This window comes from Hylobates moloch, unplaced genomic scaffold (assembly GCF_009828535.3).
Source record: "Hylobates moloch isolate HMO894 unplaced genomic scaffold, HMol_V3 SCAFFOLD_2, whole genome shotgun sequence".
NCBI classification, from domain to species: domain Eukaryota; kingdom Metazoa; phylum Chordata; class Mammalia; order Primates; family Hylobatidae; genus Hylobates; species Hylobates moloch.
In genome coordinates, this window is record NW_026652277.1 from 61,373,264 (window position 1) to 61,434,211 (window position 60,948).

At 43.3% G+C, this 60,948-nt stretch overlaps 1 protein-coding gene and 3 non-coding genes across 6 annotated transcripts; 2 read left to right on the forward strand and 2 right to left on the reverse strand.

Annotated features, from left to right (window-relative positions):
* Positions 1-20,022: 20,022 nt before the first annotated feature.
* On the reverse strand, positions 20,023-20,133 carry LOC116477123 (U6 spliceosomal RNA). Its single transcript, XR_004250362.1, has one exon. It is a non-coding gene; the product is annotated as a U6 spliceosomal RNA (small nuclear RNA).
* A 3,846-nt stretch (positions 20,134-23,979) lies between these two features.
* Positions 23,980-24,084, forward strand: LOC116477452 (U6 spliceosomal RNA). The gene has a single exon (XR_004250462.1). It is a non-coding gene; the product is annotated as a U6 spliceosomal RNA (small nuclear RNA).
* Positions 24,085-31,985: 7,901 nt separating this feature from the next.
* Positions 31,986-52,099, forward strand: GRSF1 (G-rich RNA sequence binding factor 1). Of its 3 annotated transcripts, none has more exons than XM_032150564.2 (10): positions 31,986-32,452; positions 35,593-35,749; positions 38,628-38,783; positions 39,485-39,628; positions 40,258-40,393; positions 43,574-43,758; positions 45,412-45,533; positions 46,230-46,365; positions 47,300-47,374; positions 50,773-52,099. In XM_032150564.2, exons 1-9 carry the CDS (start codon positions 32,090-32,092, stop codon positions 47,347-47,349), a joined length of 1,449 nt encoding a protein of 482 aa, XP_032006455.1. In that variant the 5' UTR covers positions 31,986-32,089; the 3' UTR covers positions 47,350-47,374; positions 50,773-52,099. The 3 variants fall into 3 exon arrangements, with proteins under 3 accessions (XP_032006455.1, XP_032006464.1, XP_032006471.1); XM_032150573.2 differs by lacking the exon at positions 31,986-32,452 and adding an exon at positions 32,560-32,687; XM_032150580.3 differs by lacking the exon at positions 31,986-32,452 and adding an exon at positions 32,652-32,738.
* Positions 52,100-59,367: 7,268 nt separating this feature from the next.
* LOC116477765 (small nucleolar RNA U13) lies at positions 59,368-59,468 on the reverse strand. The gene has a single exon (XR_004250634.1). It is a non-coding gene; the product is annotated as a small nucleolar RNA U13 (small nucleolar RNA).
* Between the last annotated feature and the right edge of the window lie 1,480 nt (positions 59,469-60,948).

The window sequence follows — 60,948 nt, forward strand, 5'->3', positions numbered from 1 at the left end:
TCTTTTTCCCTTTTTGGTTGAGGTTCCCAAAGTAGTGTTTCAAGGAAAAATCCTCTCCAATTTTCCTAGTCTCCTTCTAGCTTTGATAGAATTCTCAGTGTCCAAGTCTGAAAAAATGCATTCTTAGTCTGTCTTGTTACAATAAGGTATACCTGAGGCTGGGTAATTTATTTATTTATTTATTTTTGAAACAGAGTCTCGCCCTGTCACCCAGGCTGGAGTGCGGTGATGCCATCTCGGCTCACTGCAAACTCCGCCTCCTGGGTTCACGCCATTCTCCTGCCTCAGCCTCCTGAGTAGCTGGGACTACAGCGCCCGCCACTACACCTGGCTAATTTTTTGTATTTTTAGTAGAGACGGGGTTTCACCGTGTTAGCCAGGATGGCCTTGATCTCCTGACCTCGTGATCCGCCCGCCTTGGCCTCCTAAAGTGCTGGGATTACGGGCAAGAGCCACCGTGTTGGCCAGGCTTGTCTCAAACTCCTGGACTTAGCCATCCACCCTCCTCAGGCTCTCAAAGCGCTGGGATTACAGGTGTGAGCCCCCATGCCCAGCCCCTCATTGATTTCTTATAAATCTGGGCTTTAGTTTTTATATGCATATGAATACATATGCTTATATTTTGCATATATATTTTTCTTTTCTTTCTTTTTTTTTTTGAGATGGAGTCTTGCTCTGTCACCCAGGCTGGAGTACAGTGGTGCAATCTCAGCTCACTGCAACCTCCACCTCCCAGGTTCAAGCAATTCTCCCTGCCTCAGCCTCCTGAGTAGCTGGGATTACAGGCGTCCACCACCACCCCTGGCTAATTTTTGTATTTTTAGTAGAGACAGGGTTTCACCATGTTGGACCAGGCTGGTCTCGAACTCCTGACCTCAGGTGATCCGCCCACCTCAGCTTCCCAAAGTGCTGGGATTACAGGCATGAGCCACCAAGCCCAGACTATATTTTTCATATGTATGAAAATAATAAATCCTTCTTCTTTTAAAAATTTCTGTAAATTTGCGATTAATGATACATGACTGGAAAGCAGGGAAAATACATAAAATTTAACATTAAGTTAATTTATCCTATTTAGCTTTTAATCAGTACTGGGCCTCCTGTTTCTAAATTAAAATTTGACACTGATTAATATCATTAGCCTAGTCTTAGAAAGCTGTAGAGAAACATCTTATATATTCACTCTATTTTGTCAATGCTAAAGTATTTTAAAGTGAATTAAAGCATATCATTTCACCTTTGAGTATGTCAGCATACATGTCTAAAAAAATTTCCTGCATACCAAAATAACATGATCATAAAAAAGTGAATAATTCCTTAGTATCATCTAAAACCCAGTCCATATACAAGTTTTTCCAATTATTCTCTAAAATGTTTTAGGACCACACTTTGCATCAGGTTATTATGTCCCTATGTGTGCCTCAGCTGGAAAGCACAGCTTGAAACAAAATTTTATGTGCTGCTACTTTATAGAGAGTGCAGTCCGAAGTCAGCAGGAGTGAAGGAAAAGGGAAGTGGAGAAAAGGAAACTAGTAGAGTGAATTTGAGGGTGCTGTTCCAAACCGACCACCACTTATATCAAGGGTGACTGATTGTTCCTGTAGGGCCATCTTCTGAGAGGTTGGATGAACAAATGCCTTTCAGGAAAGTCAAGAAACAGGGAAGAATTTGTCTGCCAGTTCTTGTTTCCTTTTGGCCAAAGATTTGCTCCTTGGGAGCACTTTCTCCCCTTACTTCTGAGTTACAAATGCAAGGGCACCCAGCAAGCGAAAGCATCTCAAGCCTCGTTGTCTCAGGAAAACTCTGGGCAGGAGACAAGAGTTGAGAAGTGCTAGCGAACAGTGAAATGCCGTAGTGTGGTGCCCAAGTGAGATGGTGCTGATGTAGGTGTTCACATAGAGCTGCTCTCTGTAGCTCTCTACAGCTGCTCTCTTGTTCTGAGTAAGAATAAGTGGCCAAAGATCACTTTGAAATAGTGAAGAAGTGGTATTGATATGCTCTTTAAATCTGGAATTGTCCCCTTCTTTTTTCCCACGACACTGACTTGCTAAAGAGATCAACGTAGAAAACACCGTAGTCTGAATTGGTCTGATGGCTTCTTCATGAATTCATTTAGCTTATTATTTGACCTTTGTATTTCCTGTAAACTGGAAATTCAATATGAATGTTTTCATAGATTCAAGTTAAAGATTTTTGGCTAGAATACAATGAATGATTGTGTACATTTTATCTTGCATCACATTAGGAAACACATACTATCTCATCCCACTAACAGTGATGCTAAAATTGACCACTGGAACAAGGTAATGCCTAGTAATCTTAATAATAAACATTGAATATAAGAGTATATTAAACCATGCTTTAACTCATAATGCAAAAATAAACATTAAAATTATTATGAAATATGAAAATAAACATTTAAATTAAGAAACAGAAATTACAGCTAAAGAAATGTATAGTTCACTTTGGAAATCTAAGGTTCACTAACCCAGTAAAATTCAGTGATATTGCAGAATCATTGGCTAGTTTGTATCTGGTGGGAATGAGATGATGATAATATGATATATGATCATTTTCCTGGATTCGTATCTGAACTATTATAGTAAGGGTTTTAGAACTCATATGGTATTGAATACACCAAAAATAATATTATTTTATATATTATTATTGTTATTATTTTGAGACAAAGTCTCGCTCTGTCCCCCGGCTGGAGTGCAGTGGCACGATCTCGACTCACTGCAACCTCTGCCTCCCAGGTTCAAATGATTCCCCTGCCTCCACCTCCCGAGTAGCTAGGACTACAGGCGTGCACCACCACACCCAGCTAATTTTTTATATTTTAGAGACAGGGTTTCACCATGTTGTCGCTGCTGGTCTCAAACTCCTGACCTCATGATCCACCTGCCTTGGCCTCCTAAAGTGCTGGGATTATAGGCATAAGCCACCATGCCTGGCCTATTATTATTTTTTTTTTAGAGACAGTCTTGTTCTGTTGCCCAGGCTAGAGTGCAGTGGTGTGATCATAGCTCACTGCAGCTTCAAACTTCTGAGCTCAAGTGAATCCTCCTCAGCCTCCTGAGTAGCTGGGACTACAGGTGTGTACCACCACTCCCAGCTAATTTTTTTTTTTTTTTTGAGACAGAGTCTCACTTTGTTGCCCAGGCTGGAGTGCAGTGGCACGATCTCAGCTGACTGCAACCTCCACCTCCCGGGTTCAAGTGATTCTCCTGCCTCAGCCTCCTGAGTAGCTGGGATTACAGGCGCATGCCACCACGCCCAGCTAATTTAAATATTTTTAGTAGAAACGGAGTTTCATCATGTTGGTCAGGCTGGTCTCGAACTCCTGACCTCATGATCCACCTGCCTTGGCCTCCCAAAGTGCCAAGTGCAGTGAGCCACTGCACCTGGCCTAATTTTTGTAGGGATGGGATCTCACCATGTTGCCCAGGCTGATCTCAAACTCCTGGCCTCAAGTGATCCTCCTGCCTAGGCCTCCCAAAGTGCTGGGATTACAGGCATGAGCAACCATGTCCATCCTCAATTTTTAAAATTCTAGGCATTATTCTAAGTCCTTTGCAGGTGGTAATTCATTTTATCTTCATAACAATGCTATGATGTTGAGACAGGTATTGTTACTTATCCTTTTTTATTATGAATGCAGAACTTGGAGCAAAGATTGTTCTCTGTAATTGGAATGCTCTTCTCCCAGATATCCACAAGGCTATTTCCTCATTTCCTCGAAAGTTTTGTTCAATACTACCTTCTTATTGATGCCTAACCTCCTGTTACAAATAGAAATTCACCCCTTCTCCCAGTTCTAATCTGCCTTTCTTCGCTCTATTATTTTTTTCACTATAGCACTTATCACCTTCTGTAGTGGCTTTGTAATGTGCCTACTTGGCTAGGCTGAACCACATTTCCCAGAATTATCTTCCCTGTACATTCTCAGAGTGGGCCACAGAGACATTTTGCATGAGATTTGGAAAGCAGAAAGGGAGCAGCAACATATTGTTTTCACTCTCAGAAGGTCAGTGCAGGCTGGGCACCGTGGCTCACATCTGTAATCCCAGCACTTTGGGAGGCCGAGGCGGGCAGATCACTTGAGGTCAGGAGTTCGAGACCAATCTGACCAACATGGTGAAACCCCGTCTCTACTAAAATACAAAAATTAGCCAGGCATATTAGTGGACGCCTAGTAATCACAGCTACTCAGGAGGCAGAGGCCCTAGCATAGCTTGAACCTGGAAAGCAGAGGTTGCAGTGAGCCAAGATGGCGCCACTGCACTCCAGCCTGGGTGACAGAGTGAGACTCTGACTCAAAAAAAAAAAAAAAGAGGTCAGTGCAGAGGCACCAAGTGTCGTTGCACATTACACATGTGTTATTTATCTGCTGGCTTATCTCCCTGATGTGGGACAGAAGCTGCTGTAGCTCTCCATTGCCCACTTCAGCTTCTCTGCCTCCTGGGCCAGGTTCATGTTTAGCCTCATAACGAGGGGTGCCAGCTTCTGCAGGATACCCACATCATCACAGTTGGAGGTTGTGAGACTGAACAACAGTTTGTCTCCTAGTGGATTCCAGCTTGTGTTTGTGAATTCCAATTTTTTGTTGCCAGAGCAAATCACAGCTAAGCCCCCTATTTAGAATGATTCTCTAGGGGGCAGATTTATTATGTTGGACCACCTCCATCATGAAAGGGGCAGCACTTTGTTCTCATTGGAATAGATACTCTATATAGGGATTTTCTCTCCCTGCACATAGAGCTTATGCCAAAACCACCATCCACAAATTTACAGAGTGACTTATCCACAATCACAGTATTCCATATAGCATCACTTCTGATGCAGGAAGTCTTTTTGTTTGTTTGTTTTGTTTTTTGTTTTGAGACACAGTCTTACTCTGTCACCTAGGCTGCAATGCAGTGGCAGCATCTTGGCTCACTGCAACCTCCACCTCCCAGATTCAAGTGATTCTCCTGCCTCAGCCTCCCGAGTAGCTGGGATTACAGGCACACACCACCATGCCCAGCTAATTTTTTGTATTTTTAGTAGAGACAGGGTTTCACCATGTTGGCCAGGCTAGTCTCAAATTCCTGACCTCAAGTGATCTGCCCACCTTGGCCTCCCAAAGTGCTGGGATTACAGGTGTGAGCCACTGCACCCAGCCTAGGAAGTATTTGTATAGAAATGAAATACAGCAATGGAACTATGCTTATATTAATAAAATTCACCAGTCTTACCCTGTCACCCTCATCCTAAAGCCACTGGCCTGACGGAAAGGTTGAATGGCTTTTTGAAAACTCATTTATGGCACCAGCTAAGTATCATATGGCATACCTTGTGAGGCCTAGACAATGTCCTCCAGGTTGTAGTATATGCACTAAATCAGAAAATAACATAGGTCAGATGCAGTGGTTCATGCCTGTAATCCCAACACTTTGAGAGGCCAAGGTGGGAGGATCACTTGCGGCTAGGAGTTTGAGACCAGCCTAGGCAACATAGCAAGACCCTGTTTCTACAAAAAATAATAATAAATAAATAAATAAATAAATAAACAAATAAGTAAATAAAAGGAAAAGGAAATAACATAGATGGTGCTCTTTCTTCTATAGCCAGAATTCATGGGTCTGGGAATTAAGGTGGTGGTGAGTTTGGACATGGCTCCTTTCATTATTATTCTTAGTGATCTACTAGGAAACTTTTTTTGCCTCCTATCCCTGAGAATTTGAGTTCTGCTAGCTTAGAGGACTTAGTTCCCAAAGTAGGATGCTTCCACTAGAAGAGGACATAGCAATTGTTCCATTAAACTGAAAGTTGAGACTGCCACATGGTCACTTTGGGCTCATCATGCCAATGAATCAACAGACAAAATAGAAGGTAACTGTTCTGACTACCTAGAGTGATTGGTTCTGACCACCAGGGGAAAATTGGGTTGCTTCTACACAATGGTGATAAGGAAAAGTATGTCTGGAATGTGAGTGATCCCTGGAATGCTGTTAATACTCCCATGTCCTGTGATTAAAGTCAAGGGAGAAACCCTAACAACCCAACTCAGAGGGGACTGCTAATGATCCAGACCCTTCAGAAATGAAGATTTGGGATACCTCACCAGTCAAGGAACCATAACCAGATGAGGTGCTTGCTAAGGGCAAAGGGTCTATGGAATGGATAGTAATCATAAATATCTGCTGTGACTAGATGACCATAAGTAAAAATGAGGACCATAATAGTTATCAGTATTGTTTGTTTGTTTTGTTTTGAGACAGGGTCTTGCTCTGTTGCCCAGGCTGGAGTGCAGTGTTGTAATCTCAGCTCACTGAAACTTCTGCCTCCCAGGCTCAAGTCATCCTCCCACCTCAGCCTCCCAAGCAGCTGTGCCACCACATTCAGCTTGTTTTTTATATTTTTGGTTGAGACAGTGTTTCCCCATGTTGCCCAGGCTGGTCTCAAACTCCTGACCTCAAGCAGTCCACCTACCTTGGCCTCCCAAAATGCCAGGATTACAGGCGTGAGCCACTGTGCCTGGACTAGTTGTCAGATAAACTGAGAAAATTGCTCTAGCCACATTAGTAATTACATAAACCTCTGAATGCTTTATAGAGTTTACCTATTACTGAAATTGTTCTGGACTTTCCATTTCCAAACAAAATTAAAAATTTTTTTTATTTTGTTGTGATGATTTCCAGACAAAAACAAAAATAATTTTCTAAAGTTTACTTTATTAGTTTAAGCACATTATGTAATATTAAAATGAACCAACTAAATGTTGCCCACTATAGATTTTGATTTAATATTTCACACACTCAAAATTAGCCCATCGGTCAGGAACAGTGGCTCATGCCTATAATCTCAGCATTTTGGGAGGCCTAGGCAGGTGGATCACTTAAGTCCAGGAGTTTCAGACCAGCCTGGGCTACTTGTTGAAATCCCATCTCTATGAAAAGAAAAAAGCCAGGAGCAGTGTTGCGTGCCAGCTATGTAGGAGGCTGAGGCAGGAAAATCTGTTGAACCTGGAAGGTAGAGGTTTCAGTGAGTCGAGATCGTGCCATTACCCTCCAGCTGGGCAACAAGAGTGAAACTCTGTCACACACACACACACACACACCAAAAAAAAAAGCCGGGCACGGTGGCTCATGCCTGTAATCCCATCACTTTGGGAGACAGAGGGGGGCAGATCACAAGGTCAGGAGTTTAAGACCAGCATGACCAACATGGAGAAACCCCGTCTCTACTAAAAATACAGAAATTAGCTAGGTATGTTGGCATGCACCTGTAATCTCAGCTACACAGGAGGCTGAGGCAGGAGAATTGCTTGAACTCGGGAGGTGGAGGTTGCAATGAGTGGAGATTGTGCCACTGCACTCCAGCCTGGGCAACAGAGCAAGACTCCGTCTCAAAAACACAAAACAAAACAAACAAACAAAAAACTAGCACATCCAGGCACAGCTGAGGCAGTGATTGTTTCCTGTTAGTTTTGATAGCTCTTTGTAAATATCCCCAACACAATACTTATCACCTTATAGTCATTTGTTCACTGATATAGTTCCCAGGCTAGACTACAAAGTCTATAAAGGCATTTTGTTGTTGTTGTTTTTGAGACAGAATCTGGCTTTGCTGCCCAAGCTGGAGTGCAATGGCACAATCTGGGCTCACTGCAACCTCCGTCTCCCAGGTTCAAGCGATTCTCCCACCTCAGCCTCCCAAGTAGCTGGGATTACAGGCACACACCACCATGCCAGATTAACTTTTGTAGTTTTTTTTTTTTTTTTTTTTAATAGAGGTGGGGTTTCACCATGTTGCCAGGCTGGTCTCAAACTCCTGACGTCAAGTGATCTGCCTGCCTCAGCCTCCCAAAGTGCTAGGATCACAGGTGTAAGCCACTGCAACCAGCCCATAAAGACATTTTTTTTCTTTTTATATCAAGAGTTCAGCTAATGTCCAGGTCCTAGAAACACACTATCTGTGGAAAAAATAAGTTTTCATTACGTGTGGTTGTATAAATGAATGAACAGTGCATGTGTATAAATGAGTAATTCTAAAGTTACTAAAAACTGAGGACTGTAAGTAAACATTCTTAGAGTCATTTAAGAAAGGTGTAGTGGCTGGGCGTGGTGGCTCACGCCTGTAATCTCAGCACTTTGGGAGGCTGAGGTGGGCGGATCACCTGAGGTCAGGAGCTCGAGACCAGCCTGTCCAACATGGAGAAACCCCATCTCTACTAAAAATACAAAAAAAATTAGCCAGGCGTGGTGGCACATGCCTGTAATCCCAGCTACTCGGGAGGCTGAGGCAGGAGAATTGCTTGAACCCAGGAGGCAGAGGTTGCGGTGAGCTGAGATTGCGCCACTGCACTCCAGACTGGGCAACAAGAGCGAAACTCCACCTCAAAAAAAAAAAAAAAAAGAAAAAAAAGAAAGGTGCAATGGCCAGGCATGGTGGCTCACGCCTGTAATCCCAGCACTTTGGGAGGCCGAGGCTGGTGGATCACTTGAGGTCAGGAGTTCGAGACTAGCCTGGCCAACATGGTGAAATTCTGTCTCCACTAAAAATACAAAAAAAAAATTAGCTGGGCGTGGTGGTGGGTGCCTGTAATCCCAGCTACTCAGGAGGCTGAGGCAGGAGAATCACTTGAACCCGGGAGGTAGAGGTTGCAGTGAGCCGAGATTATGCCATGGCACTCCAGCCTGGGCGATGGAGTGAGAATCCATCTAAAAAAACAACAACAACAAAAAGAAAGGTATAATGAAAAGAATTTTGGAATTAAAGAGATGGGGATTTGAAAGCTGGGTTTGCAACTTATTTTTTTTTTTTCTGAGACAGAGTTTTACTCTGTCACCCAGGCTGGAGTGCAGTGGCATGATCTCAGCTCACTGCAACCTCCCCCTCCCAAGTTCAAGCGATCCTCTTGCCTCACCCTCCCAAAATAGCTGGTCTTGAACTCCTGACCTTAGGTGATCTGACTGCCTTGGCCTTACAACTTGTTATTAAGCATTAGGCACCTCACTTAAGATTCTCAGAGGCCGGGCGTGGTGGCTCACACCCGTAATCCCAGCACTTTGGGAGGCTGAGGTGGGTGGATCACCTGAGGTCAGGAGTTCGAGACCAGCCTGGCCAACATGGTGAAACCCCGTCTCTACTAAAAATCGAAAAATTAGCCAGGCATGGTGGTGTGTGCCTGTAATCCCAGCTACTCGGGAGGCTGAGGCAGGGAGAATTGCTTAAACCTGGGAGTTGGAGGTTGCAGTGAGCTGAGATTGCACCACTGCACTCCAGCCTGGGCAACAGAGCGAGAGTCCATCTCAAAAAAAAAAAAAAAGACGCTCAGATCTCAAGTTCCTCTTTTGCAAAATGAGATAATATCTTGCAGTGTATGTGTGGATATATATATATATATATATATATATATAGTGTGTATATACTGTGTGTGTATATATACACACTGCAAGATATTATCTCATTTTGCAAATATATACACACTGCAAGATATTATCTCATTTTGCAATATATATATAATATATATTATATATTACTATATATAATATATATATTGTTATATATAATATATATTATATATATATTATATTAATATATATATATATATATTTTTTGAGACAGGGTCTTACTTTGTTGCCCAAGCTGGAGTGCAGTGGCACAATGATGGCTCACTGCTGCCTTGATCTCCTGGGTTCGCATAATCCTCCCACCTCAGCCCCCTTAGTAGCTGGGAATACAGGCACAAGCCACCATGCCTGACTAATTTTTAATTTTTTGTAGAGACGGGGAGCAGGGGGGTCTCTCTTTTTGCCAAAGCTGGTCTTGAACTCAAGCAATCCACCTGCCTGGGCCTCCCAAAGTGCTGGGATTACAGGAATGAGCCACAACGCCCTGCTTTATCTTGCGGTATTGTTATGAGGATTAGAGCTCATTTACACAATCAACACAGTGCTGAGCTCAGAACAAGTGCTCAATGAAAGATAGTTCTATTACTATTTACTACATGTATCCAGGAATAATTCAACTAAACAAGTCCTTACATACGAATTATGACAATTTCTGTATTCATTGAGTTTATTATAATTATTTAGAAAACAGAAAGCAATGTATGACACTCTGGTTCATAGCTGGATTTTTTAAAAACTTGCGCTATTCTTATAAACCTAGGGCAAGTCCCTCAAACTTTGAGTCTTGAGAAGTCCTCAACTATAAAATTATTAGCTCAATACCTGTCCTGTCTATATCACAGGATGGTTAGAAGAATCAAACATGCAAATGAGTTTTGTAAATTGTAAAGTGCTAAACAAATCCTAATTGTTTTTATATCTTCAATCTGAGTGCTTCAACTATAATTATAAGAATATATATGTATTTTTTTGAGACGGAGTCTCACTCTGTCACCCAGGCTGGAGTGCAGTGGCGTGACCTCAGCTCACTGCAACCTCCTCCTCCTGGGTTTAAGCGATTCTCCTGCCTCAGCCTCCAGAGTAGCTGGGAAAACAGACGGCCGGCTAATTTTTTGTATTTTTAGTAGAGACGGGGTTTCACCATGTTAGCCAGGATGGTCTCGGTCTCCTGACCTCATGATCTGCCTGCCCCAGCCTCCCCAAGTGCTGGGATTACAGATGTGAGCCACCGCGCCCGGCCAAGAATATTTTTTTAAATCACTGCATTATACCTTAATGCACTTTTGCTCCCTTGTCTATTTTCTTTTTTTATTATTAATTTTTTTTGCACACAAAACAATAAACATTTTCTAAAAATACATACAAACAAAAAGATGCATATCAAACATATTAGGAAGGTTGCACATGGGAAGACGGGGAATAGAAATGGGGAGTGGGAATTAAAGAAAATAAATGAGAGAGGGACTTTGTTTGGATCAATGATAATAACTCAATCCTCTATTTGACAAAGAAGAAGGAGAAGGAAGAGGAAGAAAAAGAAAGTGGGATAAAGGATCAGAAAGGGAGGAAAATAGAAAAAATTAGAGTATGACTCCAGGGTAGACCTGTTTTGTTGTCGCTGGGTTGGTAGGTTGGTTTGTCTGTTGTATTTTTCATATGTTTTGCCATGTTGGCCAGGCTGGTCTCGAACTCCTAGCCTCAAGTGATCAACCCACCTCGGCCCCCCAGAGTGCCGGGACCACAGGCGTGAGCCACCACGTCCAGCCCCCACATTGCTTCTGGCCTCCGTGGTAGACCTCCCAGACGGGGCGGTCAGGCAGAGGCGCTCCCCACATCCCAGACAGGGCAGCCGGGCAGAGGCGCTCCTCACTTCCTAGACGGGGTGGTGGCCGGGCAGAGGCGCTCCTCACTTCCCAGACGGGGTGGCCGGGCAGAGACGCTCCTCACTTCCTAGTCCCTTGTCTATTTTCTATAGTTTAAAGTGAACTAAAACTTGCCACTTAATTCACAAAGCTATCATGAGGCCTGATGACCTAATGTTTATATAAATTTAAACATTTAGGGCAGTGGGCATTTGCGTCAGAGTGACTTACCATCAGTCACTGTGGAATTTTGAAAGATCAATTAATCATTATAATAGTAGGTAAAATAATTTTGTGTAAATAGTCACCATCTAAAAAGGCTCCTTAATTTCTTTTATAAACTTTGAGAGGTCTGCTCTGAGTGGTATGCCAGGAGTAAAGTCTTATCCTAAGAGACATAGACATTCCAATGCCAAGAAGTTTTTTTGTTTGTTTGTTTTTGTTCTGAGACGGAGTCTCGCTCTGTCACCCAGGCTGGAGTGCGGTGGCGCGATCTCGGCTCACTGCAACCTCCGCCCCCTGGGTTCAAGTGATTCTCCTGCCTCAGGCTACCGAGTAGCTGGGATTACAGGCATGTGCCACCATGCCCGGCTAATCTTTTTGTATTTTTAGTAGAGATGGGGTTTCACCATTGCCAACAAGTTTTAAAGGCAAACTCTTATGTATCATTCTGTACTCATTATCATAGTTCTGCTCATTGAAAACTCACTGTTGTTTAAGTAGACTTAAAAACTTTCACGTCAGTGACACATTTCAACAGGTACCTAATGTGTCACTGGCTTTTCCTATAACCTTTCCCTTAGAGACTTTAGGGCAAGAGCTGTTCATATGAACAAACTGTGACGGGCCTAGGCAGGATGGGAATATTGACTCTGTGTTTACATGAGGTGGGGAAGTCATGTGGGGTTTTTTGTTGTTGATGTTTGTTTCTTTTTATGTGGCTTCGTAGTTAACAGTTTCTAAACTTAGATGCACATCGAAATCACCCAGGAATCCACCCCAGACCTATTGTGACAAATAATACAAGGAGGAATCCTAAAAACAGTATTTTGAACAAATTCCAGGTCCTTCTCATATAATCAACCAAGGCTCTCCGTCTGTGGACTGCTGGGAATCTCTGGTTCACCTGGCCTTAGTGTTGCCTCCCTCTTCTCTATTTTTAGTGCTTTCTCCTTTGCTAGTGGTTCTGTATTTCCCAGAGTCCCCAATGTCAGGACAAAATCTATCTGATATGTTGTTAACACCCTAGTGTGGCTTCATTTAATGTGCTATTTCTTCAGAAATGCTAATGGTGGGATTTGAGACTCTATGACAGCTTGGGGTGGGGGTGGTTGAGGGAGGAAAGGCTTTGCTTCCTGGTTCCACAAATGACATTACTTAGGGAATAGCTTCTTTTTACCTATCCATAAAGTCAGTCCTACATATGCATCATTATACAGAAATGAACTTCAGGTAGACAGCACAAAGGAAGTCAATGGAAAATCTGGATGGCACCTGGAATCTTAACTTGCAAGTCCCTAGTGAACAAAATTTCCCGGTTTTCTTTTTTTCTTCTTCCTTTTAAATTAGAGCATACGTGAGAAAGTTTTTTTTCAAGAACAGAGGATTGCTCTCACTGGAATTATTCAACACAGTCCGGATCCTAATTTAGCAGGGACATTTTAAAGAAGATTAAACATTGGATTTGAATCTTTAAATAATTCTTAATTTTTATTTTTGAGATGGAGTCTCGCTCTGCCGCCCAGGCTGGAGTGCAGTGGCGCGAGCTCGGCTCACTGCAAGCTCCGCCTCCCGGGTTCACGCCATTCTCCTGCCTCAGCCTCCCGAGTAGCGCCCGCCACCACGCTTGGCTATATTTTTGTATTTTTAGTATTTTTGTATTTTTAGTATTTTTGTATTTTTAGTAGAGACAGAGTTTCACTGTGTCAGCCAGGATGGTCTCGATCTCCTGACCTCGTGATCCGCCCGCCTTGGCCTCCGAAAGTGCTGAGATTACAGGCGTAAGCCACCGCGCCGGGCCTTAATATTTTTTTCTGTCCCAAAGACTTTATGGTCCTCTGACATAGCAAAAGTTATTTTTTTGATTAGGCATTTCTCCAGTTGATGACAAGTAGGAATAAAGCCTTTACTTTTGACGCATGTCTGTTAGCTGCTTTAGTTTGACCTGTACCTGGGAGTTCCTGCCCAAGGCTACCATAAGACTTAGAAAGGACCCTTTGCAGGAGAGTAGGATTTCCATAGGAGTCCAAACAGCTCTTGAATTTGCTCTCTTGGCCCAGGCTCTGCTCTTTTCTCCTATGAATTATTGCATTAGTTCCCTAATCAATTCTGGTCTCTTGTCTTCCTACAATTCCTCCTTCAAATTATTGCCAGAGTTAAATTTATTTATTTATTTATTTTTCTTAAGATAGGTCTCACTCTGTCACTCAAGCTGGAGTGCAATGGTGTGATCATAGCTCACTGCACCCCGACCTCCTGGGCTCAAGCAATCCTCCAACCTCAGCCTCTTTAGTAGCTGGGACTACAGGCATGTGCCACCACACCCGGCTAATTATTTTATTTTTTGTAGAGATTGGTCTTGCTATGTTGCCCAGACTGGTCTCAAACTCCTGGGCTCAAACGATCCTCCTGCCTTGGCCTCCCAAAGTGCTGGGATTGTAGGCAAGAGCCACCATGTCCAGCACAGAGTTGAATTTCTAAATTTAAATGTGTTTATGTTACCTTCCTATTTCAGTGGGCACCCTATCGTCTTCCAGATACAGTTCAAGTTCCTTAAGATGCATTCACCCAGTGCACCCAAACCTTTTTAATGCTCTCATTTCCATCAGATTTTCCAAAATTCTCATTATGTTAGTATTCCTGCTATAAACCATCTGCAATTCCTTGAATTCTCCAAGTCTTCATGCCTCTGGGGTTTTGCAAAAACTGTTCCCTCTGCCTGGGAGAGGAGTCCCTCCTTCATTTTGTTTCTTTATTGATTTCTTCAAAAACCAGTTTTCAAGAACCAATCATTACGATACGAAGCCTGGTTTCAAATGTAGTGGGGGACTAATACTGTACTTATTAAATGTGGTACATAGGAAATAAGCACCTCCAAGATCTTTTCACAGTGATAATTCTCATTCCTCTGATGTCCTTCAGATCAGTAGGGTATATTCTGCTCTAGACTCTAGGATATGCTTCAACAGGCCTCTCAGAGCTTAACTTGCAGCTTAGTGTTTTCTTTTTCCACATAATTTTTTTCCCTTTTTTTTGAGACGGAGTTTGGCTCTTGTCGTCCAGGCTGTAATGCAATGGCGCAATCTTGGTTCACTGCAACTTCCATCTCCTCGGTTCAAGCGATTCTCATGCCTCAGCCTCCCAAGTAGCTGGGATTACAGGCACCCGCCACCACACCCAACTAATTTTTGTATTTTTTAGGAGAGATGAAGTTTCACCACGTTGGCCAGGCTAGTCTCAAACTCCTGACCTCAGGTGATCTGCCCACCTCGGCCTCCCAAAGCACTGGGATTACAGGCATGAGCCACCACGCCAGGCTGATACTCAACTGGGACCACAGGTGTATGCCACCACTTGGCTAATTTTTGTATTTTTTGTAGAGACAGGGTTTCACCATGTTGCCCAGGCTGGTCTCGAACTCCTGGGCTCAAGCAGTCCACCTGCCTCAGCCTCCTAAAGTGCTAGGATTACAGGCGTGAGCCACCATGCCCAGCCCTCCATAGGGCATTAAATGCTTGAGTACCTCAAGTCTGGTTTCTAGGCCTTTTTCTCTTCCTACTCTAAACTTGGTCTTAGGCAATCTCATCTAAACCAACAACTTCATTTATACTGACAACTCTCAAATGAATAGTTCCAGGGCAGACTTCTCTGGTTTAACACAAATTGAATTTAACACAAAATGGGGTTGGTTTGCTTCCAGTATATCTGTTTGTTCTAAACTTTCCTGGAAATGAAAAGTCATCCCCATCCACTCCACCCAACTCCAAACAAGAGTAAAATAACAGGAAACACTACCCCCTCAAACAAGCCCCAAGTCCTGTTGATTCTACCTCTGAAAAAAAAATTTCACAAATCTTTCCTCTTCTCTTCATCTCCATTGCTACCATACTAGTCAAAAATTGTCTCTCAATGTAAGACTTTTGTCCAAGAGAGTCTTTTCACTTCCATAATAAAGAATTAAATAACTAGCACTAAAGAAGGTTAATTATGGCTATCTGGGCTTAAAACAATAGTAACACCGGCTGGGTACAGTGGCTTAGGCCTGTAATCCCAGCACTTTGGGAGGCCGAGGCAGGCAGATTACTTGAGGTCAAAAGTTAGAGACCAGCCTGGCCAACATGGTGAAACCCTGTCTGTACTAAAAATAAAAAAATTAGCCAGGCATGGTGGCGTGCACCTGCAATTCCAGCTACTAGGGAGGCTAAGGCACGAGAATCATTTGAACCCACAAGGCGGAGGCTGCAGTGAGCCGAGATTGTGCCACTGCACTCCAGCCTAGGTGAAAGAGTGAGACTCTGTCTCAAAAATAAATAAATAAAATAATAATAATAACACAATTTTTTCTTTTGAGACGGGGTTTCGCTCTTGTTCTCCAGGCTGGAGTACAATGGAGCGAACTCGGCTCACTGCAACCTCCGCCTCCCAGGTTCAAGCAATTCTCCTGCCTCAGTCTCCCAAGCAGCTGGGATTACAGGTGCCCACTACCATGCCTGGCTAATTTTGTATTTTTAGCAGAGACGAGGTTTCACCATGTTTGGCAGCCTGGTCTCAAACTCCTGACCTCAGGTGATCTGCCCACCTTGGCCTCCCAAAGTGCTGGGATTACAGGTGTGAGCCACCTCACCCAGCCAGTAACACAATTTTTAAAACCTGGCGTTTCATAAGTTAAATCTAGACATACATATATAGGCATACTGTGCAGATATTGCAGGTTTGGTTCCAGATCACTGCAATAAAGTGAATATTGCAATAAAGTGAATATCGCAATAAAGTGAGTTACACACATTTTTTGGTTTCCAGTGAATATAAAAATTATGTTTATACTATACTATGGTTTATTAAGTGTACAATAGCATATGCATAAAAAAGTACCTTCATTAAAGAATATTTTATTGCTAATGAATGCTAACAATTATCTGACCCTTCAGTGAGTCATAATCTTTTTGCTGGTAGAGGGTCTTATCTTTGATGTTGATGGCTGCTGAATCATCAGAATGGTGGTTGCTGAAGGTTGGGGTGGCTGACGCAAATTCTTAAGATAGGACAACAATGAAGTTTGCTACACTGATTCTGTTTCATACATGAAAGATCTGTCCTTTATGCAATGCTGTTTGTTAGCCTTTTACACACAGTGGAATTTCTTTCAAAATTGGAGTCAATCCTCTCAAACTCTTACCACTGCTTTATCAACTGAGTTTATGTAATATTCTATTTTTTCCTATTTATTTATTTTATATGTAATATTCTAAATCCTTTATTGTCATTTCAACAACGTTCACAGTATCTTCACCAGAGGCTGCGGTTTCTTGAGATAGAATCCTCAAAAAAACACTTTATTTGCTCATCTTTAAGAAGCTACTCCTTATCCATTCAAGTTGGATCATGAGGTTGTAGCAATTCATTCACATCTTCAGGCTCCACTTCTAATTCTAGTTCTGTTTCCACCATCTTTGCAGTTACTTTCTTCACTAAAGACTTAAACCCCTCAAAATTGTCCGTAAGTGTTTGGAACCAAGTTCTTCCAAATTCCTGTTAACACTGATATTGTGACCTCCTTCCATGAATCACAAATGTTCCTAAAGGCATCTCGAATGGTGGATCCTTTCCAGAAGGTTTTCAATGTACTTTGCACAGATCCATCAAAGGAATCACTGTTTATGGCAGCTATAGCCTTACAAAATGTATTCAACTACTAAGACTTGAAAATCTAAGTTACTCCTTGATCCATGAGCTGTAGAATGAGTATTGTGTTAGTAGGCATGAAAACAACATTCATCTCCTTGTACATTTCCATGAGACCTGTTGGGTAACCAGGTGCATTGTCAAGGAGCAGTAATATTTTGAAAGGAAACTTTTTTCCTGAGCAACAGATCTCAACAGTGGGCTTAAAATATTCAGTAAACCATGCTGTAAACAGATGTGCTGTCATTCAAGCTTTGCAGCTTCATTTATAGAGCACAGGCAGAATACATTTAGCATAATTCTTCAGGGCCCGAGGATTTTCAGAATGGTAAATGAACAGTGGCTTCAACTTAAAATCACCAGCTGCATTAGCTCCTAACAAGAGTCAGCATGTCCCTTAAGCTTTGAAGCCAGGCAGTGACTTCTCATTTCTAACAATGAAAGTCCTGGATGTCATCTTCTTCCCATATAAGGCTGTTTCGTCTACAGTGGAAATCTGTTTGGTGGGTTCATCTTCATTGATTATTATGCTAGATCTTCTGGATGGCTTGCTACAGCTTCTCCATCAGCACTTGCTGCTTCACCTTGCACTTTTACATGATAGAGACAGCTGCTTTCCTTAAGCCTCATGAACCACCTCTGCCTAGCTTCAAACTTTTCTTCTGCAGCTTTCCAACCTCTCTTAGCCTCTACAGAACTGAAGAGAGTTAAGGCCTTACTCTGGATTAGGCTTTGGCTTAAGGGAATGTTGTGATTGGTTTGATCTTCTATCCAGACCACTCAAACTTTCCCCATATCAACAATAAAGCTGTTTTGCTTTTTTTTTTTTTTAAATCATTCATGTGTTCACTGGAGTAATACTTCTAATTTCCTTCAAGAACTTTTCCTTTGCATTCACAGCTTGGCTAACTGATGCAAGAGGCTTAGCTTTCGGCCTGTCTCAGCTTTTGACATGCCCCCTTCCTCAATAAGCTTAATTGTTTCTAGCTTTTAATTTAAAGTAAGAGATGTATAACTCCTCCTTTCATTTGAACACTTAGAGGCCACTGTAGGGTAATTAATTGGCCTAATTTCTTTTTTCTTTTTTTTTTTTTTTGAGATGGAGTCTCGCTCTGTTGCCCAGGCTGGAGTGCAGTGGCACGATCTCGGCTCACTGCAAGCTCCACCTCCTGGGTTCACGCCATTCTCCTGCCTCAGCCTCTCCGAGTAGCTGGGACTACAGGCGCCCGCCACCAGGAATTGGCCTAATTTCAATATCACTGTGTTGTAGGAAATAAGGAGGCCCGAGTAAAGGGAGACAGAGAAATGGCCACTCAATGGAGCAGTCAGAATATACACTACTTTTTACTGCAATAAAGCAAAACACAATAAAATGAAGTATGCCTGTATTTAAACAATACTTTGATAACTAATCTGAAAACATATTATATCCCTGAATTCACAGGGCATAGCACAGTGCCTGGAACACAAAAAGCACTTAATAAATGTTTGTTAGATAAATGAATAATTGTTCAAAGTTAGTTTCTTTTCTCCTTTATACTCTCCCCAGCTTCCTGTAAGTAAAAATTAAAACTTTTCTGTTTTAATGCTTAGGTGTTACTCCTTTCAAAAGTCAAAATTACAATAAATTTAGTTTAAAGATCTTAATTGGCTTTTTTTGTGTGTGTGATTCTTTCTGTAAAACCAAACTCCTTTGCTCCAATGAGCTGAGCAAAGGAGTTTGGCTTTATAGAGAGAAATAAGCTGAGGAGTCCGGGCATGGTGGCTCACATTTGTAATTCCAGCACTTTGGGAGGCCAAGGAGGGTGGATCACTGGAGGTCAGGAGTTTGAGACCAGCCAGGTCAACATGGAAAAACCCTGTCTCTATGAAAGACACAAAAATTAGCTGGGCATGTGCCTGTAATTCCAGCTGCTCGGGAGGCTGAAGGAGGAGAATCGCTTAAACCTGAGAAGTGGAGGCTACAGTGAGCTGAGATTGTGCCACTGCACTCCAGCCTGAGCAACAGAGTGACATTCTGACTCAAAAAAAAAGAAACGGGCTGAGGAAAGCAGAAACAGAACAAAAAGCAGATTGGTCATTTCAAAGCTACTTTCCCTGTGAAGGTTAAAGCAGAAGGGACTTTATCAAGCCAGATAAAACTGGACTATTTGGGTATTTGCCTATTAACTCCTGCTACCTTGAAGTGTCACATAAACAACTTAGTTTCAGTTTGGTGGTATGGAACTTCAGGACAAGTAACTCCATTTTGATTTGGTCTTTTGAGCCTAAAGAGAGATAATCGTATTGAACAATTCCCCTCTTTTTGTCAGGGTCTCTCATAGGTGACAGTGTGACCAAGACTTAGGGCATCAATACAATCTAACAGTCACCATCATTTTGGGGTGTGCCCTCCATACATCATTCATGGGTTACATTGTCTTTCTTATCATGTGTTTCTTTAAGTTTTCTTCATTCCAGCCCAAAAGACCGTTTAGCATTCAGCAGATAGTTGCATGTAGATATTTAAGACTTTTCGAGAGGATACTGTGTACCAGGAAGACTAATATTGTGATCATCAGGAGGATAATATCAAAAATTTGGAGTATGCTTCTTACCCAGGGTCTCCATGAACTAAAGCAACTAAAATCAAACAGATCTAAGAATGAGCTAGATGAGGAGTCTGCCTGTTTTAACCAAGTAGGTGTTACTTTTTAATAACTGAGTCTCTACAATACTTGATATATTTACCTATGTGCAACAAGAAGTATCAGCCACTACGCAGACTCCTTTCTGTTCAGCTAGTAGGTAATCTAGCATCCCATGACTGGGATAAATTAAGGAAGGAAGTGAGAACAAGTGGATCTAGAAGTCTTTTTTTTTAAAATGTGGAACGCTTTACAAATTTGCATGTCATCCTTGTGCAGGGGCCATGCTAATCTTCTCTGTATCTTTCTAATTGTTTTAGTATATGTGCTTCTGAAGCCGAGCACTAGAAGTCTTACTTTATAAAACAGATCATGAGGCTGGGCATGGTGGCTCACACTTGTAATCCCAGCACTTTGGGAGGCTGAGGTGGGCAGATCACCTGAGGTTGCGAGTTCAAGACCAGCCTGGCCAACATGGTGAAACCCTCTGTCTACTAAAAATACAAAAAATTAGCCAGGCGTGGTGGCGGGTGCCTGTAGTCCCAGCTACTTGGGGGGCTGAGGCAGGAGAATCACTTGAACCTGAGGGGCAAAGGTTGCAGTGAGCTGAGATGTTGGCCAGGCTGGGCTCAAACTCCTAACCTCAAGTGATTTGCCTACCTCAGCCTCCCACAGCATTGAGATTACAGGTGTAAGCCACCGGGCCCAGCCCAACTTCTCATCTTGATTTGCAGTTTGGTTGTCTCTGGTTATGGCATCATGCATTTTGGTGAAATCTCTGTTTGGCCCACACATCAGTAATAAGACTTGTCCTTTGAAATTTACATTGAGTTGTCCAGCTTCTGCTTATAGGGCTTCAGGAACAGAGTAGTTCTTATTTTTAGTTGGAGAGTTGTAACCACATATTGGAGGAAACTAGAAGAATTCAGAATCTAGTCTAGTCTACAGGTAGATAATAAAAACTTGAGAACAAGGAAGAGGGGTATATTCTATTAACAGGTATACTACAGCTTTCCTCAGAAACATAGTTTTTCTCTCAATAGCAGCGGTCTCCAACCTTTTTGTGGAAGACAATTTTTCCATAGACCAGGGTGGGAGTGGAGGGGTTAGTTTCGGTGAAACTTTCACCTCAGATCATCAAGCATTAGATTCTCATGAGGAGCAAGAAACCTAGATCCCTCGTATGTGAAGTTCACAATAGGGTTCCCACTTCAATGAGGACTTTTTGTTTTTGAGACGGAGTCTCACTCTGTCACCCAGGCTGGAGTGCAGTGATGTGATCTTGACTCACTGCAACTTCTGCATCCCGGGTTCAAGGGATTCTCCTGCCTCAGCCTCCTAAGTATCTGGGATTATAGGTGTGCGCCGCCATACCCAGCTAATTTTTGTATTTTTAGTAGAGATGGGGTTTCACCATGTTGGCAAGGCTGGTCTTGAACTCCTGACCTCAATCCTCCCACCTTGGCCTCCCAAAGTGCTGGGATTACAGGCATGAGCCACCACGCCTGGCCTCCTGTGAGAATTTAATGCTGCTGATGATCTGATGGAGGTGGAGCTCAGGCGGTAATGCTCGCTTGTCTGTGCTCACCTCCTGCTGTGTGGCCCAGTTTTTAACAGGGGAGCCAGGGGTTGGGGACTCCTGCTCTACAGTCACCCCCATTTCTACCAAAGATAATCAGAGTAAAACTAATTTGTTTGCAAAGTGAGTTTAGTCTCATCAAACTTAGGCTGTTTATTTATACAAGTACAGCAAGAATAACAATTGACCACATAGGGCTCTATTAAACTTTGCTCTGCTGGAACTTTTGACAGGAAATCAAATCCAACGGATTGGATTATCAACAACCTCTTGAGGCTATGAAACCAAACCGAAGCATACCTCAGACTTTGTCTACAGTACCTGTAGATTAATTCTATGCACTTGTCAAATATGGTATCCCAGTGAAAAAATATAACTGATATTTCCAATTTTATTCTGAGAAAACCGAGCAGATTCTTATTGAATTTAACTATGAAAATAACTATATTGCCACGAAAATAAAAATTTTCATGAATATTTCTAAATTCTGGAGGGATCAGGTATGTACTGAAAGTAAATGTTTCAATTTTTGTTCACAAAAGTATACTTTGCCAAATTGCTGTAAGTTACAGATAGCTTAAAAGAAAGAGTTGTCTTAAATCTGAAAAACAAAATATTAAAAAACCTGCAATATGGCCAGGCGCAGTGGCTCACGCCTGTAATCACAACATTTTGGGAGGCCGAGGCGGGTGGATCACGAGGTCAAGAGATCGAGACCATCCTGGCCAACATGGTGAAACACTGTCTCTACTAAAATACAAAAAAATTAGTTGGGCATGCAACTGTAGTCCCAGCTACTCGGGAGGCTGAGGCAGGAGAATCACTTGAACCTGGGAGGCAGAGGTTGCAGTGAGCCGAGTTCGCGTCACTGTACTCCATCCAGCCTTGCGACAGAGCGAGACTCCGTCTCAAAAGCAAGCAAACAAACAAACAAAAAACCTGCAATATTTCGAATAAAAATGCTGTAAAAACCCATAATTCTTCTTCATCAGTTTATTTAATCCCATGTAATTAATTTTTGTTCTGCTTGATCTTGGTTAGCAGCTCACAAACCCATCAGTTTCTTCATTAGATTTCTGGAAATTTCTACCTAGTCCAGTGGTGTGATCTTAAAGTTATCAGAAACCTACATTTATTTGTCAGAGTCCTCTCTATCCTTCTGTTAAAAGAAAAAGTCAGCAGAATTAAGTTTAAAGGAGTTTAGTTGAGAAATGAATGATTCGCGAATCAGACAGCCCCCAGAATCACAGCAGATTCAGAGAAACTCCAATGGTGTCTCGTGGTCAGAAAAAAATTATAGATAAAAAAAGGGAAGTGATGTACAGAAATTGGAAGTGAGGCTCGGAAACAGCTGAATTAGTTACAGGTTGGCATCTGCCTTATTTGAACACCGTTTGAACACCCAGCAGTGTATGAATGGTTGAAATATGGCTGTGCTGGGATTGGCTAAGACTCAGCTATTGTTATAGGCACTATTGTTATAACTTCTAAGTTAGGTTTTCAATTTTGTCTACCTATTAAGTTAGGTTGCAGTTCATCCAAGGACTCAAATATGGAAGTACGGAGTCCTCATTTAGTTTGCTTTAACACTTCCCATGAATCTTCGGAGTTTCCCTCTGTTGCCCAGGCTGGAGTGTAGTGGCGTGATCTCAGCTCACTATAACCTCCATCTCCTGAGTTCAAGCAATTTTCCTGCCTTAGCTTCTCGAGTAGGTGGGATTATGGGCGCACACCACCATGTCTGGCTAATTTTTGTATTTTTAGTAGAGACAGGGTTTTGCCATGTTGGCCAGGCTGGTCTTGAACTTGTGACCTCAGGTGATCTACCTGCCTCGGCCTCCCAAAGTGTTGAGATTACAGGCGTGAGCCACTGCGCCAGGCCACACTTCCCATGAATCTTCTTGAAGACACAACACTTTACAGTTGTTTGCAAAAAGCTCTCAGAAGGGCTGGGCGGGTGGCTCATGCCTGCAATCCCAGCACTTTGGGAGGCCAAGGCAGGCAGACCGCTTGAGCCCAGGAGTTTGAGACCAGCCTGGGCAACATGGTGAAACCTCATCTCTACAAAAAAAAAAAAAAATTAACTGGGTGTAGTGGTACACACCTGTAGTCCTAACTACTCAGAGGATCCCTTGAGTCGGGAGGTGGAGGTCGCAGTGAGCCAAGATCATGATACTGCACTCCAGCCTGGGCAACAGAGTGAGACTCTGCCTCAAAAAAGAAAAAGAAAAAAAAAAAGGGTTTCAGAAGAGCATGAGAATAAAATAATTAACTGTGGACTTAAAATGGCTATGGTTGAAAGTCTGATACGAGGTCAGGCATGGTGGTTCATGCCTATAACCCCAGCATTTTTGGAGGCCAAGGTGGGAGGATCACTTGAGGCCAGAGGTTTAAGACCAGCCTGGGCAACATAACAAGATTTTGTGTCTACAAAAAATTTTTTAAAAAATTAGCCAGGTGTAGTGGCGTGTTCTTGTAGTCCTAGCTACTTGGGAGGCTCAGGCAAGAGGATTTCTTAAGCTTAGGAATTTGAGGCTGCAGTGAGCTATGATTGTACCACTGCACTCCAACCTGGGTGACAGAACAAGAACTCGGTTCTAAAAAAAAATACAAAATTAAAAAAAATCTGGTGCTTGCAATTAGAATGACACAGAGATGATTAGCATGGTCCCCTCCACAAGGATGACACGAAAATTGGTGAAGCATTTCGTATTAAAAAAAAAAAATCAGCCTGGGCGTGGTGGCTCACGCGTGTAATTCCAATACTTTGGGAGGCAGAGGCAGGTGGATCACCTGAGGTCAGGAGTTTGAGACCAGCCCAACCAACATGGCAAAATCCTGTCTCTACTAACACAAAACTTAGCTGGACGTGGTGACGTGCACCTGTAATCCAAGCTGCTTACTCAGGAGGCTGGGGCAGGAGAATCGCTTGAACCCAGGAGGTGGAGGTTGCAGTGAGCCGAGATCTTTAGGCTGGGCAACAGAGAGAGACTCTGTCTCAAAAACAAACAAAAAAACTAGCTGAATGCCAGAATGCCATATTCTGGATAATAATTTAGTCAGACTGGTGGCTTTTCAATTTTGCTTCTGTTTCTTAACTGGATTACTGAGTTTAGGGTGGAGTCCATTAACAAATAGGTCAGACAAATCATTTTCTATGTCTGGACTCTAGCACTGATAACTCTGAAAAAAGAAGCAAAATTGCTTGACCCGAGGGACTAAGTTTTATAAAAACCACTTTTCCCGCTTTCTTTTTGTCTTTGGGGTGTGATAGTAAATAAGCAAAAAGGTTGGCAGTTTCCATTTTTCTTATCAATTAGCTACTTAAGCTTTTCATTTGCCTTTTGTAATGAGTCTTTTAAAAGAAGCAAGAAAAAATTTTGAAATCTTTTTAGAAGGTTCTGCATATCAATAGGCATCCCAGGGTGGGTCTAATTCGGGAACTCTCTCTCTCTCTCTTTTGGAGACAAGGTCTTGCTCTGTAGCCCAGTCTAGAGTACAGTGGTGTGTGATCAGAATGCACTGCAGCCTCCAACTCCCGGATTCAAGAGATTCTCCTATCACAGCTTCCCAAGTAGCTAGTAACTACAGGGGTATGTCACCATGCCCAGCTAATTTTTCAAAGTTTTTGTAGAAATGTGGTCTATGTTGCTCAGGTTGGTCTTGAACTCCTGGGCCCACGTAATTCTCCCTCCTTGGCCTTGCAAAGTGCTCAGATTACAGGTCAGAGCCACTATGCCCAGCAGGAACCCTCTTTTTTTTTTTTTTTTTTTTTGAGACAGAGTCTCACTCTGTCACCCAGGCTGGAGTGCAGGGGCACGACCTCGACCCACTGCAAGCTCCACCTCCCAGGTTCACGCCATTCTCCTGCCTCAGCCTCCCGAGTAGCTGGGACCATAGGTGCCTGCCACCACGCCCGGCTAATTTTTTTGTATTTTTTTCAGTAGAGACGGGGTTTCACCATGTTAGCCAGGATGTTCTCCATCTCCTGACCTCATGATCCACCTGCCTCAGCCTCCCAAAGTGCTGGATTACAGGCATGAGCCATTGCGCCCGGCCAGGAACCCTCATTTTTAAACGCACTTCCTTTTTTTTTTTTTTTTTTGAGACAGGCTCTCCTTCTGTAGCCCAGGCTGGAGTGCAGTGGCATAATCTCAGCTCACTGCAACCTCCGCCTCCTGAGTTCAAGCAATCCTCCCACCTCAGCCTCCCGAGTAGTTGGGACTATAGGTGCAAGCCACCACACCTGGCTAATTTTTGAAATTTTTGTAGAAACAGGGTTTCACTGTGTTGCCCAGACTGGTCTCGAACTCCTGAGATCAAGCTCTAGGATTACAGGCATGAGCCACCCACCATACCTGGCCTAAATGCACTTCTTAAAGTTGAGTATCAGCCTGGCATGGTGGCTCATGCCTGCAATCCCAGCACTTTAGGAGGCCGAGACGGGTGGATTGCTTGAGGTCAGGAGTTTGAGACCAGCTTGGCCAACATGATGAAACCCCATCTCTACTAAAAATACAAAATTAGCCCAGCGTGGTGGACAGCACCTATAATCCCAGCTATTTGGGAGGCTGAGGCATGATAATTGCTTGAACCTGGGAGGCGGAGGTTGCAGTAAGTCCAGATTGTGCCACTGCCCTCCAGCCTGGGTGACAGAGTGAGACTCTGTCTCAAAAAAAAATAAAAATAAAAATAAGTGGAGTATCACTCATCTCATCTGGAATGGTCCATATAATGACCATTGTAATTTTAAATTATCTTTAGTAAGATTTCATTGGTTTCACCACCTTTATAAGTATTTTCAGCTACTGGGGCCTAATACAAGTAAAAGGCAGGTGTAGCTGGAAGGTGGAATATTCAGTTCTTTAAAAATTAAGGATCCAGCCGGGTGAGATGGCTTACACCTGTAATCCCAGCACTTTGGGAGGCCGAGGTGGGCGGCTCACCTGAGTCAGGAGTTCAAGACCAGCCTGGTCAACATGGTGAAACTTGGTCTCTACTAAAAATATAAAAATTAGCTGGGCATGGTGGCACACGCCTGTAGTCCCAGCTACTCGGGAGGCTGAAGCAGGAGAATCGCTTGAACCCCGGAGGTGGAGGTTGCAGTGAGCCCAGGCAACAGAGCAAGACTCCCATCTCAACAAAAAAAAAAAAATTGAAGATCTCATGTTTACGTTGACTCTTGGGTCTCTCAAAGTCAAGACAAAAGCCTAAGAGGGGGCCAGGCGTGGTGGCTCACACCTGTAATCCTAGCACTTTGGGAGCGCAAGGCAGGTTGATTGCCTGAGCTCAGGAGTTCGAGAACATCCAGGGCAACATGGTGAAACCCCGTATCTACTAAAAATACAAAAAAAAAAATTAGCCGGGCATGATGGCACCGCCTGTAGTCCCAGCTACTCAGGAGGCTGAGGCAAGAGTCGCTTGAATCCTGGAGGCAGAGGTTGTAGTGAGCCGAGGTTGCACCACTGCACTCCAGCTTGAGCTACAGAGTGAGACTCCATCTCAAGAAAAAAAAAAAAAAAAGCCTAAGAGGGAAACATCATGAGGTTGGGTGGTATAATTCTTTCATAGTGTACCTCATTGCATAAACATTTTATTGAGGGTGGCAAGTGCTACCTTGTTTCATGGCTAGTTTATTGTAACAGGGAGTTTCATTTTTTAGTGGCCAGCACTTTAATAGCTCTGAAGTACCTGAACTGTGCCCACTAGTTAAATGGTGGCTTTGGCTCTGAGATCCCCTTGACCAACTTACCCATTGATTTTTTTCCTACCTAAGCATGCAAGAAAACATAACAAAAAGGATAGAATTCAAATTCCAGCAGATTCCAAAAGCCAGAGTTCATGCCTCCTGCAGTAATAACCACTTAGAGCAACACTGTCTTAAAATGCAGCTCCTTGTTACCTGAGTCCATGAGTAAGGTAAACAACTAAAAAACAAACAAAACCAAAAAAAAAAGCAGCTCTTAAACCAGACTTAATGGCACACACCTGTAAAACCTGTAATCCTGTAATCCCAGGCACTCAGAGGCAAAGGCAGAAGCATTGCTTGAGCCCAGTAGTTTGAGGCAGTAGTGTCCACTGATTGTGCTTGTGAATAACCACTGTACTCCAGCCTGGATAACATCACCAGACCCGTCTCTTCTTTTTGTTTGTTTTTTCTTTTTGTTGTCTGCTTGTTTCTTTCTTTTGTTTGTTTGTTTGAGACAAACAAATGATTCTCATGCCTCAGCCTCCCGAGTAGCTGGGATTATAGGGGCGCACCACCACACCTGGCTAATTTTTGTATTTTTAGTAGAGACGGGGTTTTGCTATGTTGGCCAGGCTGATCTCAAGCAATCCACCTACCTCTCAAAGTGCTGGGATTACAGGCATGTGCCACCGCACCCAGCCAAGACAAAACTGCAGCTCTTGCCAACGACTTATCAGCCACTGCAAACCCCAAAAGGTCATGCACTGTCTCACAGCATAAACTAATCCTAAATTCAAAAGCCAAAAAGAAAAACGGGAGTCCACCTGAGAGGAACTTACCTATAACCCTTGAGGCTCCATGAGGAAGACCGAAGACCTCAAAAGGCATCTGTGGCTCTGTGGCACCTCTCTGATATTCCTCTGGGAGTCTCAGAAGTCATCAGCGGTGTCCTTCAGGCTCCTTTGTCGGTTGCCAGAACTGTCAAAAGACAAAATTACAATGAATTTAGTTTACAAATCTTCTTTTTTTTTGAGACAGAGTCTCTCTCTGTCGCCCAGGCTAGCATGCAGTGGCGTGATCTCAGCTCACTGCAACCTCCGCCTCCCAGGTTCAAGCGATTCTCTTGCCTCAGCCTCCCAAGTAGCTGGGATTGCAGGCATACACCAACATGCCCAGCTAATTTTTGTATTTTAGTAGAGATGGGGTTTCACCATATTGGCCAGGCTGGTCTTGAACTCCTGACCTCAAGTGATCTGCCCGCCTCGGCCTCCCAAAGTGCTGGGATTATAGGCATGAGCACCGCACATGCCTTTTAGAATTTTTTTTGAGACAGAATTTCGCTCTTGTTGCCCAGGCTGGAGTGCAATGGCACGATCTCGGCTCACCACAACCTCCGCCTCCTGGGTTCAGGCAATTCTCCTGCCTCAGCCTCCTGAGTAGCTGGGATTACAGGCATGCACCACCACGCCCAGCTAATTTCGTATTTTTAGTAGAGAGGGGTTTCTCCATGTTAGTCAGGCTGGTCTCGAACTCCCAACCTCAAGTGATCCACCCACCTCGGCCACCCAAAGTGCTGGGATTACAGGCTTGAGCCACTGCACCCGGCCTCACCTTTTATAAATCTTAATTGGCTTTTATTTTCTATTCTAGAATCGGGCAACATCTCATTCTATAGAGTGAGTGTTTTGATGAGCTGAGCAAAGGAGGTTGGGTTTGTAGACAGTAAAGGGCCAAGGAAAGTAAAAACAGAGAACACAAAGCAGATTGGTTGTTTCAGGTATTTTCCCTATAAAGGTCAAAGCAGAGGGGACTTCCTTATCCTGCCAGCTAACACCGGTCTGTTCGAGGATTTGGCCATTATCTGTCTCTCCTGATTACTCAGAAGGTCAAATAAACTTAGTTTCAGCTTGGTCTTGCGGAAGGTGAGTAACTCCATTTTGGTTTGGTCTTTTGGGCCTAGTGGAAAAGCTCAGTCCAACCCAATGGCCTCTTTTAAATTTATTTATTTATTTACTTTTGAGACAGGGTCTCACTCTGTCAGGAGGATGGCAGGTGCTACCTTGGAGTGCTGGAGTGCAGTGGTGCGATCTCCACTCACTGAAGCCTCAACCTTGTGGGCTCCGGTTTTAGGGTCAGTTTGTGCTGTGAGAGAGCATATGACCTTTTGGGACCACAGGCAGGTGTCACCACGCCCAGCTGATTTTTTGTATTTTTAGTAGATAACGGGATGTCGCCAGGTTGCCCAGGCTGCCTCTTATTATTTATACTCCTGATTATAAAGTACAGGATTTCTGTCTATTTAGGTTTCCAATCCATTCAGATTTTTATGTTATAGATGATGACTGCTGCTATTAAGAAAATGAGGGCAAGAGTAAATATAGGCAGTCTCCAATACATAGCAACCTGTTATTTGTAGTGATGATCTGTTAGGAAGGGCTAACCCATTTTCCTTCTTGAAAGGGAGGCTTACGAAAAGAAAAATAGGTCAGGCGTGGTGGTTCATGCCTGTAATCCCAAGCACTTTCGGAGGCTGAGGCAGGAGGATTACTTGAACCCGGGAGGTCAAGGCTACTGTGAGTCATATTCCCACCACTGCACCCCAGCTGGGGCAAAAGAGCAAAACTCTGTCTCTATATAAATAAGTAACTCTAGGATTCCCAAATCTTGCAGATGAAGAAACCCCCTTCTCTTTTTTGGCTGGGGCGGGGAAGACTAGCCTGTTCTTTGTTTACCTTGGGAAATTACAGGGTTACTGATGAACAAAATTACTGTTCAGGAAAGAGACATCCAGTGGCTTCTATGTCCAGGCCCATTCCCAGGAACCACATTTCCAGAGGGGCCTCAACCCCTGAGGCCTCAACTGGCCCCTTTCCAGGTATCCAAGAACAAATCACAAACAAGCAGTGGGGAACAAAAACCAGCCTGACCTCAGCACCTGCTCTCACCCCAAAGGGAGGTGAGGGCTGCTGGCATTGGTGAGTCCTGGGCCTAGTCTCTAGCCAGAGGATATGGGGACTTCTCTCTTGGGGGCCTGCCCTTCCCACACCCCCTCTCCCAGCCAGGCTGTCTTGGACATTTTTGGGACTCCTCTGAGGGATCATGGTTCTTGCTCTGGGGTTTTCTTTTGTCATTTTAACACTGAGGCATCCCAGCCTCCCTTCCTGGAAGACGGAGTATTTGCACTGTTACCTTTTCTTTTGTCCCTGTTTTTGTACAAAAATGACAATACTCTCTGTCGGACTGTATTTTAGCCCAAAAAACAAAACTGAACCCCCTTCTCTTTGATACTCCAGGTTCACAGAGCCAAGCCTATCGATTTTTCTTGTTCTTTGTTTTTTGGTTGGGGAAAGGGTTTTCTAAGAAATACTGAACTTTCCTTACCTAAAAGTAGTCCAGGTTAAACAAGTCAAACTCTAAATGTAATACCCATTGCTTTAAAATATTCTAGCAAAGAAAATAAGGTTTGGAAGATGGTGGTAGGGGATACACGAAACAAGATTGAAAAGTGTTGACAATTTACGAAGTTCTGGAAATTCATTCTGCTCTTCTGTTTGACATTTTCCACAGTAAGGAGTTTTTAAAAATATTAGCTTTCTCTTATTTTGTACTCTAACAACTTCCTTTTGCTTGTCTTTGACAGGTCCTGGCTTAGGAAGAGGAAAGCTGCACAACCAGTCTTTGTGTGTGTGTGTGTGCAAATCTCTGTGTGTTCACTTGTGAATACAGTTTCATTAGGGGAGGGTTCACTTTTGTTATGCGTGTGATCAGTACATAATAAATATATGTTTTCTTTTTTTTTTTAGAGACAGGGTTTCACTCTGTCACCCAGGCTGGAGTTCAGTGGTGGTAATCACAGCTTACCTCAGCCTCTACCTCCTGGGCTGAAGCAATCGGCCTCCCAAGTAGCTGGGACTACAGGCCCACTCCATCACGCCCGGCTTTTTTTATTTTTTGTATAGACGGGGTCTCCCCATGTTGTCCAGGCTGGTCTGGAACTCTTGGGCTCCAGTGATCCTCTCACTTCAGCCTCCCAAAGTGCTGGGATTGTAGGCATGAGCCACCACGCCGGGCCTATATTTCATTTTAAAACAACGAAGAATGTTCTCCTTCCTCACATATATCAAATTCGGGGGGTACCAAATCTCTAATATTATCCCAATGATTTTTTTATAACCAGGGTATCACAATTCCTTTCAGAAAGGGTTCTTTAGCCGCTCACATCACGGGTTTCGGTGGCACAGTGCGGGGCAGCACAGATCTGTGCTACAGCTCTCGGCCCTACCCAGAGCAGGATGGCCCTAACCTAATTTTTTTGTTTGTTTGTTTGGAGATGGCGTCTCACTCCGTCGCCCAGGCTGGAGTGCGGTGGCACGATCTTGGCTCACCGCAACCTCCGCCTCCTGGGTTCAAGTGATTCTCCTGCCTCAGCCTCCTGAGTAGCTGGGATTACAGGCACCCGTCACCACACCCGGCTAATTTTTGTGTTTTTAGTAGAGACACAGTTTCACCATGTTGGCCAGGCTGGTCTTGAACTCCTGACCTCAGTGATCCGCCCTACCTCGGCCTCCTAAAGTGCTGGGATTACAGGCGGGAGCCACCGCGCCCGAGCTAATTTTTTGTATTTTAGTAGGGACGGGATTTCACCGTGTTGCCTAGGTTGGTCTCGAACTCCGGAGCTCAGGCAGTATGCCCGCCTCTGCCTTCCAAAGTGCTAGGATTACAAGAATGAGTCACTGCGCCCGGCCTCTAGCCTCACTTTCTTTGGGCCTCAGTTTTCACCGCCTGAAAAAAGAGCCGATCGATTGCACCCTCTTCCCGAGGCCCCTCCCAAACCATAGGCAGCCCCGCCCTAAGGGCGGAGACTGGGCGGAGCGTCGCGCTCTTCTCCACCTCCTTCCTACTCACCGCTGCCCCCAGTGTCCGCGGCGCATGTGCCCGGCACAGCCCACCCACAACCGGCCCTGGATTCCACTTCCGCTCCACTAGCGCTGCAGCAGCAGCTGCCTTCAGGCTCCGCGCCGCCTCCGGAGTCCATGGCCGGCACGCGTTGGGTACTCGGGGCGCTGCTCCGGGGCTGCGGCTGTAACTGCAGCAGCTGCCGGCGCACCGGCGCCGCCTGCCTGCCCTTCTACTCTGCCGCTGGCTCCATCCCGTCGGGCGTCTCGGGCCGCCGCCGCCTGCTGCTGCTGCTCGGGGCCGCCGCGGCCGCTGCCTCCCAGACGCGTGGCCTCCAGACCGGGCCTGTGCCTCCCGGGAGGCTGGCGGGGCCTCCCCCTGTGGCCACCTCTGCCGCGGCTACGGCCGCCGCGTCCTACCCTGTCCTCCGTGCCCCTCTGCTGCCGCAGTCGCTGGCGGCGGCGGCGGCGGCGGCGGGCCCGACGCGCAGCTACAGCCAGGTACGTGGGCGCCGCGAGGGACCTGGCGCGAGACCCCTCCCGGGCCGCGCGCACGCGCCCCGGCGCCCCTCCGTGTGCGCCTCGCGGGCACGCCCGGGGATCCGCGACACTGGCCGCACACCCGCCCCCGTCCGCCCTGTGCTCCTATTGGGCCCCGGAACAAGGGAAGCTCTCCCAGGCGTCGGGTTTTCTCCTTGTTTTGTTCTCCCCTCGAGTCTCTGGTCGGTTGGGCAGTGTAAGTGTGGCTGGGGTGAATGTTGAGGCCTTGTTCCCCGCCGGGCCCATGGTAGGTTTCGTGAGGCTGCTGACACCCCCACCTCGCATCTCTCTTGCTTTCCGCCGGCTGGTTGTGAAGTTGCGAGGCCCGAGCCTGCCGGAGGGTTGGGAGTTTCCGTGCAGCCCGAGCGCTAGGCCTGGGCGGCCCTCGGCGCCTCTCGGTCGGCGGCTGCTAGGAAGGTGCGCGCACACAGTTGCGTGGGCTGGCTTGTAGGAAAGGAGCCTGTCCCCATCGCGCCCTTCCCTCTCCTGTCCCCAGGGAAAGACGAGCTGTCCCGGTTTACTGAAGGTCACCTCTGCAACTCCACTCATACAGAAGGTCTTTTAGGATTGTATGTCGCCTCGTCTGGGAAAGCAGTTTGGAGATTTAGCTGTTGGGGGGGGGGCGTGAAGGGGAGGGAGCGTTGAGAATTGACACAACTTGGGGTCCCAGGAATGAATTTACAATGTTTTCCTTTCCATTTTTTCTTTATTTTTTAGAAAAGTCAGTGTGTACTTAGATTGCAAATATTTTGTGCCTTGTAGATGAACCTTTCTCTTCTTGTTACGTGGCATCTGGGAAGTGTCTGCACACTTTTTAACTACCCAGCCCCTGATTCCTTGGGTCATATTTATCTTAATTCAATTTGTGCTTCTCCTTTAACTTAGGGAGACTGGGAGGCTGATCAGCATGGCTGCTGTCTGCCAGTGGCTGAGCTAATTGATTTGAATCCTGGCCCAATACTTTACGCTGCCTTTTTCTGTAAAAGCTTGTGATGCTTATGGAATTATGGAAAAATGGGGAAAATTGTCTACAAAAACCACAACAAAACAATCTCTAATAAACCTTTGTGAGCTAGCTTCTCTTTTTTTTCTGTGAAATTGACTGCAGTGATATCTGTAGAGCATCTACTGTGTGTTAGACACTGCTTACATTTATTCCTTAAAACTAAACATTAAGCCTTAATGAAAATTACGGATAGGGCTGGGCGCGGCACTTTGGGAGGCTGCGGCGGGTGGATCACCTGAGGTCAGGAGTTGGATACCAGCCTGACCAACATGGTGAAACTCCGTGTCTACTAAAAAATGCAAAAAAATTAGCCGGGCGGGGTGGCGGGTGCCTGTAATCCCAGCTACCTGGGAGGCTGAGGCAGGACAATCGTTTGAACCCCGGAGGTGGAGACTGCAGTGATCCGAGATAGCGCCATTGCACTCTAGTCTGGGCGACAAGAGCGAAACTCCGTCTCAAGAAAAAAGAAAAGAAAATGATAGATAGTACAAAGACATCTCTGTCCTTAGTCCGGTAGAGTGCAAGTCTTTTTTTGTGTTTTTTTTTTTTTTTTTAGATAGAGTCTTGCTCTGTTGCTCATGCTGGAGTGAAATGCCGAGATCTCAGCTCACTGGAACCTCCACCTCCCGGGTTCAGGCTGTTCTCCTGCCTCAGCCTCCCGAGTAGCTGGGATTACAGGCACACGCCACCACACCCGACTAATTTTTTGTATTTTTAGTAGAGATGGGGTTTCACCATGTTGGCCAGGCTGGTCTTGAACTCCTGACCTCGTGATTCGCCCACCTCGACCTCCCAAAGTGCTGGGATTACAGGCGTGAGCCACCGCACCTGGCCCAGTAGAGTGCAAGTCTTAAAGCCTGAGTTGTCTTTTTAGGTTATGGTTGTAGTGCTTCGTGGATTCTTACTAAATTCCAGTTTTACTTAATCCGATAAAAGAGACTTTACAAGTCTTTAGCCTCACACTGCTGCTGTTGCCTTTAAGATCTTTTTCCCTTAATCACTTGGTCTGGCATACCACCTGACAGAGGAATATTCCCAAGGCGTCCTGCTGTCTTGTTGATTTACCCAGTCCTCAGTGTCTATTGTATTAACTTATCTTTGCCTACCAAGTGAAGGACACACATTGAGCTCCACACTCAAGGCCCTCTGCTCTATGGTACCAACCTCTTTTGCCAGGTCACCTTCTTTGGCTCCTAATTTAAACAGTTGGAATTAATTGCTATTTTTCAAATGGGCATTTAGTGGTACTGCTTCTTTCTCTCACCTTCAAACTGGAATACCCTTTTATATCCTTATAAGAATTCTGTCCTTCCTTTAAGGCCCATCTCATGTCACATCCTGATTCTTTTTTTTTTTTTTGAGATGGAGTCTCGCTCTGTCGCCCAGGCTGCAGTGCAGTGGTGCGATCTCGGCTCACTGCAAGCTCCGCCTCCCGGGTTCACGCCATTCTCCTGCCTCCGCCTCTCCGAGTAGCTGGGACTACAGGCGCCCGCCACCACACCCGGCTAATTTTTTGTATTTTTAGTAGAGACGGGGTTTCACCGTGGTCTCGATCTCCTGACCTCGTGATCCGCCCGCCTCGGCCTCCCAAAGTGCTGGGATTACAAGCGTGAGCCACCGCGCCCAGCCCTGATTCTTCTGTTAGTGCTCTGATTTGAATTCCTGTAGTATTTTGTATCTTAATTATAGCACTCAGTATCTCATCTCGTATGCTTATCATATTCTAGATAGCTATTTCAGATGAGGGCGGCAAACACTGTGTGTAGGGGCAATCAAATATTTGTCAAATTGTCGGGGCCTTCCCTGTGTTGCCTTAACTACACTATTGTTAGCTATAATTTGGGGCTGATGAATTTTAAAATAAACCCTGAATGAAATTTGTGTCCTGCCAGACCTTTAGGATATACCTGCTTACGGCTTTTGGATGTACAATTTAAGCCAAAACAGGATGGGTTAGGTTGGTGAAGTTTACTTTTTGCTTCCTAAATAATATCTAGAATGTTAGTTTGTAGAATAAACATTTTCTAAGAATTTTTTTTTACATTTTTTACCTGTAAATGTAACTATTTTTACAATTCTTCATTTCCTTTGGAAGGAGTCCAAAACTACTTACCTAGAAGACCTTCCACCACCCCCTGAGTGTGAATTGGCCCCGTCCAAGTTAGAAGAGGAAGTGGATGATGTCTTTCTCATTCGAGCTCAAGGACTGCCCTGGTCATGCACTATGGAAGATGTGCTTAACTTTTTCTCAGGTATATTTTATGTATATTTTATTTCTTTTTTTTCCTTATATTGTTTCTCACAAGCAGATATGTATGTTTTAAGTATGTAATTTTGTCTGAGTAAAAGGTAGTGCTGCAAATCCATGTTAGACTACGCTATTACCTTCCTTTTTGATGGTTGGGAACTGTCTCATTCTGGTTGGGTTGCATATACCAAGTGATACCATGTGTGCTGTTTGCGGTATGTAACAAATTGAAAGATTTTGGGCCAGGGGCAGTGGCTCAGGCCTGTAATCCCAGCACTTTGGGAGGCCAAGGTGGGAGGATGGCTTGAGGCCAGTAGTTCCATACCACACTGGGCAACACTGTGAGACAGTGTCTCAATTTACATATGTAAAAAGACTTTGAATGCAACAAAAGTATTTTAACGTTAAGACTACATAGTATGGGCCAGGCGCAGTGGCTCACACCTGTAATCCCAGCACTTTGGGAGGCCGAGGCGGGTGGATCACGAGGTCAGGAGATCAAGACCATCCTAGCTAACATAGTGAAACCCTGTCTCTACTAAAAATACAAAAAATACCCAGGTGTGTAGTCCCAGCTACTCGGGAGGCTGAGGCAGGAGAATGGTGTGAACCCGGGAGGCGGAGCTTGCAGTGAGCCGAGATGGCACCACTGCACTCCAGCCTGGGCGACATAGCCAGACTCTGTCACAAAAAAAAAATTCCATCATACTATGTAGTTTTTTTTTTTTTGAGACGGAGTCTCGCTTTGTCGCGCACGCTGGAGTGCAATGGCATGATCTCGGCTCACTGCAAGCTCCGCCTCCTGGGTTCACGCCATTCTCCTGCCTCAGCCTCCTTAGTAGCGACCGCCACCACACCCAGTTAATTTTTTGTATTTTTAGTAGAGATGGGGTTTCACTGTGTTAGCCAGGATGATCTCAATCTCCTGACCTCGTGATCTGCCTGCCTCGGCTTCCCAAAGTGCTGAGATTACAGGCGTGAGCCACCGCGCCCAGCTGGTATGATGGAATATTATATAGCCATAACAAAGAATGAGATTATGTCTTTGCAGCATTGTGGGTGGTGCTGGAGACCATTATCCTAAGCAAAGTAACATGGAACATTAAACTTAATACTGTATGTTTTCACTTACAAGTGGGAGCTAAACAACGAGAACACATGGACACAAAGAGGGGAACAACAGACACCAGGGCCAACTTGAGGGTTGGGGAGAAGATTAAAAAAATACCTATCGGGGCCGAGTGTGGTGGCTCACGCCTGTAATCCCGGCACTTTGGGAGGCTGAGGCGGGTGGATCACGAGGTCAGGAGATCGAGACCATCCTGGCTAACATGGTGAAACCCCATCTCTCCTAAAAATACAAAAAAAATTAGCCGGGCATGGTGGCACGCTCCCGTAGTCCCAGCTACCTGGGAGGCCGAGGCAGGAGAATCACTTGAATCTGGGAGGCAGAGGTTGCAGTGAGCTGAGTTCACACCACTGCACTCCAGCCTTGGTGACAGAGATAGACGCTGTCTCAAAAAGAAAAATAAAACCTATTGGGTACTATGCTTGCTACCTGGGTAACTAAATTATCTGTATATCGAACTCCTGTAACACATGGTTTACCTGTGTAACAGTCCTCCTGTACATGTACTAAATAAAAGTTGAAAGACAAAATTACATGGTTTGAAATTATTTTTCTCTGTGGTGTTAATATGTACTTATCAAAAAGTCAAGCCTGTCAGTGGAAATATGGAATTAAGAGTGACTCTTTATGTAATACAGACATTTAGAATAGAAGGTCACTTAGTATCAAGGAATAAAGTTCCCTTAGTAACATGTTTGGAGGGTTTACCTATCTGTGGGATTTTTTTTAGTTTTGTATCTGACTATGATTTATTTTTATTAATTTTTTTGAGATGGAGTCTCGCTCTGTCACCCAGGCTGGAGTGCAGTGGCGCAATCTCGGCTCACTGCAACCTCCGCCTCCCAGGTTCAAGCGATTCTCCTGCCTCAGCCTCCTGAGTTGCTGGGACTACAGGCATCTACCACCATGCCTGGCTAATTTTTGTAGTTTTAGTAGAGACAGGGTTTCGCCATGTTGGCCAGGTTGGTCTCAAACTCCTGACTTCAGGTGATCCACCACCTTGGCCTCCCAAAGTGCTGGGATTACAGGCATGAGCCACCATGCTTGGCTATTTCATTAACTTTTTTAGCTGCTCCTTGTGGAGCAGGAATAACTCCTAGGCAGTACGCCCAGAGTGAGCCTGGTCAAACTTTTTTTTAAAGCCACTTGGCCACTTACATCTTGGACTTAACTCCCATTATAAAAAGTATGCAGTATGAAAAGGGGAAAAAGGCTGGGCGTGGTGGCTGATGCCTGTAATCCCAGCACTTTTGGGAGACTAAGGTGGGAGGATTACTTAAGCCCAAGAGTTCAAGACCAGCCTGCGCAACAAAATGAGACCTGCTCTCTACAAAAACAAAAAGTTAAACTATGGTAATAAAATTATTTATACAGGAAATATTTTAGAGTCCTATGGATATGATTTTAAAGGAAGACACGTATGAATTTAACTATATTGTATTTCTTTAAGTGATTGTAGAAACATTGGAATAGAAGTAATGAATTTTGTGTTGGGCCTGTCCTGATTTGCTGTTTAATGATCAGGAAGGAGATCATAAGCTTCTGTGCTAAGCTTTGCTTATCTTTCCTACTTGGAAGGTTTTAGAGACTAAATCGTTATGGGTGTTTGGATGACTTCGGTGATGGGGATTTGCGTACGGAATATGACACTTGTTTCCTGCTTTGTTGTTGGAAAATTACATTCTTGTGACTTACATAATTGAGCTAAAAGTTTGATTTCTGTTTTCAATTGATTTTGCTCATACACTTTTAGACTGCAGAATCCGCAATGGTGAGAATGGAATACACTTTCTCCTAAATAGAGATGGGAAACGAAGGGGTGATGCCTTAATTGAAATGGAGTCAGAGCAGGATGTGCAGAAAGCCTTAGAGAAGCACCGCATGTACATGGGCCAGCGGTATGTGGAAGGTATGTGAAGTCAGATTATGGCTTTTTGGGATCATTGCATTAGGTTTTATACTTTTCAAGGCAGTTTTTATTTGATCCTTAATAATGAAGTATTTAGATTGTATGAATGCATTATTTTATAGGTTGTGAAAATAAAACATAAAGCGATAAACTTTCTTATGAGAATATTGACCAAGTTTATCCTTTTTTTTGGGGGGGGGGGGTGGGAGGGTGGAGTCTTGCTCTGTCACCCAGGCTGGAGTGCAGTGGCGCGATTTCAGCTCACTGCAACCTTTACCTCCTGGGTTCAAGCAGTTCTCCTGTCTCAGCCTCCCAAGTAGCTGGGACTACAGGCACATGCCGTGATACCCAGCTAATTTTTGTATTTTTATTAGAGATGGGGTTTTACCATGTTGGTCAGGCTGGTCTCAAACTCCTGACCTCAGGTAATCCACCCGCCTTGGCCTCCCAAAGTTCTGGGATTATAGGCGTGAGCCACTGTGCCCAGCTGATGAAGTATCTTACAAGCTGTGAGAATTAAAGAAGTTATGCCTGCATAGTAAATATGCAATAAATGTCATTTATTATTTTCTCTAGAGAAGCGCATAAAAGATTAGTTATTGAATTCTCAGATAACCCACCAAGTTGTAATGATTTTTTTAAATGGGTTTGTTCCTTTGTTATGTAAACTTTTCATTCCTTTTGTGTTTTTTTCTTCATAGTATATGAGATAAACAATGAAGATGTGGATGCCTTAATGAAGAGCTTGCAGGTCAAATCTTCGCCTGTGGTAAATGATGGTGTGGTTCGTTTGAGAGGACTTCCTTATAGTTGCAATGAGAAAGACATTGTAGACTTCTTTGCAGGTACTGTGCAGTTATATTATGCTTGGGAGCTCTTATCTTTTTTCCCTTGTTATCTCCTTCTATATCTTAGATGAGCCTGTTTCTGGGCAAAGGCATGCAGTTATATTAGGTTCTTTAGGGGAGAGCTCTTCACTTAAATTTCTAATATTTATAGATTTTATATGTGTTTTTGTTCTATCAGGCAGATTTTAGGAGGGAAGTCAGATTTCAAAATAATTTCATGAGGGTTTACTATTGAAGGAAATAATTTCTCATAATAGTCACTATATTTGTGTAAGACAGTAACAATTTATGTAATTTAAAAGTATTATCTAATTTCTAGAACCATTAGCAGTGATGTCTATGATTTCTGTTGTTTCCTAGTATATAATTAACAGCAAAAAAAAAAAAGAAACTGGTGGGTAGAATTGTATGTTTTCGGTGGGCTTCTTGGACCCTGCCTATTCTGGAAATACAAGTATGTAGGTGTTACTGACTTTTGACTGCATAATAATTTTCTTCCTATCAAGCATGTATTCAGTTTTGGGACTGGCAAAACGGAATAAAAATTTTATTAGTATGTGAATGATGGTGTTAATTCTAAGGATAAAAAAACCTGCTAGTAGCATTAAAATCTCTTGGTATCCTAGGACTAAATATAGTTGACATTACTTTTGTGATGGACTACAGAGGGAGACGAAAAACAGGGGAAGCCTATGTGCAATTTGAAGAACCAGAAATGGCCAACCAAGCCCTGTTGAAACACAGGGAAGAAATTGGTAATCGGTGAGTAAAGCAGATAGTCATGATGCCGAAGTGTTACACATCAAGTCATTTTGATGAGTGTGCGGTAATATGACTGTAAAGTTATCCAAACGTAGAAAAATAGAGAGAGTAGTATAGTGAGCCGTCAAATGCCCATAATTTAGATTAACAATTTTTTTTGACTGCTCCTTGTGGGGCAGTACTAACCCATAGACAGTGTACCTAGAGCAGCTAGATTAACACATTTATATATAAAATATAACGTCTGTTATATTTGCTTCATCTGGGTTTTTTTAGTATGCATCTTTTAAAAAAATTTTTTATATAATTTCAGTGTTATATCTAACACTGTTAGCAGTACTATATTATCTAATAATAGTTCATAATAACATTTTCCCAATTATACCAAAAATATCCTTTTTTTTTTGGCAATGGAGTCTCACTCTGCCGCCTAGGCTGGAGTGCAGTGGCGTGATCTTGGCTCACTGCAGCCTCTCTCTGCCTCCCAGTTTCATGTGATCCTCCTGCCTCAGCCTCTCGAGTAGCTGGAACCAGAGGCATGTGCCACCACGCCCAACTAAGTTTTGTATTTTTAGTAGAGACAAAGTTTTACCATGTTGGCCAGGCTGGTCTAGAACTCTCGGACTCAAGTCATCCACCCACCTCGGCCTCCAAAAGTGCTGGGATTACAGGTGTGAGCCACCACATGGGAGAAAAATACAGAATCCAGATAAGGTCTACACACTGCATTTGATTGTTATGTCCGTAATTCTCTGTGTGTGTGATTTTTTTTTTTTTTAAGACAAAGGGTCTCATTCTGTCACCCAGGCTGGAGTGCAGTGGCATGATGATAGCTCACTGCAGCCTTGAATTCCTGGGCTCAAGCAATCTTCTCGCCTCATCCTCCCAACTAGCTAGAACAACATTCATGTGCCACCACACGTGGCTGTGTGTATGTGTGTGTGTGTGTGTGTGTGCGTGCATGTCTGTGTGTGTGTGGGGGGGGGTCTTGGTGTGTTGGTTGCCCTGGCTGGCCTCAAACTCATGGGCTCAAGTGATCTCCCGCTTTGGCCTCCCAAAACGCTGGGATTACAGGTGTGAGCCACTGCACCTGACCACTGATTCTCTTGAACTAGAGCAAATCCCCCTTACTTACTCTTCCACCCTTTTTAAAAGCAATTGACTTTTGAAGAAATTAGATCAGTTGTGTTGTACAGTATCTCATGTTGACATCACCTCAGGATGCACATGATGATAAGTGGGTTCATTTGTGTTTTAACTTTAATCTTGGAGGTACAGTTTAAAATGTCAAATGTTAAATCACTGTTTCGTTACTTTTTTTTTGCTGTTTTCTGGCCTTTTAAATCAGCTCCTTTGAAGTAAACAAAACAGCCATTCCAAAGCCAGTGTTTCAGGATCTACTGATAGAAGTGGTTCAAAGGTTTTTAGTTTTTTGAGACAGGATCTTGCTCTGTCACCCAGACTGAAGTTCAGTGCCACGAACACTACTCTTTTCAGCCTTGACCTCCTGGGCTCAAGCAGTCCTCCCACCTCAGCTTTCCTTGTAGCTGGTACCACAGGCATTCATCACCATGCCTGGCTAATTTTAGACAGAGTCTTACTCTGTTACCCTCACTGGAGTGCAGTTGTGTGATACAGCTCACTGCAGTTGCGGCCTCCTGGGCTCAAGTAATCCTCCCACTTCAGCCTCCCAAGTAGCTGGGACTACAGGTGCATGCCACCACACCCAGCTAAGTTTTGTATTTTTGTAGAGACGGGGTTTTGCATGTTGCCCAAGCTGGTCTCACACTCCTGAGCTCAAGTGATCCACCTGCCTCAGCCTCCCGAAGTACTGGGATTACAGGTGTGAGCCACTGCACCTGGTCTCCTGGCTAATTAAAAAAAAAAAAAAACTTTTGTAGAGATGGTGTCTCACTTTGTTGTCCAGGCTCAAAGGTTTTTTTAAAAGGAGTAGTGCTCATCTAATCTTTATAGATTTGTAAACACAAGCTAGTTTTATAACTCTTAGTTTAGAAGGCCATGTTAAGAAAAAACTGTGCTGGGCACGGTGGCCCATGCCTGTAATCCCAGCACTTTGGAGGCCGAGTTGGGAGGATCACTTGAGCCCAGGAGTTCAAGAGCAACTTGGGCAACCTGGCAAGAACCCATGTCTACAAAAATAAAAAATACAAAAATTAGCAGTGTGTGGGCTGGGCGTGGTGGCTCATGCCTGTAATCCCAGCACTTTGGGAGGCTGAGGCAGGTGGATCACCTGAGGTCTGGAGTTCGAGACCAGCCTGGCCAACATAGTGAAACCCTGTCTCTACTAAAAATACAAAAAATCAGCTGGGCGTGGTGGCAGGCGCCTGTAATTCCAGCTACTCAGGAGGCTGAGGCAGGAGAACTGCTTGAACCCAGGAGGCAGAGGTTGCAGTGAGCCAAGATCGTGCCATTGCACTCCAGCCTGGGCAACAAAAGTGAAACTCTGCTTCAAAAAAAAAAAAATTAGGAGTGTGTGGTGGCAGGCGACAGTAGTCCCCAGCTACTCAGGAGGCTGAGGCAGGAGGATCACTTGAGCCTAGGAGGTTGAGGCTGCAGTGAGCCATGTTCACACCAGTGCACTCCATCTTGGGTGACAGCAAGAAACCCGAGCTTCAAAAAAAAAAAAATTGTTCCAGAAGCTTGGGTTTGATAGATAGTCCCCTCCTGTGATAGCCAGTCATAATTGGTACTTAGTTCTTGAATTCTCAGCCTTTAGTGAAGTTCTGGGGAAGTTAGTTCTTCTTTTACTGTGACTTTTAATATCTTACACAGATGTGATTAATTTGCACAGAATTGAATTTCAAAGCTTCAAGAGATTGTTAACCAGCTATTTAAAAAACCCTTATGAGATTAATTTTTTCTGTATACACAATTAACTTAAGCATAGTTGTTCTCATGAAGCAAAACAGAGTAGAAAATATTATTAAAATATATGTGAAGAAAAAATGTTACCTTGGTGCAAAAACTTAAATCAGTGACCTACTCTGTTGTATATTTTCATGGGCTACTATCTGTATGCGTTATTTTCCCTACCTGTTATCTTTCAACATCTGTGTTTCATAAGCGTTGGAAATATAATGTATACATGTTTATTTTAAATGAGTTCAGTATAAAGTTACTTTGCACCATTTGTGCCTGTTTACTTTTGCTTTGACATAGATACATTGAGATATTTCCAAGCAGAAGGAATGAAGTTCGAACACATGTTGGTTCTTATAAGGGAAAGAAAATCACATCTTTTCCAACTGCTAAGTATATAACTGAGCCAGAAATGGTCTTTGAAGAACATGAAGTAAATGAGGATATTCAACCCATGACAGCTTTTGAAAGTGAGAAGGAAATAGGTAAGGTCTTGCCTCTTCTTGAGACTCATTGGGTCTGTCTTGAATGTGTTTTGGGTTTTGTGATTTTTTTTTTTTTTTTTTTTTTTTTTTTTGAGACGAAGTCTCGCTCTGTTGCCAGGCTGGAGTGCAGTGGTGTGATCTTGGCTGACTGCAGCCTCTACCTCCCGGGTTCAAGTGATTCTCCTGCCTCAGCCTCTTTGAGTAGCTGGGACTACAGGCGCACGCTGCCACGCCCAGCTAATTTTTATATTTTTAGTAGAGATAGGGTTTCGCCATGTTGGCCAGGCTGGTCTGGAACTCTTGACCTCAAGTGAGCCTCAGCCTCCCAAAGTGCTGGGGTTACAGGTGTGAGCCAACACACCCAGCCTAAAGATTTAACTTTGAGTATAGTACATACTTTGAGTATATGCAGAAAGGCTTAATTATTTTGCTAGGTTTTTAATTTAATCATTTTTATTAACTATATTAAAAGCTGGGTAGTAAAAATGTGATAAAAGGAAGTAAAATGTCAACATTTAAATTAAGATGGGGGAAGATTTGGGTAATGAGCAGGAATATTGACTGAAGTAAGGATTTTTTTTTTTTTTTTTTTTTGAGACAGAGTCTCACTCTGTCGCCCAGGCTAGAGTGCAGTGGCGCACTCTCGGCTCACTGCAAGCTCCGCCTCCCAGGTTCATGCCATTCTCCTGCCTCAGCCTCCCGAGTAGCTGGGACTACAGTCGCCTGCCACTGTGCCTGGCTAATTTTTATATTTTTAGTAGAGATGGGGTTTCCCCATGTTGGCCAGACTGGTGTCGAACTACTGACCTCAGGTGATCTGCCCGCCTCTGCTTCCCAAAGTGCTGGGATTACAGGCATGAGCCAGCCACTGTGCCCGCCCAAAGTAAGGATTTTTGTTTGCTTCTGGATTTAATTATTTCTTTGATTCCAACCCAGAGCAACATTTGGAATCTTTTAAGTCTGATAAATACTTTTTAAACTGGTACCCTGGGATTATCTTGTCACTATATATATGTGTATATATATATTTTTGTTTTTTTGAGACAAGGTCTTGTTCTGTGGCCCATTCTGGAGTGCAGTGGCACAATCATGGCTCACTGCAACCTTGAACTCCTGGGCTCAGGCAGTTCTTCCACTGCAGCCTCCTGAGTAGCCGGAACTATAGGCATGCATCACCATGCCCAGCTAACTTAGTTTTCTTTTTATTTTTTGTAGAGACAGTGTCTCGCTATGTTGCCCAGGCTGGTCTTGAACTCCTGGGCTCAAGTGATTCTCTTGCTTCAGCCTTCCAAAGTGTTGGGATTACAAGTGTGAGCTACCACGCCCAGTCTTTGTTCTTTTTTTTTTTTTTTTTTTTTTTTTTAGTGCTTGTAATCTAGAAAGTCTCTTTTAGGGTTTAATTCGTAATCATTTTACCTGCTCTCCGATGTTACAAAAAGGGGTAAGTTCTTAAACTGGTAATGGTCTGAGGCATTCAGTGCTTATGGGTGTTCAGGTGATATTTGTTGAGTGGCAGAAATTTCAGATCATTTTGGCTTTTAATGCTCTTAAAAGGAATTGAGGATTTGGACATAAAAGTCATACCTAGTTAGAATCTGTTAATAACCCTTGAAGCTGTTATGTTTTAACAGTGCTTTCTGTTCCACCTCTCAGAATTGCCTAAGGAGGTGCCAGAAAAGCTTCCAGAGGCTGCTGATTTTGGAACTACGTCTTCTCTGCATTTTGTCCACGTGAGAGGATTACCTTTCCAAGCCAATGCCCAAGACATTATAAACGTGTGTGGCAGTAAGATATCCAAACTCAATAGATTTGAACAAAAGTTCTAAAATTGAACTTGTATTAATTTGGGGAAGGTAGAGAAGAAAGTATAGTATTTCTGTGTTTGTTAGTAAGATGGCATCTTCCTGGTTGCAAGGCTTGCTGCTTTTTCTGTAGCTGAAAAGTGTGGCTTGGTATTACTTTTTTTTGTGATAGAGCCTCGCTCTGTCACCCAGGCTGGAGTGCAGTGGCGTGAACTCAGCTCACTGCAACCTCTGCCTGCCGGGTTCAAGCATTTCTTCCGCCTCAGTCTCCCGAGTAGCTGGGATTACAGGCACGCGCCACCACGCCTGACTAATTTTTGTATTTTCAGTAGAGACGGGGTTCCACTATGTTGGCCAGGCTGGTTTTGAACTCCTGACCTCAAGCAGTCCACTCTCCTCGGCCTCCTAAAGTGTTGAGATTACAGGTGTGAGCCACCATGCTCGCTGAGAGCAGATATTTGAAATGTCACTTTGAGTTCTGAGAAAAAGTAGAAAAGCCAGAAGACATACTAGATACATAAATATATTACTGCTTAAAAAAGAGATTTCCTAAAAACAAATATATCAAGTGTATGAATCAAAGTCTGAAAGAAAGATGAAGAGCCACCAGACTTCTAGGTAGGTTTACATCCATCATGTTCCTCTTGACTGCCTTTGTTTGTCGTTTAGTTTTTTGCTCCACTCAAGCCTGTTAGAATCACCATGGAATACAGCTCCAGTGGGAAGGCCACTGGAGAAGCTGATGTGCACTTTGAGACCCATGAGGATGCTGTTGCAGCGATGCTCAAGGATCGGTCCCATGTTCGTAAGTCCTGCCTTTCGCCTTTGTTGTCATTTTTGATGCTTGTCTTTGCTTACAAATATCTCTTTCTGTTTTGGGACTGTAGAATTTTTTCCTTGAGAAATTTGTATTCTTTTAGTACTAGTAAATTAAATGTAACAGATAAAACACTATATTATAATTTAAAAAAATTTGTCTGCTAATTATCCTGCAAATTTCTTTCTTTTTTTTTTTTTTTTTTTTGTCACCAATGCTGGAGTGCAGTGGTGCCATCTCGGCTCACCGCAGTCTCCGCCTGCTGTGTTCAAGCAATTCTTCTGCCTCAGCCACCTGAGTAGCTGGGATTACAGGTGCCCGGCACTGTGCCTGACTAATTTTTGTATTTTTAGTAGAGACAGGTTTCGCCATGTTGGCCAGGCTGGTCTCGAACTCCTGGGTTCAAATGATCCACCTGCCTCAACCTCCCAAAGTGCTGGGATTACAGGCATGAGCCACCGCACCCAGCCTGTTTGTCCATTTTACATTTTGTTTGTTTGTAGTTGTTTGAGACGGAGTCTTGTCTGTCGCCCAGTCTGTAGTGCAGTGGTGTGATCTTGGCTCACTGCAACCTCCGCCTCCTGGGTTCAAGTGATTGTCCTGCCACAGCCTCCCAAGTAGCTGGGACTATAGGCACCCGCCACCACACTGGCTAATTTTTGTATTTTTATTAGAGATGGGGTTTCACTACGTTTGCCAGGCTGGCTCGAACTCCTTACCTCAGGTGATCCTCCCACTTCGGCCTCCCAAAGTGCTGGGATTACAACAGGCGTGAGCCACCGTGTCCAGCCTAAATTTTGTTTTTAATTAGGGAAAGGAAAGGGCAAAGGGTTTGAGTTGCTGTCTGAACTGTGAGAAAAATGGCTGTAATATTTTTCTGCCTTTTCAACTTTTTAAAACTAATCTTTCTCATTATCCTCAGATCATAGGTATATTGAACTGTTCCTGAATTCATGTCCAAAAGGAAAATAAGACTCCAGGGGCTCCAGATAATAAGGTAAATTTAAGAGGTAAAACTGGGCTGGCTGCAGTGGCTCACACCTGTAATCCCAGCACTTTGGGAGGCCAAGGTGGGCCCATCACCTGAGGTCAGGAGTTCGAGCCAGCCTGGCCAACATGGTGAAACCCTGTCTCTACTAAAAATACAAAAATTAACTGAGCATGATGGTGGGTGCCTGTAATTCCAGCTACTCAGGAGGCTGAAGTGGGAGAATCACTTGAACCGGGGAGGCAGAGGTTGCAGTGAGCTGAGATTGTGCCACTGCACTCCAGCATGGGCAATAGAGCGAGACTCAAAAAAAAAAAAAAAAAAAGAGGTACAACTATGGAAATTATTTTCTATTGATAAACTAATAATCATCCACTCACTAATTTATAATATGGTAGAAACCATTCTCTTTTTATTTTTCAAATTTTTTTAGGGACCAGGTCTTGCTCTGTTGCCCAGGCTAGCAGTGGTGCGATCATAGCTCGCTGCAGCTTCAACCTTCTGGGCTCAGGTGATTCTCTCACTTCAGCCTCTGAGTAGCTGGGACTACAGGTGTGTACTACCATGCCTACCTAATTTTTTAATTTTTTTGTAGAGGTGGGGGTCTCTCTATGTTGCCCAGGCTGGCCTTGAACTTCTGGCCTTAAGTGATCCTGCTGCCTTTGCCTCCCAAAGTGTTGGAATTAAGAGTGAGCCACCCCGCCTGGCACCATTCCTTTTTAATAAAGATCAAACTAATGATAATGGCAGTGTCAGTATAAGGAATGAAAATTCTCGCTCTGGCTTCTCAGATGTGGGGGGCAAAAAAAAAAAATTCCACTGGGAAATAGAACTAATTATGATATTTTTTCATTTTTTTAAAATTTTATTTATTTATTTATTTTTTTTTTTTTTTAATTTTTATTTTTTTTTGTGAGACGGAGTTTCACTCTTGTTGCCCAGGCTGGAGTGCAATGGCTCGATCTCTGCTCACCACAACTTCCGCCTCCTGGGTTCAAGAGATTCTCCTGCCTCAGCCTCCCAAGTAGCTGGGATTACAGGCATGCACCACCACGCCCAGCTAATTTTTGTATTTTTAGTAGAGATGGGGTTACTCCATGTTGGTCATGGCTGGTCTTAAACTCCTGACCTCAGGTGATACCCCTGCCTCGGCCTCCCAAAGTGCTGGGATTACAGGCATGAGCCACTGCGTTCGGTCTGCTTTTTATTTTTTTTGAGACAGAGTCTTGCTCTGTTGAGCAAACTGGATTGCAGTGATGCAGTCTGGGCTCACTGCAAACTCCGCCTCCTGGGTTCAAGTGATTCTCCTGCCTCAGTCTCCCAAGTAGCTTGGATGGCAGGTGCCCGCCACAATGCCTGGCTAATTTTTTTTGTATTTTTAGTAGAGATGAGGTTTCACCGTGTTGGCCAGGCTCGTCTTGAACTAACTCCTGGCCTCAAGTGATTCACCTGCCTTGGCTTCCCAAAGTGGTGGGATTACAGGAGTGAGCCACTGCGCCCAGCCATAATTCCTTATGATTTGTATGGTAGCTTTGAGCATTATCTCCATTTAGAATTTTTATGCATAATTTCCAACATCCATCATGCTGTGTGCCAAAAAATAGCCACCTTTAGTAGCTATAAATCATAATAGACTGGATATGTGACTTGCATTAGCTTTTTTTCCCCACTTAAATTTAAATACCTTTTCCATTTTCTCAGGTTTTTTTTTGTTTTTTTTGATATGAAGTCTCACTCTTTTTGCCCAGGGGGAAGTGCAGTGGCACAATCTCAGCTCACTGCAACCCCCACCTCCCGGGTTCAAGTGATTCTCCTGCCTCAGCCTCCCAGGTAGCTAGGATTACAGGCACTCTCCACCACATCCAGCTAATTTTTGTATTATTTAGTAGAGACAGGGTTTCACCATGTTGGCCAGGCTGGTCTCGAACTCCTGACATCCAGTGATCTGCTAGCCTCAGCCTCCCAAAGTGCTGGGATTACAGGTGTGAGCCACCATGCCCAGCCATTTTCTGTTTTAAGGTACTTTTAAAAGGATACATGTGAAACCAGAGTGTATCATCCATAAACACAGTTAATGTGCCACTGTTTCCTTTTCCTAAAATGGCATTTTTTTTTTGCCTTAGGAAGTACATAATTTTATAGTGTTAACCTACCTGTGAAATTTGCTTAATACATCTTGATGTTCCTTCCCTCGATTAAATATATGGTGTCTTTTTTTTTCCCATAAGGTATTTTAAGTATTACTGTTGTATTGCAGTCACTTTTCTACATGTAATGGCTCATTCTTTTGAGACACCTGTAATGATTTCTTGAAAACACACGAGGCCAGGCGTGGTGGGTTACTCCGGTAATCTCATTACTTCAGGAGGCTGAGGCAGGCAGATCACCTGAGGTCAGGAGTTTGAGACCAGCCTGGCCAAAATGGCGAAACCCTGTGTCTCCTAAAAATACAAAAATTAGCTGTGTGTGGTGGTGCATGCCTGTAGTTCCAGCTACTGGGAAGGCTGAGGCAGGAGAATCACTTGAATCTGGGAGGTGGAGGTTGCGGTGACTGAGATGGTGCCACTGCACTCCACCAGCCTGGATGACAGAACAAAACTCTGTCTCAAAAAAAACAAAAAACAGACATTCATTCTACTACTGTATCCTATTCTATTGCTTTTTTTTTTTTTTCTCTCTCTGTCGCCCAGGCTGGAGTGCAGTGGTGTGATCTCTGCTCACTACAACCTCCGCCCCCCGGGTTCAAGCGATTCTCCTGCCTCAGCCTACCAAGTAGCTGGGGCTACAGGCATATGCCACCATGCCCGGCTAAGTTTTGTATTTTATTTATTTATTTATTTTTGAGATGGAGTTTCTCTCTCGTTGCCCAGGTTGGAGTGCAATGGCACAATCTCTGCTCACTGCACCCTCTGCCTCCTGGGTTCAAGTGATTCTTCTGCCTCAGCCTCCCAAGTAGCTGGGATTACAGGCATGCGCCACCACACCCGGCTAATTTTTTATTTTTAGTGGAGACGGGGTTTCTTCATGTTGGCCAGGTTGGTCTCGAACTCCTGACCTCAGCTGATCTGCCCGCCTCAACCTTCCAAAGTGCTGGGATTACAGCCGTGAGCCACCGCGCCCAGCCTCTTCTGTTGCCATTTTTGGATATGAAGTCCCACAATTCTGTGATGTTAAATATTTATAATAGCTAAAGTCTATTTAAAATATATTCTGAAACTCAGTTTTTTGTACCAGCCTGTAAACAGTAATGCCTGACTAGTTTTCCGCACTTTAACTTGGTTTATCAGGTAACTTGCACTAAATTAGAAAGGAGAAAAATTGGAATTTGCAGTTTTAAATGGTATGGGAATGTGTGCTATCCTTTTTCATCTTGAGTAAATGTGCAACATTTTTTGTTTTATTTTTAGAGTGAAGCAAGAAGCATTTCATTTGCACATCTTTCTTGGACATGGGATATACAGTTCCAGTTTATAAGCAGCAACTGCTAGGGAAATGATTTTGGTGTTTTGGGTTAATTGCTTCTAAGAAAAGTTTTATAGTGGACTGTTTAGAAGAAGAAATGAAAGATCCAGTTTGGGATTATGAAATAAACCACAAATTAAAATTTTTGTTTAAACTGTCCAGGATCTGATTTTAAAATATTGTCTTTGTTTTATATGATTAAATGGTTTGTTTTCATAGATGATATGTTACCCATTGTAAAGACTACATGTTTTTATTCAGCAGTGTTCTTTAAATGCTTTCATTTAAAAAGTAACTTTTTTTTTTTGCTTGTGAATTGAGTGCTCTGATGTAAAACTTCTCATGAAGTAAAACAGTGATTTATTTTAACCAAACATTCACCAAAGCAAAGAACGGTTTCAGACCTTCGAACTGGTATGGTTTGGCAGAGTAATTTTAAATTTTGCTGTATTTGATTACTTAGAGATAGGAATTTTTAAAAATCGAAACAAAAAATACCACAGCTTAGTGTAAATGACAATTTGGTGGTTTTATGTCTTTAGAAATGTTTTGCCATTCTAAGCCTTGTGCTAAAGGCGTATAACGGTGGTGCCTATCTACTTAAGGGGGCATTCTAGTCTTAAAAGTTGTCTAAACTGTCCCTCCCTGGCTTTTTTTGGTTTGGGGTAAACCTAAGGGTGTTTGTTAGTCTCAAAACTGTGAAGTGACATGTCAGAACAGTCCAGACTGGTAAGAAAATTAATGGCTTCACTTGAATTTAAACCAGCTCTAGATAGGAAAAAATCAGTCTCCTCATTTGCTTTTTTAATGGAGTAGTACATCCCATATTTTAGAACAAGTAGGGGTGCCTTGCTTAAATAAAAATAGCACTTAATGTATAATTGTGTGAAGGGTTTATGGATAAAGCTGTACTTCTGTCACAATGTGGCAGTACATTCTGCTTTAATATTAAACAGCTTGTTATTTAAATATTGGACAAAATGGCTGGCTTCAAAATATAGTCATTAATAAACTAACTTTATGTGCACCTGTGTAGGAGAGTCAAAATCCTGTATACTTTCTTTGCCTTGTTTCTGTTCTCAGGGTGACGACTGCCACCAGGAGATGCAGTTCTAGTTCTTAAAATTAAATTTGCCCTGGTTTCTGACAGGTGATATCTGGAAGAGAGACTATGTCTTCTCTTACTTAATACATAACCATCTTTGATTACCAGTTAAGATGTGAAATCCCTGTACTGTAGTCAATAAATGACTTGTTTCAGGCTGAAGATTACCTAAGAGTATTTATTATTGGAGTCTGTGAGTCAACTGAATATATTATTACCTCAAGTCCTGCTATATTAATATAAGTATTGAGGGTTAATTTTCGTGTGTGTGTTCTTTTAAATCCTGTGAACATGACTTAACCAGCTTAACATCATCAGTAGTACTACCTAGATGGAAATGCGTTTTCATATATGGTTGAATATGCCAAGCTATGAGAACTGGTATCCGTAGTTGTACGAACTGTTAGAACGTGATCTTTGTTTCTCTTTCACATTTGGTATCTAATTTGCTGTGGAAAAGATCTGTGGGGCCTACTGTGATTGGGGTAGTGAGGAATTCATTTGCAATTGATTTAAGCTGATGAGTTTTATTTGCACATCTCTGGAAAAAGAATGCAAGCAAAGCATTCAAATGCTATATGATGGCTAAGGTTGAAAGGGTGTATCTTCTTGCCATGCTACAGGCTGAGTTTTCTGTACAAAATGTGGCCATTATTGGGAAATCATTTTATGTATTTTTGAATGCTCCCTTTTGTTTTTGTTCATGATCTAAGCTAGTACATAAGTGATTGCTAAGGTGAATATAGTTACGGGAAAGGAAGAGAAGCACATAATAGAGTAAAAGTAATCTTATTTCCATGCAAGTGGAAGACAGTACTGTCTCCCCACATTTGAGAAGACTGTGTTTTGCATCACTCTTTGCTATTGAAGGAAGCAGTGATGGTGAATTTCCTTCTTCTGTTTGGGTTCGTTGTGTCTATAACTTCCTTTTGGTAAAGCTATCAGGAAGAATAGTGGGAGTGGGGTATATGGTCAGGGTGCTCATATCCTGCTTTAGCCTAGCTGCTGCTTAAGGAGCTGCAAGGGAGGACTCTGAGAAGCAGTATGTAAATACCAAGGAGCTGATTGCTGAATATTGTGGTCTCATCTAAATATTGACACCAGGCAATGAAGCAAAAATAGAGTGTGTGTCCCTTTATGCGTGGGTAACTGAAGCTTCTGTCACGTGGGAAGGGGGACCGAATCTTCCCTGGGAGGAAGGCTCCAAATTCTCACTACTTATGTGTTATGTGAAGGGGGAAGCATAAGGAACCCACTTTGAAGGCAACATTTTGTGCCATGAATCTGCTTATTAATCAACATGCCTTGTTAGCGTCCTCTGCCCTAAACAGCCCTTATTAAGTTCTCATTTGGAAAGTTATTTTTTGGGGTTACATCCTGTTTGTTTTAGAATTTAAAACCCTCCATGGTGGGTCACTTGAGGTCAGGAGTTCAAGATTAGCCTGGCCAACTTGGTGAAACTCTGTCTCTACTGAAAATGCAAAAATTAGCCAGGTGTGGCACACGCCTGTAATCCCAGTTACTTGGGAGGCCAAGGCAGGAGAATCGCTTGAACCTGGGACGCAGGGGTTGTAGAGAGCCAAGATCACACCATTGCACTCCAGCCTGGGCAACAGAGTGAGACTCTGTCAAAAACAAAACCGAAAAAAACAAAATACAAAAAAACTCCATTGTTCTGAGAGTTTCCCCTAAATTATGTGAAGGCATTCACATTGAATTGGTAGGACCTGTAGTATAGAGGATAATGGTATATATATATCAGCAATAGAGTTCCAATCTAAATTGCTCTAATGCAGTAGAAATACATTACCTTCCCACTCCCCAAGTTCAGCAAATCAGAAGAGAATCTCTGAAGTTTGTAGGAAGAGAATAAAGCTGCTATAAACATTTGTGTGCAGGTTTTTGTTTTCAACTCCTTTGGGTAAATACCAAGGAACCAGGTTGCTGGATTGTAAGTTAAGAGTATGTTTAGTTTTGGAAGAAACTGCCAAACTCTCTTCTAACATGACTTGAATTCCCATTGACAATGAATAAAAGTTCCTGTAGCTCCTCACCCTCCCTAGTATTTGGTGATGTCACTCTTTCACATTTTAGCTAATGGGTGAATAGTGGTCTCATTGTTTTAATTCCCAATCCCATAGTGATGTGGAGCACCTTTTCATATACTTATCTGCCATCCGTATATCATCTTTGGTGAGGTGTCTGGATTTTCTATCCAGAATTTTAGTTCTAGTGGTTTTCTTATTTTTAGAAAGGAAGTATAGGAAGGAAGGTTTAATCTGTCTTAAGCCTGATGATATGAAAATCAAGAATAGGCTAGGTGTGGTGGCTCACACCTGTAATCCCGGCACTTTGTGAGGCTGCAGTGGGAGGACTGCTTGAGCCTGGGAGGTCAAGCCTGCAGTGAGCCGTGACTGTGTTGCTGCACTCCAGCCTGAGTCACAGAGTGAGACCATGTCTCAGAAAAAAAAAACTCATTTTAAAGTTGTTTATATTTTATTTTTTGAAGGAAATAAACTTGAAGAGATAGAAAGGGTATGTAGTGAAGATTCTCCTTCCCCTCCTGTAATTCAGCTGTTTAGTTTCTATTCTTGCACAGCCCTGTTACCAGTTTCTAGTGTAAGCTTGCAGTGACTTTATTTATAAGCAAGTGTTAATGGGTGTTTTCATTTTTTAAAATATAAATTATACTGTACATGCTATTTTGTATTTTGGCTTTTCTCCCACCTAAACACCCTAAAGATCGTTTTCTGTCAGTGTATAAAATCTTGGTGATGCCAGTACCCATCCCTTAGATTCTACAAGTAGCATTTTGCCATGCTTTATCCCATAGCCTGCCTCCTGCAGTCTCATCTTTTTTTCTATATGCATGTCCAAGTAAGTTGTAGCCATTTTTCACTTTTAATACTTTCAGCATACATGTCATGGGAGTTTGTTTTTGTTTTTTGTGTTTGAGACAGTCGCTCTGTCACCCAGGCTGGAGTTACAGTGACGTGATCTCAGCTCATTACAACCTCCACCTCCCAGTTTCAAGCAATTCTTGTGCCTCAGATTCCCGAGTAGCTGGGATTACAGATGTGCACCACCACGCCTGACTAATTTTTGTATTTTTAGTAGAGATGGGGTTTCACCATGTTGGCCAGGCTGGTCTGGAACTCCTGACCTCCAGTGATTTGCCTGCCTCGACCTCCCAAAGTGCTGGGATTACAGGCATCAGCCACCACACCCAGCTGTCATTGGAGTTTTTTTGAGGGAGATTTGCAGTAAGGTGAATAAATGTTAAGTGTATCATTTGATGAGGGTTTTTTTTTTTTTTTTTTTTTTGAGATGGAGTCTCGTATCGCCCAGGCTAGAGTGCAGTGGCCTGGTCTTGGCTCACTGCAACCTCCGCCTCCTGGGTTCAAGGGAGTCTCCTGCCTCAGCCTCCCGAGTAGCTGGGATTACAGGTGCCTGCCACCATGCCCAGCTAATTTTTGTGTTTTTATTAGAGATGGGGTTTTGCCATGTTGGCCAGGCTGGTCTCAAACTCCTGACATCAAGTGATCTACCCATGTAGGCTTCCCAGAGTGCTGGGATTACAGGTGTGAGCCACCATACCCAGACTCATTTGAGGAGTTTTGACGTAAGAGCATGCAACTCAAACCCCTATGTCTGGAACATTTGTATTACATCCGAAGTTTTTCACCTAGTCAGTTCCTGCACCTCTCTCTCCTGTCCCTTCTTCCCTCCCCTGGCAGTCAGCTACTGTTAGGATTTTGTTCACTGTAGATTAATTTTACCTATTCTAGAACTTCATATAACGGACTCACTTATGCAGTATGTATTCTGTAAGTTCCTTTTACTCAGCATGTTTGTGTATTCATCAGGTGTTTAAGCTTTGTTCCTTTTTATGGCTGAGCAGTGTTCTATGTATGAATGCCACATTTTAACATTTCACCTGTTAGGTGAACAACTGGTGAACAATGGGCTGTTTCTAGTTTGGGGCTATCATGAATAAAGTTGGTATGAACATGTTGTACAACCTTTTTGTGAACCTACATTTTAATTTAATTTGGATAAGTATTTAGGAGTGGGATTATCCTGAGTTGATATATTTTAAATTTTATTAGAAGATGACAAACTTTTTCCTAAATGGTCATCCTGTTTTACATTCCCAGAGTTCTAGTAGGTGCACATCCTTATCATTTGCTGTTGTCAGTCTATAATTTTAGCCATTGTGTGTGTAGTGGTTTCTTCTGGTTTTAATTTGCTTTCCCTGACAATGAATAGTACTTTTTCATAAGCTTACTAGCCATTTGGATATCTTTAGTAAAGTTGCAGTGTCTGTTTCTTCTCTTATTCAGGATGTTTTGCCATCCATTTATTTTTTTCTTATTTGCTGAAGAAATAAGATTAACCTGTAGGTTTCCATAATCTGAATTTGGCTGATTGCCTTTGTATGATGTTTATTAACCGCTTTTCTATTGGCTTTGGTCTTTTAACTAATCTGCAGGAGTACTTTGTTCCTATAGTGAGCTTTAAATACCTTTCCCCCCCCAGTTTGTCCTCTTTGTTTGCTCATGATGGCAGAAACTATTTTTACATCGCTGAATTCTTAAATCTCCCCTTTTATAGTTTCAAGGTTTTATGTCAACATTAGAACATCTCAGTGAAATGGTTCTGAAAGCACTTGGGGATAAAGCATGAAGGTGTATAACCAAGGTAGACTCTAGAATATGGATGGATTCATTGAAGGTCACAATTTGAAGCCCACAGGCAAAACTTAACAAGTTTATTCAAAGACTTGTGATTTGAAAACACCTGGTTATGGCCTGGCTCGGTGGCTCACTCCTGTAATCCCAGCACTTTGGGAGGCCGAGGTGGGCAAATCACCTGAGGCCAGGAGTTCGAGACTAGCCTGGCCAACATGGTGAAACCCCGTCTGTACTAAAAATATAAAAGCCGGATGTGGTAGTGCATGCCTATAATCCCAGCTACTTGGGAGGCTGAGGCAGGAGAATTGCTTGAACCAGAGAGGCTGAGGTTGCAGTGAGCCAGGATCATGCCACTGCACTCCATCCTGGGCAACAGAGTGAGACTCCGTCTCAAAAACAAAAACAAAACATACCTGGTTATGATGGAAATAAAGAGGTTCTGAACCTTTGCTGCTGCTGCTGCTTGACAGAAGATGGCAGACATTTGGGAATAAAGACCAAGAGCTAGGGAGACTTAAGTTATTAACAGTTTCTGATGGGCTGGCTGTTCAATCATTCATTTCTTGCCTCTTCAAGAAAGCAAGATGGGGCTGAGCATGGTGGCTCACACCTGTAATTCTAGCACTTTGGGAGGCCGGGGCAGGTGGATCACCTGAGCTTAGAAGTTTGAGACCAGCCTGGGCAACATGGTGAAACCCATCTCTACCAAAAATACAAAAACTAGCTAGCCATGGTGGCTCACACCTGTAGTTCCAGCTACTCGGGAGGCTGAGGTGGGAGTATCACTGGAGCCTGGGAAGTGGAAGCTGAGATCACACAGGTTACACCACTGCACTCCAGCCTGGGTGACAGCAAGACAAAAATAAATTGCGGAATACAAGCAATGTTATGCTAGAAGAACATAGTATTTGTGATAGATGTTGTAATTGAATATGAATGATACTTTTCTTTACCTTCCACCAGCTCACTCCAGGAATGATACTTTTGTGCCATAAAGCAGCATCCAGAATGCTAAGTCATTACTGCTTTCTGGAGACTTGTACGCTTTTTCACTCTACTTGCCCTTGCCCTTTGGAAGCCTGAGTTACCTCTTCTTTACCATGCTTAATTATTAAGTCTTAGGGATCTGATATCCTCAGCAATGCTTACAACCGCTTGCTGGTTTTTGTTTTTGTTTTTTTTTAAATACAGGGTCTCACTGTCGCTCAGGTTGGAGTGCAGTAGCGCAATCTTGGCTCACTGCAACCTCTGCCTCCTGGGTTCAAGCGATTCTCCTGCCTCAGCCTCCTGAGTAGCTGGGATTACAGGCATGTGCCACCACGCCAAGTCAATTTTTTTACTTTTAGTAAAGATGGGGTTTCACTACATTGACTGGCCTCGAACTCCTGGCCTCAAGTGATCTGCGTGCCTCGGCCTACCAAAGTACTGGTATTACAGGTGTGAACCACTGTGCCTGGCCTACTGGTTCTATTTTTAAGTTAATTTTACATTTCAAGATAATTCACTGACTAAAGTTTGTGCCCCTTATTCTAGGTGTAGAAATTGTGCTAGTCAGATACGTGGTTTCTGATTTGGTATATTGACTGATACGCTTACAAGAATCTTCATACCAAAGTAGTGTGTTAACATCAAAATTAACCTGTTCCCAGCACGGGAGACCTGTCATCGATGACAGTTCCCAAACCAGCTATTGTCTAAGAATTATTAAGATTTGACTTGGGATAACTTTTTGGGTAATATATTAGGCTAAGCTAATTTGAAAGAAGTTTTACTGTAAATCAAAACAGGACCACTAAACTACCGAAATGTAATTATTTAAAAAGGGCCCCCATTTTTTGGTGAACAAAGGTGAAAGGCTGTAATGGAGAGCCTCCTTTCACAGAATGGTTAAATCTCCTTTAAGAGTTTCATTATATGTTTTTATAACGACTTATAAATAGCGAATGAACTAAGGACTTTGTCATAGTTCTGATCTGCTTATCAACCTTGCAAAACTTGGAGTCTATTTGGAAATAAATAAGAACTCAAACTGCATTTAGGGATGAGTTCAGTCAGGTTCTATAAGGTTAGACCTATACTTGCTTTGAGTATGAAAGCACAATTTTTTAATATATAAACTTTATTTTAGAGTAGTTTTAGATCACTGGGTGTGGTGGCTCATACCTGTAATCCCAGCACTTTGGGAGGCTGAGTCGGGCAGATCATGAGGTCAGGAGTTTGAGACCACTCTGACCAACGTGGTGACACCCCGTCTCTACTAAAAATACAAAAAATTAGCCGGGCATGGTGGTGCGTGCCTATAATCCCAGCTACTAAGGAGGCTGAGGCAGGAGAATTGCTTGAACCCGGGAGGCAGAGGTTGCGGTGAGCCGACATCTCGCCATTGCACTCCAGCCTGGGCGACAGAGCGAGACTCCGTCTCAAAAAAAAAAAAAAAAAAAAAAAAAAATTGTTTTAGATCTACAGAGACGTTGCAAAAAGATTAGAGTCCCTGTATACACCTTACCCACCTGTATACCTATTGTTAGTATCCTACGTTACTACAGGATATTTGTCACAACTAAGGAACCAACTTTGATACATTACTATTAACTAAATCCCACAGTTCAGATCTTTAGTTTTTTCCAAATATTATTTTCATTCCAGGATCCCACAATTACATTCAGTTATGTCTCTTTAACCACCTCAGATGTTTTTGTTTTTAATGACTTCAGATTCCCAACCTTTTTAATTTTTTTTCACGTCAGATGGGTAATGTCCTGATGTAACAAGGTGTGAAGGAGGCACATCTCACACAGAAGTGTGAAAGCCCAGTCATCACGCTTATGAACTACAGAAGGATCTCAGACTTGTTTTTGATGAGCATGACAGTGTTAAGGAGTACTAGTTGGTTTTGTAGAATGTCCGTAAAGTGAGGTTCTTTGATTGTTTTCCTTCTGGTCTTAGGAGGAAGACCACAAAGGGGCATTTTCATCACATCAAGGGTACATGTTTTTAATAGGGCTTATCACTCATTATGTTAATACAAATTTTGATCACCTGGCCAAGATAGTGTTTGCCAGGTTACTATAAAATTATTTTTTTTTTCCTCTTTACATATTGTACTTTTTTTTTTTTTTTTTTTTTTTTTTTTTTGAGACGGAGTCTCGCTCTGTCGCCCAGGCTGGAGTGCAGTGGCGCAATCTCGGCTCACTGCAAGCTCCGCCTCCCGGGGTCACGCCATTCTCCTGCCTCAGCCTCTCCGAGTAGCTGGGACTACAGGCGCCCGCCACCACGCCCGGCTAATTTTTTGTATTTTTAGTAGAGACGGGGTTTCACCGTGGTCTCGATCTCCTGACCTCGTGATCCGCCCGCCTCGGCCTCCCAAAGTGCTGGGATTACAAGCGTGAGCCACCACGCCCGGCCTACATATTGTACTCTTAAAGCAAGTTACTAAGCACAATCCATACTCGAAAGGTGGAGAGTTAAGCTCCATCTCCTTGAAATGGTGCAGGGTGGGGGGTATCTACATAATTATTTGGGCTTTTTCTGTATAGGAGAGATGCTACCGCTCCTTCATCAGGTCATTTACACACATTATGGACTCATGGGTACTTACTTTATCCTTTGGGTTATAATCCTAAGGTGCATTATTTACTTTGTTGCTGAGATTTGTTTCATCTTTGGCCATTGGGCATTCTATCAGTTGTTGGCTCCTGTGTCCCTTCCACATGCCTACATCCTTGTTTGTGGAACACTTCTTTACTTTCTGGCACTACAAGATGCCCTAGACCGAGAATCAGCCATTTCTCTAGGGAGCCCTGATTCCTTTTCTTGGAGAATGGTATTAGAATACAAGATCTGGGCATTGGATGTACCCATTGCTGCTGGCGTGTCTGCTGCTAGGCGCTCTCAGTGAACAGAGATATATGCATGTGTAATAACCCAAATATACACACATAATTGTAATTACTTTCTGAATCCTTCCGGAAAACACAATTTTTTTAAACTAGTAAAATATACATAAAACTTGCTGTTTTAACCATTTTTAAGGGTACATTTCTGTGGCATTAAGTGCATTCACATTGCTGTGCAACCATTACCACCATCTGTCACCAGAATTTTTCATCTTCCTCCAACACAAACTGTACCTATTAAACACTGACTCCCCATTCTGCTCTTAAGCCCCTGGGAACCATCATTTTACTTTCTTTATGCTTTGACTATTCTAGGTACTTCGTGTAAATGGAGTCATACAATATTTGTCCTATGTATGACTGGCTTATTTCACTTAACATGTCCTTAAGGTTCATCTATATTGTAGCATGTGTCAGAATTTGTTC

Excerpts from the sequence above, each read along its gene's own strand:
- GRSF1 (XM_032150564.2), top strand. The coding sequence starts at position 32,090 with ATGGCCGGCACGCGTTGGGTACTCGGGGCGCTGCTCCGGGGCTGCGGC. Across the intron at positions 35,750-38,627 it reads TGTGCTTAACTTTTTCTCAG|ACTGCAGAATCCGCAATGGT; the intron begins GTATATTTTATG and ends ATACACTTTTAG. Across the intron at positions 38,784-39,484 it reads GGGCCAGCGGTATGTGGAAG|TATATGAGATAAACAATGAA; the intron begins GTATGTGAAGTC and ends TTTTCTTCATAG.